Source organism: Eucalyptus grandis, chromosome 3, assembly GCF_016545825.1.
Source record: "Eucalyptus grandis isolate ANBG69807.140 chromosome 3, ASM1654582v1, whole genome shotgun sequence".
Lineage (NCBI taxonomy): Eukaryota > Viridiplantae > Streptophyta > Magnoliopsida > Myrtales > Myrtaceae > Eucalyptus > Eucalyptus grandis.
Window position 1 is genome coordinate 31,645,511 of NC_052614.1, and position 72,089 is coordinate 31,717,599.

The 72,089-nt window shown below is 38.9% G+C and overlaps 4 protein-coding genes across 5 annotated transcripts in view; 1 reads left to right on the forward strand and 3 right to left on the reverse strand.

Annotated features, from left to right (window-relative positions):
- The first annotated feature begins 23,666 nt into the window (after positions 1-23,666).
- On the forward strand, positions 23,667-27,774 carry LOC104437181 (probable xyloglucan glycosyltransferase 5). Its single transcript, XM_010050075.3, has 5 exons — positions 23,667-25,029; positions 25,488-25,796; positions 25,895-26,185; positions 26,462-26,575; positions 26,662-27,774. The coding sequence occupies exons 1-5, from the start codon at positions 24,307-24,309 to the stop codon at positions 27,307-27,309; spliced, it is 2,085 nt and encodes a 694-aa protein (XP_010048377.2). The 5' UTR covers positions 23,667-24,306; the 3' UTR covers positions 27,310-27,774.
- A 3,013-nt stretch (positions 27,775-30,787) lies between these two features.
- Positions 30,788-34,802, reverse strand: LOC120291228 (probable cyclic nucleotide-gated ion channel 14). Its single transcript, XM_039308308.1, is given in 8 exon segments — positions 30,788-31,987; positions 32,161-32,306; positions 32,309-32,396; positions 32,612-32,723; positions 32,884-33,185; positions 33,281-33,493; positions 34,056-34,629; positions 34,753-34,802. Coding segments are annotated over 8 exon segments (2,214 nt in total). The 5' UTR covers positions 34,785-34,802; the 3' UTR covers positions 30,788-31,240.
- A 6,197-nt stretch (positions 34,803-40,999) lies between these two features.
- On the reverse strand, positions 41,000-45,633 carry LOC120292159 (serine/arginine-rich splicing factor RSZ22-like). 2 transcript variants are annotated; one of them, XR_005549881.1, is made up of 7 exons: positions 45,552-45,633; positions 44,689-44,782; positions 44,002-44,090; positions 43,251-43,485; positions 42,911-43,024; positions 42,288-42,465; positions 41,000-42,131 (listed from the first exon to the last, which is right to left on the reverse strand). XR_005549881.1 is itself a non-coding variant. In XM_039310204.1 (6 exons), the coding sequence occupies exons 2-6, from the start codon at positions 44,775-44,777 to the stop codon at positions 42,432-42,434; spliced, it is 561 nt and encodes a 186-aa protein (XP_039166138.1). In that variant the 5' UTR covers positions 44,778-44,782; positions 45,552-45,633; the 3' UTR covers positions 42,191-42,431. The 2 variants fall into 2 exon arrangements, 1 of the variants encoding a protein (XP_039166138.1); XM_039310204.1 differs by lacking the exon at positions 41,000-42,131 and having other exon boundaries at positions 42,191-42,465.
- A 13,298-nt stretch (positions 45,634-58,931) lies between these two features.
- Positions 58,932-72,089, reverse strand: part of LOC104439485 (ninein) — a 13,658-nt gene continuing 500 nt past the window's right edge. Inside the window, 10 exon segments of the mRNA XM_039308987.1 lie at positions 58,932-59,293; positions 61,153-61,268; positions 61,356-61,437; positions 61,527-61,668; positions 62,664-63,343; positions 63,441-64,317; positions 64,993-68,129; positions 68,132-70,721; positions 70,868-71,551; positions 71,877-72,007. Coding sequence (XP_039164921.1) covers positions 61,166-61,268; positions 61,356-61,437; positions 61,527-61,668; positions 62,664-63,343; positions 63,441-64,317; positions 64,993-68,129; positions 68,132-70,721; positions 70,868-71,551; positions 71,877-71,927 — 8,346 coding nt within the window. The 5' untranslated portion in view covers positions 71,928-72,007 and the 3' untranslated portion in view covers positions 58,932-59,293; positions 61,153-61,165.

Sequence of the window (72,089 nt, forward strand, 5' to 3'; positions counted from 1 at the left end):
AAAAAAAAAAAAACTAGCACGATATTTCTATAGCTATATTGACACTTTGGACTTACATTAATTTTCAACTTTAAAAAGGGTCAAATATATAAACTAACATCTTCATGTTGGTTGTGGCCCATAAAGGCAGGAGGCTATTTGTCACGAGTGACCCTCAAATTTCAGGCTCAAAATAAGTATTGTCATGAAAATTTGAACCCCCAAACCAAATAAATAAATAGAAGTTATGCAAATGTGACCCAACAAAATAGAAGTTATGCATTGCTTTTTTTTTTTCTATTTTTGATTGAGTAATACAACATAAAACTTACCTATAAAAAAAAATCCTCCCATTTAGTGGATATTTGAAAAATTATTGCACTTGTGGTTATTTAGAGGCATTGTGTGGAAGTTTTACTTTGTATTTTCTTAATGGACCACCCAAAAAACTTTTTCCTTTAAAATATCATCATACAAGCTTCAACCATTGTTTGGAGTAAAGCAGTTGAGGAAATCGTAAGAGAAAGCCCAAGTCTGAGCTCGTTAATACTGTAATTGCTTACGGTCAAGTGTACAAGAGTAAGTGCATTGTTCTTTTATACCGATAGTGTAATTATCTGTGAGGGGAACTACACTAACCAATTGTAACTTGAACTACTAACTATTAGTGGAATCCGACTGCTATTAAGGCTATTAGTCTTTGAGTGGACATAGGCTTGGTATAAGCGAAACTAGTATACACATTTATATGATCTGCTTATTCTACTCTGATTGATTTACCAACATCACATATACTAATTTGTCTGGAACGCCATCTTGAGTGCTGATTGGTTGATATTCCGCAAAAAAATTTAATTCGTTAACACAAAACCTATTCAACCCCCTTCTAGATTGCTTTGTTAGCCTTAATAGTCTTCACTATATGTCGATGCTTGCGTGTAGTGATCCCATTCTAAAAAGGAAAGTACAAACAAGAGATGCATTGATGGATGCCATGACTGGGAAGGTGAGAGCGCATGGCAAAGTATAGGAACTTAGGTGCTCCATCACACTAAATTATCTAAAGCCTACACAAGTTGAGTCTCCACAAGTGCATGAAAGGTTTTTAAAATAGGGTTAATACCTTAAAAAAACCCCAAACTGGTACACATGTGACAAATTTACCCCGACTAACTATAAAAAAAACCCTAAACTTGTACATTTATGACAAATTTATCCCAAACTAATTTATTCGACCACAAAAAACTCCCAAACTAGTAAATTTGTGACTAATATACCCTCCGAAAAATTATATTAATACCACAAAAAAATCACAAAAATTATAAACTATGACAAACAGAGTGTAAAATCCCAAATTGATATATCGGTCAATTGTCATGTGTTATTTAACTTTATAATTTAACAAGAAAATTTAACTAAAACTAACAGAGGATAAATTTGTCACAAGTGTACCAGTTTATGGTAAATTTGTCAAAGATATACCAGTTTGGGGTTTTGGGTGGTTAAAAAAATAGTTTGTGGTAAATTTGTCACAGTTGTACCAGTTTGGGATTTTTCAAGGTATTAACCCTTAAAAATATTGGAAAAATGATCTCAAGATGTGAAAGGAAAAAGCCAAGTGATTTGAGAACAATCATCTATAAAACAAACGTAGTATTTACAACCAAAAAGAGAATGTATGTAGGACGGACCCCAAACATTAAAATGAACCAACTAAATAGGGGAAGTGGCCCTAGAATGGGTAGCGAAGTGGTGACGACTTTTACTGAGAGCACATGCCATACACACGAAAGAGGGAGAACGTCAAATGCTGGTTTTTTGTTGAATTTAAAAGAAAAATTACAATATCCGAAGAGGCATGTCCGAAACGGTGATGCCAAGTAATGAGTGAACTAGTGCGGGAAGACATAAAAGTAGATGGAGAAGTTGCCAAGTTGGAGGGCAAGATGTAGTAGAGGCCGAAATCAAGGCTAACTCGAAGAATGATCTAACCCGTATCTAAGCACACTACAAGAAAATATGTAAGGTAAAATAAGAAAACACGGTTATTATCAAAGGAAAATTGAGAAACATATATCTTTTTTGGTGATATTAGGAACAACTAAAACATTATTAAGGATAAAGATAGGAGACATGGAATGTCACGCCCTGATCCTCCGAGTGTGTGGCCATCCCTCGGTGGTCGATCAAATAGCAACGTCCTAGGACGCATCACTAACCTATTCATTTTAATGTGCATGCGGAAGTGAATAATTAATCCTCAGACAACAACAAGATGGGATAGAAAAGTAGAGCCATAATTTAAAAAAAAACCAAATCACACATTTATATATATCAAACCCAGTCATATACAATACTAGCCAATATATATAAGGTCTGCAAAAAAAGGGGGGGTTTAGAGTGCTACCAATCCTCTAAGTGTTCGAGTCTTAAACTGAATACTCTGAGGATCCTGGATCCGACAGACTCGCGTCCACCACTGAACCACCTGGAGGGTCGGCCGTACCCTTTCCAAAAGCAACCTCCAGCACTGACATAGGGATCTCAAACTCCTATATGGGACTTTCTCTTTGTCCATTCCGCTCACAACGATACCATGACCTGTATTAATGGGGTACCTTATGGGGTAAACCCGCATCGACCTAGACCACAGACCTCATAAGTTCATAGACCCATCCCATTGGGTTCCCATGAAGCGAAATATAAGACACTTGCTCAATGACCTTCTTCAGCTGTCCAAAATGCTCAAGATGAGTTGCCATCTAAGGACCTGTAAATTTTATCCCACAATGGGGTGAGATGACGCCTTAGCAAGTTCACCCTTTTAACTCCGACTAGGAAGGAAATACGCCCCAAGGGCTGCCTAAGCACAAGCACAAGTCAGAGGACTTACCTTTGCCTCAGATCCTTCCTATAAGTGAGTACAATTCAAATAATCATTCAATCATTGCAATTCAAATCAACATTGATCAATCGACTTACTCGACTCCATATCATCGATACCATCTCTCAGTCATTCCATTCAATATCATCTATAAAGTCAGATCACATCAAGGACTGCTCACTCTAGGCTAAAGATAGACAGTATAACTCATCGAAGCTAGCACAATATACTACTCACTTTCAGCTGATATATTGAGGCCCTCAGATTGATATAGTATATTGATCATGTTCACTCTAAGCTAATAAATAGTATAGGTCACTCTAAGCTGATATATCAAGGCCCTCAAGCTAATATAGTATATTGATAATGCTCACTAGAAGCTGCTAAGATATACTGCTCATGCTAAGCTAATATATCAAAGCCCTTAGGCTGATATAGTATACCTATGATATTCACTCTAAGCTGACAAATAGTATACTACTCACACTAAACTAACATACCAAATCCCATAGGTTGATATAATATATTGTTCTCACCAATTAAGAATTTCACCTTTTTTATCTCCCGATAAAAATAACCGTGTGTGGATATACAATCAGCCTTAGCCAAAATACAATATTTCCCCTTTTGAAAAATCCCATTAATTCCAATAGTTTATAAACACATTTTTGGCATTGTAAACCGACGTCCGGTATTTTCTAATTAATTATCAAAATTATTAAATTAATTTTGGGATAAATACCCCCAAAATTACAATTCACAATCAATTTGCACAATCCAGCACTCAATTAAATAAACCAATCATACCATTGCGATCAGCATAAAATTCCTGTCACCAGCTATCCCAGTCTAGTTTCTGAAAAAATAATAATTAATTGAATAATTACCGAAATTAATTAATAAATACCAATAAATGCAACTTAGGCCAGAAAAGCCGAATTAATTACCGAAATAGGCCCAGAAAATTTCCGAACCTATCTAGATAAATACTACAGTTTATCTAGTCTCTAATTACGCAACTCTAACCACCTAACATGCATAAATGAATCATTAAATTGCTAATACATTCTAACTAACAACATAATCCATACTTAACTTAAACTAATCAACCCTTAAGCATAATTAACTCTCTAAGCAAGTTTAGTGAGTAAACTCACTAGATTTATGAGCCAGTGAGTTCACTTCGATGGGGACGCGAAGGCGGGCCACAAACTCCAAAGCGGCGACACCAAGCAAGGTCGAGAAGGGCTTGGAAAAGCCTCCCAAAGTTCAAAACCCTTGCTAGTCTTCAGCTTCTTCTCTTGGCCGAGAAAGGAGGAATTGGCGATTGGTTGTGGCTGAAATGAGCAAGGACGGGCGGCAGAGCTATTGCAGATCCAGGTAGTGGCTAAACGGCATCCAAGGAGCTTCAACGCGGCTTGAGCGGCTCAGGACACAACTGGACAAGCTCACATACAGGCAGACGGGCGCTTGTGGTGTGCGGGCAGACACGCGACTGGCGAACGGCGAAACAATGCATGGTGGCTTCAAACAGGCAGGCACGGTTGGTCAACGATGAAGGGAGGCTGTTGGTTGGTTTTTCTAAAAATTCAGAGCTTCAAAAGTAGTTAAAATGGAGAAAGCAACTGGTTGAGGGAAGAAGAATGCCAACTGCTCTTGGAGGGGGCCAGCTTGACCTCAACTCTACCCCTTTGTCCCCTTGACCATGCCCCACCATGGCCGGCTAGCTCCCTCAGCCCTTTACAACCCACAAAACTTCCTCTAGAAACTATTGAGATGGTCCAAAGGTTAGGGGCAAGGGGGGCTACGAATTTGCACTTGGTTTCTCCCAATCTCACTTCAATTTCCACTTGAATTAAATCAATTCGGCTCCCATAAATTCCACCAACATGTCATTGATCAAATTGACATTCTTCCTCGCCACTAGAACTAACTTGCATCCCAAAAATGCGATAAAAAGTGGTCCCCTGAATTTTCCGAACAAAAACGGCCATAAACTGACTTTTCACCAAAAATCTCGATTTGCAGAAAAATCTTCGGAGGATGAGTTAATATTCCTAAAATGACTTGCGACATAAAAAAAAAATTTCAATTTCTAAAATTGGATTCAAATTCGTGGTTAATTTTAATCTGGTGCGATTTTAGCGTGACTTAGCCTACCAGGTAACTTTTAGAAATTTCTGGTGCAATTAACCTGTGGTCGATTTTCTTTGAACTACAATATACCTCTTCGACACATTGGCAACTCTTGGTGGTTGTGAAAATCTCGAGGTTTCTACTACGGACACAGGGTATCAAAACGACAGAAAAATCAATATAGTTCCAATCGACGATAATTTTGCAATTTGGTAGAATCACCCACATTTAACCACACATCTCAATCAAATCGACATATCTCTGATCTCTAATCAATTTTTAACTATGCCGTAATGATCTCTACAGATGAGCACGGTCGAGTAGTCGATTCTTGGTCGAATTCTCAAGTCTATTGCATTAAAATCCCTTTAATAGCTTTCCTAGATAATCTAGTTATCTCAAAAATGATTAGCTCAGAGAATATCACTATAGGCACGTCAATGAAAGGCCCAATTAATTCAATTGAAAACAGGACTGAAATTTCAAGATGTCACATGGAAGACAAAAAAGTACCTATGTGACTGATAGGATGGGAAGAGAGATGCCATCACCCACATTAATTTGTTGCAAGCCTGTATAAAAAGTGATATTGGTAAAACCAATGGTATTATCAGTGACATGATGGATGGCACTAGAATCAAAGAACCAACTGGAAGTAGTATGGGCAAATGGGCATTGAGGCAGAGGAACTAAGGGGTATTAGTCTATAGATGGTGGTAAGGAGCTGTAATATGCCTATAGAGGTGGATAAAGGGCTTGACATTGAGGTGGGTAAGTGGGAGTAGATAACAGGTTCATAAAGCATGTGCAACATAATGAGCTTGATGAGGAGATGTGGCACAAATTGAGAATTATATTGTTCACAGCAAGTTCTAGCGTAGTGACCCCGACGATAGCAAATCTAACAAAAGGGAGCTCCTCAACCACAACCCCTGCTACTCAGTGATTGGTATGTGACTAGTGACGACGAGGTGGGTAGACGACTGGTAGATGGCAAGCTATAAGCAATGTTGGTTGGTGCTACTGTGGGCTCAAAGATTGATGATTTGGCTTAAAAGGTGAAAAAATTGGTAATGTACCATGGACAACAAATGCAACTGGAAGTGGTTGACCAGCATCCAAAGTTGAATGCTTTAAACGACCCTCATGATATAGCAACAAATTATGTAGCTCATTTGTAGAGAGAGTGGAGGACCAGGTATAAGCTGAAATAGCCAATATAGCAGTGGCCAAAGTGGAATATTCCAAACCTAGACCACGGAAGAGGTGGGTTTGGTAATCTATAGCAAAAATAGTTTCCTCAATAGCTAGTGATTGATCGGCAATCTAGGTAGCCTCCTATATATATTTAGTCACATATTTAGTCACACTCCTATTGTCCTTTCTCACGGATTGAAGGTGCATCTAGAGGGAAAAGGAGTGAGCATTGGGTTGAGAAGCAGATGCGTCAAACATGTAGAACCAAACTGACTCAAAAGTTTTGTGACCAGTGAGTTATGCTACTATGGGACTTATCACGATATTTAGGATCCAACCAAGAGATGTTTAATCTTGAATGTACCATGCTTTGTGGGCCGAGTAAAGAGTGAGTATGGTTTGGCCAAGATTTCACATCCTCCACAAAAATTAGCTTAGAGGCTTGAAAATATGGTAGAATCCATGTGCGCCAAATCACATAATTTGTTCCATCTAGACGTTCTTCAAAGGATGGAGTAGAGAGAAGATTGGAAATAATAGTGGCAAGTGTGGTGGTAAATATAATGGGAGGCTAGTGGTTTGAATGGTGGTTTGTTTGGGGAAAGAGGAATTTGAGTCACTCATACTTGGATCGATGAGCTTTCGCCTTTTCTTGCCTTGATACCAAGATAAAAATACAGATGCAGAACAACAAAGAATGTTTAGGGTATAAGAATTGTATATTTTGATTTTTAAATTGTGTATTACAATCAGTGATAACTCCTATATATACACACTTAGAATCAATTTCAGGAAATGAATATTGACAATAGAATCGGTAATCGCCATTGGATATAACATTTGAATTAATCTTGGATTGTTTATCATGTAGATATCATGATTGTGCTATGATTCTGGGGCGAGTTGAGAACGTTATTAATCTCAAATTGCTTATCATGTTGAGCTCTAATTTTGGTACGAATAAAGATAACATTTGATTATGGTGAGAGTTGGAATAGTTGGCAATGGACTAGGATGACATAGATCAATAAAGACCAAAGCTAAAAGGCAACTGTCGACATTCTAAACAGAAAAACAAGTTGATAAGTTTTCTAGCAAATCTAAGATATCCAAGAAATGAACTTCTCCTGCAAAAGATTCTTCCAAACTAATATTTAACACGACTTACTATTTTTTATATGCTACGGTAGTTTAGCTATCCTATCAAAGTGGGTCATGTGCAGTTTTCATACTGTTTGCACATAACAATGTAAGATTTTGATAGATTTGAACAACCTTGATGCCTACGAAAGGGCACGAGATAAGTGTAGAGCCCATGAGCATAAAGCTCGTTGAATGCTTCTAAGAGTCTCCATATCTATCTTGGTAGAGTTTTGAGAGTGTCGGTGATTTTTTGTTTGCTTCTCAACTATTTTTGCAATCAACAATAAGCTCCAACCTTTTGGGAGCTTCAATAGCCCGCTACACTAATGACATTCATTTTATCATAATCCTTGTGTAAAGTGTGGTAGAAAATAAAATCTTAATAGATTTATGATTAAACTGAGAGATTTACTCACATTTTCATTCAATGCCCTAGCACTCTCAAGCACTTGTCAAAAGCCCACAAGTTTTGTAAGGGGAAGGAAAAGAATTTATGGATGAAAAACATCTTAACACTATAATGTCAATTATGTTATTTTAGAATTTTTTGTATACATATTCCTAGAATTTAGATGAAGATAGTAGGCTACAACGACGTTAATACTTCCTACAAGTGCAAGATTGCTAAGTTTGAAAAGTCATCATGGAGAATATATGACAAAGATGTTTGTACTTCCTCCAATTAATGTTTACAAAATATTGTTCTTCTCTTCTTAGACACATCATCCTTTACCTACTCCTTGTCTTCACAATTTCCTTTATTCAAGCGAGCTGAGTCACATGCACTGTGCATTACCTACCCCGAGAGACCAACTCTATATACGTGTTGATTTCTTAATTGGGTCAAAATCCAATCTGCAGTCACACATATTTTCTGATATTTTCTTTCTAAAATAAGCACAATTTTTCCTAAATTTTCTTATTTGAAAGAGACAACATAAGCAATGAACTCATCACACCAAATTGATAGCTACATGTTTAGTTTTGAAGAAGAGTAAGTTGTTTTTTTTGTTTTTTAACAAAGTGTAACTTGGTCTATTCATAAACAAACAATCAACACATCTCTTAGGAATAGGTACCTTATCAGAAATATCGCCACTTTTCATAATCAACCATTATTTCTCTTCATGTCAACAATTGATTCCTTTCATTTACAATAATCAATTTTTTTTATGATAACAAACTATTTCAACAATCCTCCACTTAGTTTGTTATCTGTACTAATTTACATAAATGTATACGTACAAGAAGGTATCTATTAAGATTTCTATCTTTAATTAGTATAAATAATTCCATTAGTAAAATCAACAGTAGATAAAACTTCAAACCATGATCCCATCTAATAATAGATTTATTGCGCATATGAATTTACACACATTTGGTTAGAAATTTCCTATGCCTTGCCACTTTTATGGCCTTTCTGCTTGCTTTTGCACATGAACATTTAAAAAAGTTCATCTGACTTTTATTAGAAGCAATACCACTTCTTAGGGTCATATAGGTGAAGTTCCTAACTTGTTACCTTACCCTTGCCTTGCTAAAACCTGAACTTCATAAGAGTTCTTTCTTGCACTCATTCTCCTAGCTTTCCCTGAGTAGTAACGTTATGCCTCAGTACTCTATCACTGTCAAGATACAATAACTTGCTATTATCCATTGAACTTTAGCAATTTCATTGGAGATTGTAAAGTTGGGTTTCCACTATACTTGTGACATCCTGATTTTCTGATTATGTTTTCAATTGAATGAGTTGGGTTTTTCATCGATGCACCTATAGTCTCTTTCTCTGAACTGATCACTCATGAGATAACTAATCTATCACGTGAAGCCATTAAGGAATTTAAACATGACTAACTTGAGAATTCGACCAGAAATTGACTGCTCGACTGTGCTAATCTGTAAAGGTCAATACGAAATTGTCAAAATCAACCGAGACCCGGAGATAAGTCGATTCAACCGAGGCATGTGATTAAAGTGTTGGTGAGTCCACCTAATTGCAAAATTCTCGTCAAAATGCACTAAACCGATTTTTCTATCATTTCTATACCATGTGCCAATATTTGAAAATTCGAGATTTTCACGAAAACTAAGAGTCGTCAATGAGTCGAAGATGCACAATGTGACTCGAAAATAAGCGACCACGGTTCAAATGCGTTAAAGACTTCTAAAAGCTACCCGATATGTTAGGTCATGCTAAAATCGCACCCAGATGAAATGAACCGCGAAATTGAACCCAATTTCAGAAATTGAAAATTTTGTCATGTCACGATTTATTTTAGGAACGTCAACTCATCCTCTAAATATTTTTCTGCAAACCTGAGTTTTTTGCGAAAATTCAAAGTTAGGCATTTTTGGACCGGGATAATTGGGGGGCCGTTTTTGTGCGGATTTTTGGCATTCAAGTGGGATTAATTGGCGAGGGAATTGCAAGGATTTATTGTGGACACCTTAGCTGGAATTTTTTAGCATCAATTGGATTGATTTGGAGGAGAATTGAAGTGAAATTAGAAGGGAAATGTCCAAATTCGTAGCCACGGGGCCAACGACATTTTGGACACTTTGGGAGGCTTGTTGAGGAACCTTTAAAGGGCTAAAGGCTGCTATGGATATGGCTGAGCAAGTGGGGGCCTTGTGATGAGTGTTTGAGATATTATTTGTACTTTGGAGGCCATTTGGGTCTCCCCCCCCCCCTTCAGCTAAGCCTTCTTCCTCTTCCCTACTGCTACTTTCTCCATTGTTGTTGTAGTTTGTGAGCTCAAAAACCAAAGAACTAGCCAGCCAAGCCCCCTACACCGTCGACTGCCCCTCTCGCCATCCGAACACTACCCGAGCTGTCGCCAAAGCCTCGCGCCCATCGTCCTACTCGCAAGCCCACGAGTTCGCTGCCTCACGTCCAGGTCCAACCCGTGGCTAGGCCGCCCATCGCAGCTGCAACCCACATCGCCATCTGCTTGAGCCACCGCTGTCGCTCCCGCCTTATCTCGCCGCTGCCATCCGCCGCCCGTGTGGCCGTTTTCAGCCACCGTAGCCAAGCTAAGCAGCTCCTTTGACCCTTGGATAAAACCGAAGGCCAGTAGTGGCTGTTGGACTTCGTGGCTCATTTTAGGCCTCTTCTGGGCCTCCTTTGGTGTTGTTGTGAGCTCGAGTTTCGCTCATCGTCACATCGCCATCGCCGAGAACTCATCGGCCCACAAAACTGGTGAGTTTACTTGCTAAACTCTACTTATGGAGTTAATGATGCTTAGTAGGTAATTAGATTAGGCTAAGTACGGCTTAGGTGGTTAGTTAGTTTTAATTAGTGATTTAGTTGGTTAATTAGGATTGTTAGGTGGTTAGATTAGACTAGTTAATGGCTAAATAGATTATACTATTTAAGTAGACAGGTACATTATTTTTTAGGCCCATTTAGATGGTTAAGTTAGTGTTTTAAGCCTAAGTATGCATTTATTGGATTAAATTACATTTATTTAATTATTTAATATTTTCCAAAAATTATACCTAGATAGCCCGTGGCCGAAATTTCGTGCTGATTACAGGTGTGTGTTTAGTTTATGCAATTGATTGTTAGATTGTGCAATTGAGTGATGATTGTGATTTTTGAATATTTATTTCTAAGTTTCTAAATTTTGGTATTCATTTAAAAAATACCGGGTATCGGGTTTTGACACTGAAAATGTTTTTAAATACTATATCAAATAGTGGGATTTTAAAAGAAATGATATCAATTTTTCCGGTTCAATCTAACCGTATACCCATACACGATTATTTTCACCAGGTGTTTTTAATACAAAGAAAATAGGTCAAGCACATTATCTTAATTGAGGCATGTGAGTACAAAGCACAATGTCCTTGGCCGAAATTGATTGATCGTGTGATGGTTAAGAGAACTCGTCCCCGTTGTACGTCAGGTGGATGTTGCCCCTATATGGGATGCCCTAACAATGGATGCCAGATCACGATAGAGGCCGAACCGAAACTCCTTCGGGAATGCCATCCCTGATGTGCGTCGGGTGGACAATACCGTGCTCAAGGGATGAGACGAAGCCTAGCTACGCTAGAAAACCAATGTGCATCGGGTAGAATTGCCTGTGCGGGTAGTAATCAATTGGAATGTGTGATTGATTGAGATAGATGCGCCTGGTTATGGGAAAAAATTTGTGGTACAAAATGGGACGTGTCATAATGATTTGACCCTATAATCGGTGCCATTGTGTTTGATTGAGATTGAGTGAGGCATTCCAATTGATGTGTGCATCTATTATATGCATCTGTGATATGAATTGTACCGACGTGCATGAAGAAACGAGGCGAGGTGAGTCTTCTATGATGTGTGGTTAAACTACCTCTAGACGTATTTCCTTCCTAATCGGGGCTTAGGGCGTGAACTCGCTAAGACATCGTCTCACCCCATCATAGGTTTAACTTTTCAAGTCCATAGATGGCAGTTCCTCCAATACGTTTTGGACAGCCAAGGGGGTACACGGAGCAAAGTACCAACGTCCCTGTTCCCGGGAGTCTCTGGCTCCATGAGCTCCTACTGACCACCATCTTGGTCGATGAGGACCGACCTCAATTGGTACCTCATCGGTTTAGGGCGTGGTTCCGCCATGGGTCTAATGGGATCCGGGAAGGTACCCGGTAGGGTTCCGACATCCACGCCATTGCGGTCAACGCTGAGGTGAGTGAGGGGGTGGCCAATCCCCCTGATGGTGTCATGGAAGACCCAGAAACCTCAGAGGTCTTGGAGATCTCAGTTGAGGAATCTTGTGCCTAGGTGGCTTAGTGACTCTTCTTTTTGGCATTAGGCTTTTGGTTTATAAACTAGTATTGTATATAAACTCAGTTTGTCTATAAAAGTGTTTTGTGAAATTTGTATCATGCTCTTCTATCCCATATCTGTGTTGTCTGGGGATTTGTTCTTACACTTTCGCATGTGCAATAAAATGAATGGGTCAGCAACACGTCTTGGGACGTCACAATTTTATCGACCACCGAGGGATGTGCACACACTCGAGGTTCGGAGCGTGACAATACTTAACTATTATCAATTGGTCTAAGACTCATTTCTTTGGCAATACTTCCAATTAAACCTATCAAGAGTCCCTTAGTAAGAGAATGGGAAGTTATTATATGTCCAAACATAAATTACTGAAATAATTCCATTAGTAATTAATTGTCAAATATACTCACGTCACTAGCTAATATCCAGATATTTCATTGTATAATTTATCATATGCTTGAGACATTTTTGCCTCACTATCACAATGTAAAGATATGGCTTCAATTGGTTGTGGCCACAACTCTTCATCAAATAGTGAATTAAGTAACCATTCATCATTTTTGCCAACCACTAGTAGTGTTATAAATTCGGATTCATTGTTAAATGATATATATATATATATATATATATATATATATATATATATATATATATATTGCTTATTTGATGCCCGAGAAACTACACCATTTACAGGCTTAAAAATCCATCCAAATACTTGTTATCAATTGTGCTAGTTATCCAACTAGCATCTAAATATCCTTTCAGTTTTACCAATTGTCTTCCATAAATAGCCCATAATTTATTATTTTCTTTATTGTGCATAAATCTAGAGATTTACACACAATATAGGCTATATCCGGTCTAGTGTAATGCATAACACACTTCAAACTTCCAATTGTACCATTATATTCTAATTGTGCTAAAGGTTGTCCAATAATTTCTATCAACCATCATTCTCTTTCTGTCAACATTCACTTCTATTTATACACAACAATTGTTTCTTTTCATATCCAATAATCACTTCTTTTCATGATAACAAACTATTTCAACGAATTATTGTGGTGAAAGTAACGATTCCTGTATTTAAAAATATGAACAGGAAGAAAATCAAGTTGCTGAAGAAGGGCACGAAGAATTTCAGCACAAAATTGGTTTTGTGAAATTTCGCTCATTTCGTTAAAAAATTATCCTGTTAAAAACTCTAATCTGGAGATATTCTAGATTTTTCTTGAAGTTCGAATCGTGATGTTAATCTTGATCAGCTTGCAGTTGCTGAATTCAATTATCAAGTATTTTAGAGTGCGTGTTTGAGACTTCTCAAACCAAAGGAGGATAACAAAGCAAATAGAACTTCCCGAATCAAGTTTCTTCTAGCGTGGGGGAATAATGTGGGGCGCATACTTTTATAGATTTTTTTTTTATTTCCTTAATCTACTTCTTTTTCAAGATTATGTTAGGGTATCGGGTGATTTGTTTCAGTTTTCAGTAGTTTTCATTTAGATATTAGTAGGTTGCATTTTATTATTAGTTAAAAAATATCCTGTTTCAAACTTAGAATTTCCCTATTTTTTTTTAGAAATAAATAGGTTACGTTACCTTGTAATTTAGTTTTCCTCTTTAGATGACGCAAAGTTAGTGTGTTTGCAAGTTACGAATCGTGTTTGTAAATTTAGCATTTTTCTAGATCTGTGTTAGCACTCATTTTTGCCGCGTCTGTGTAGAATGAAATACTAGTTCAAATATTTACTTATGATGAAGCAAACTCAATAAATCAAGAAATTATATAACCATATAATATGTAAATATTCACTTAACACTCTCATATCGCTGATTAGAATGGTTTTTTTTTTTTGGTGGGGATGACTTACAAAAATTTAGAAAAGGAAGAAGATACAATAAATAGGACACAATAAGAAGTTTTCAGTATGCCACTATCTTCTTGATTTATGTCATTGTAATGAACACCTTCCATTTTGTATTTATTAGTCAATAGTGTCATTTTCAGATATTATGATTAATGACGCATGTCGACCTTATTCTATGATCGTACTCTTTCCTAGAATTTGAACGTCAAAGAGACAAGACAATGCAGACATTACAAGCCCATGACGTTTCGATGTATATTAGAAATCATTACTACTGAATTAATAATATTTTCATTGCTTGTAGTTAGCAATTGAACTAATCTTGGAAATTTCACGGGAATCTCTAGCAGACATGCACTACCAATATGACATTGCGTGATTGCTTCTACACTGGTCGCTTAAGTCTTGAATTTCTAATAGCAAGAAATCAAGCTAGAGAATTGGAAGGACTCCCTAAAGTACATAAAGAAGAAGCAGATGGGCGTGGTTTTCGCGGAGTCCGGCTGTCAAAGCTTGGTCAGCTCCCTAAAGTACACAGAAGACTTTAACTGGGATGCACGTGCTGTTTGGACAGAGTGGAGGGAACGTCTGCAGCAATTACCGCTGGTCGGCGTTCTTTCCTGTCAGAGAACTGCAAATGCTGTTGCAAATTGGGGCGCGTGAGCAGAGAAAACAAAATCGCCTCAATGGCCACCGGTCTAACTTGAAAGGGGAAATGAAAGATTCAAATCCCCACCTTCTCAGGGGATTAGGGTGAGGACGATTTCATTTTAAAAATTGATTTCGACTCCCACGCCCTGTAAAGAGACAGGGCAAAAGCCTGAGAGTGAGTGTTAGAATAGTTATAGAATATGACCGACAAAAAAAAAAAAAAAAAAAACAGAGGAAACAAACATTACCACCCAATTGGCTTTCTTCTTCACCCCCAAGCCCTTTGGGCCCTATTATGTAATGACACCCCACTCTTGGGGCTGCTGGATCCTCATCAATTATGATAAAAATAAAATTGTTTCCTTTTGACCAAAAAAAAAAAAAAAAGAAATGGAAGGATTCAACTCGACATAGACATTTGCAGCTGATCAAGATCACAACCACCGATGTGTAGAATATTAACTGCCTTTCAATTCCATGCTCAATTGAGAACTAAACATCAATCTAATTATATCTAAGGAATATTTCATAAACATATTATATCTTTTAGAATCTTATTGATGTCTTTTCTGTTTCATGTCACCCCTCACCTCTTGTTGAACTCATAATAACTCTCCTTAACTAATTGTAATTAGAAAAAGTTTAAATCTAATTGTCTAATGCTTGATTTCCCAAGATTTAGAGTTTTGAAATTGTCTTCTTCTTTTTTTTAATCGTGTTCAGTTTGAGTTTAGGAAAATTTCACAAAGTTTGAAAGTCAAGTTGAGAGCATAGTTAACTGGGACGGCGGCCCACAAGACAAGCTCGAGATGAGCCGAACTACTGTAGACCACCTCTCACTATGTCCAAATCGGGATCCTTGGGGAGAAAAACTCAAAGATGACGGCTGAAATGACTCACGGGAATCGAGGGGAAAGAACTCACGAGAGGGAGGACGCCAGTAAGAGGTGGTTGGACGGCGACGGCGGAGGCGGCTGTCCGGCGTATCGAATGGGGAAGAGTTTGATGAGGTGTCCTCCAAGAGCTCCCAACAAAAAAAAAAAAAAAAAAATGAGGCTGGCCCATGAAGCTGCGTGTCATGGGCTCGGATTTATATATATAATCTTTTATTTTTTGCTGAGTTACCTCTTCGTCTATTTTTGTTGTTTTATGCTATTTTGATCCTTTTGTAAGAAAGGACGACTTGCCGAATTGATAGAATCAGGTGCCAACAATGTTGGCCGAGGAATTTGCATGATACAACCAAAACAAAACAACATTAGTGCTAGAGATGTTGGCGGTATAGTAACGGTCATCGACTGAGCTAGCTTCCGATGAGGAATAGTTGAAAGGTACGAAGAGAAGTGGACAGATGTTTTAGGGTTGTCTGAAAGAATATATAATACAAGAACATGATTTCCTTTTTCTCTCTTTAAAAAAAAATAAAGAAACTCATTTTCTCATATTTTTAAAGGAATATTTTCCATCAACTCAAAATACTCCCTTTGACCGGTCTATTTTTCCTGCGTCAAACATAAAAAAAACCAGAAATGTTTTTTTCTAAAGTTGTATTAATTGAAACAAACGGAGCCCAAACCAGCGCAAATTTTTTAATAGCTCCATCGACATTTTGTACTTTAAATTTTTATTTTTTTTCAAGTTTTGGATAGGCTTGTTTCTCCTTTGATACTGGCTTCGTAGTGTCGGTTGTGGGCCTGTGGCCCATAATGGCAAGAGCCTATTCGTCGCAAATTACCCTCACCGTTCAGGCCCATAAAAGAAAAAAGCCCGCCCGAATTTCTCGAGGGCAGAGATGAACCAGAGGGGAGCAGACCCATATAGAAGTTGGGCAAATGTGACCATAAAAAATATAGAAGTTATGCATTAAAAGATACTACAATAATGGTAATAGCTGAGAACAAGCGTTTTTGACTTCTACTGGAAGGAGTGCTCCACCTTTTTTCTTTCTTTTTACCAATGCAACAAAAATATTACCTTAAAAGAAAAAAATCGTCTTGTTTAGTGGATTTTCAAAGGTTTATGCACTCGTGGTTATGATTTTGGTTTTTTTTTTTGTCATAATAATTTTGGTTATTGTATTTATGGACTGATCGGAAAAATTTATCCTCGAAAAAATCAACATACAAGCTCATATCCATCCTTTCTTTTTAACCACGTAATCTCTTAATAAACACCGGGGGGTCAAAATACCTAACATGGGTGCTGACTAATTTCAAGACCATGTTGGACTATAATCTACTAACCGACACTTTTTTTATATAATAAATAAAAACAAAAGGTGAAAGAGAACCTTTTGGTTCTTTTGTAGCTAAATACTAAATTAAGCAGGCAAAAGAATAGGTTGGTCGTTTGCTTGTGCGTGAACATCAAGCAGGTAGTGTCATTGCGTGTGCATGGTTCTATTCTTCGATTCTAAAGCTGCTTGCTTACGTTGTAAATTGATTTTTTCTTTTCTTTTTTGTGCCGCGCAACCTACTAAGAGATATCGGGAGCCAAATGCCAAACGCGGGTGTTGACTTACTTCAAAATTATGTTAGAAAGCTAATGTCGGAAAGCTTTCGACGTGGGAAAACGTTATGCATACAACAGACATGATGAAAGTTGGAAAAAGGACGGCTATAGATTTGGTTTCTTCAGTTGGTCGAGCATTATGTTTCAATGGGGACAACTCTGCTTTTTGGGCTTGTTCAAGAAAAATGATTCCATTCAAATGCGAGGGCATTACTCGGTTAGGTTATGGAGGATGGTAATCCGGGTAGAATTGTTATCCCATTCGCTTGTAAATACCACGTATTCCATTGTTAAATTTGACATTATCTTATTAAAATGTTCCGTTTTCCTCTTCCGGCATTCTTTCTATTCTCTTTTTGTTGATTGTCCATCTCGGCAAAGATAATTGTCCATAAAGTCCTAAACCTATTACATAATAGTCAATTCGATCATAAATGTTTTAATTGTGCCAATTAAATTATAAACCTTTGCGACTTATCAATTTAGTGTTAAACCTTTCAATTATGACAATTTAGTCATAAACCTTTCGAATATTTTCCAATTTAGTCATATATCTATTATTTGAATATTTGGTCGAAAAGACTATATTGACAAATTATCAAAAACTTTTGGACTAAATCGATAATCATTAAAAAGCTTTAGAAGTAAAATGGCACAATTGAAAGGTTTAAGACTAAATTGATGAATCATAGAAGATTTAGGACTAAGTCGGCACAATTGAAAGGTTTAAAACTGAATTAACACAAAAGATTTAAAACTAAATTGGACAATTTTCCCTATCTTGGCATCCCCTTTCTTATTCTTCCTTTTCACTTCTTCTTCCTCCTCTTCTTCTTCTTCTTCTTCTTTTCCTTCTATTCTTGTTCTGCTTCTAGATCTGTTGCAACATTAGAAAGAGATCGGTTGATAGTAATTTTCCGAAGGAGTCCCAATAAAGAAAACAAACAAAAATCCTGAAGTTGTCAAAACCAAATACATGATGCAACTTGTTCTTTCAGTTGGTCAAAACATTTATGGGTCAAGATTGATTCAAGGATACGATTAGTGGAGTCAAAATCCAAGGACATAAACTACCAAGGTCTTATGTTCGATGACCGATTGCTACAAAGCCGGACTAACTTTTCTAACATAGATTGATATTAACATGAATTAGATTAGTTGGGACCAAAACTTAAAGTTAATGAGTTGTCCCGCGAATTTAATGATATGCAAGAAATGAACTTCTCAGGTCAAAGATTGTTTTAAACTGATATCCGACACGAGACTTACTGTTCTTGATATGCTATGCTAGGTTAGCTGTCCTACCAAAGTGGTCATATGCACTCTTCGTACCTTTTTGCACCTAACAATGTAAGATTGTGCCAGATTTGAAGAGTCTTGGTGTCTTTAAAAAGACACGAGATAAGGGTAGAGCCCACGAGCATGGAGCTACAACCCATTCAACTGCTTCTCGGAGTCTCCAAGTCTGTCTTGATGAGAGAGGTTGAGAGTGTCGGTGACCAGAGCTTTTTTGCATGCTTCCCGACTGCTTTTGCACTCAGCCAAAAGCTCCGACCTTCCAGGAGCTTCAATGGCCATGAACAACCCTAGAGTTGAAGATTTTATTATCAAAATGGGAGATTTACTTACATTTTCATTCAAAGGGCTGGCACTCTTGAGCACTTGTCAAAAACCCGCCAACTTTGTGGAGGGAAATAAAAGAATTTTTTGAAGAAAAATTTTCATCTGCATAATATCGGTTATGTTATTTATGTAATTGAGTGCGAAAAAATTTAATTATCATTTAGGTGAGTAGCCAGGTGCTTGGTGCACTTAGGCACTAGGTTTTGTGATCAATCATCAAGAAGCATGGCATAAAGTCAAGGATGAGCGAGTTATGTTATGCCCAAGTTGAGATTTAATTTTACCACTGTAGAAGTCTATTTTGAAGGAACAACTTGTTTATGCTAAAGTTTCCTATCATTTCACAAAAATTGAACTTTGATGAAAAGTATTTTCAAAGTATCTAGTTTTAAATGGAAGATGATTCTATTTCCCCGGTATGGTTGAACTTCGCAAATAGTCCATAATACTCATCTTTTGAAAAATTAGAATTAAAAAACGAAAATGGTTTGCCTCTTATAATTGTGAAATTTTGGACAATGGATAAAAGAAACTCTCGTACTTATTATTTTCATTTGTCATTCACTATAATTAAAAAGATTAGTAAACTAATGTTATCACTAAGATTCAAACAAATATATAAATTGTTTAATTTTGAATATTTCAAATTCAACTGAGATTCAAGCAAACATATATATGCACAACAGTGGGTCAAGTCGAGCTCAATCGAGTTGACCCTTTCAAACTAAGCAATTCGGGTTAGGATTTGGTTGACCCAAAACTTTACTTTTTGTGTGGTGTGTTATTGGGTTTAGGTTCAATTTTGCCAAGTCTACTTGTATGTGGTGTGCGGACAATTAATATATTTTAATTAACTTATAACTCATAGGTTTAAGATTTTTTTAATAAAAATGGGTTCAACTAAATACGTTTATAGGCTTGGAAACACTTTTCATATTAAAGTATCAAGTTTCAGTTTGCGTGTCCAAACAGTAAAAAGTTGTCTTTCCTTCTTTTCAGCTATCTGTTTGTTATCAATTTTGATCCTGAAATTAATTATGATCCTGATTTTAGGACAACTTTCAGATTTTACCATCCAAATGCAAATAAATAGCATCGATGTTTATAATTAGTGCAAGAACTGATGAACTAGTAGCGGTGTTTCCTAAATGGTCAACTCTTAAATATGGTTTTTGGGGGATTTAATCCATGTGGACTGGACCAAATTGTTACAACTCCAGGCTTAGGTCATTTTCCATTGTTCATTCCACCTCGACACCAAATGTTAATCTGTATCACACGGTCAGCAAATTTTGTCTGTATATAGATGGAAATACGAAATGTTCCTGGAAATGGAGATGAGAATTTGTTTCAAGGACCAAATCCATAGCAAAATTAAAGTACGAGGAACGAAATTGAACATGAGCAACAATATAGGGACCATCTCCGTAATTTCTTTTCAATTTAATTTTAATCGCTTATCAATGTCACATGTTCATCTTCGGTACTTAGTTAACTTTTTCCACCAATATATGACAAATGGAATTTGTCCGAAATTATGAATGGAGATTTGCTCGGAGACCAAATTCGTTACAAGACAAACCATAATTAAATAAGAAAGATAGTACAGAGACCATTTTTTAATTTGTCCATTTTCTATCGGTAAGTTGGCTTCTTCTTCTTCTTTTTTCAAGTTTTCCCAAAAGTCCAACGTGGCGCGTGTGACGAATGAAAGCAAACTCTGTCATTAAGAAAAAAGTGAGAAGGGTATTTTTTTTTTCCCCTCCTTTTTACCAAATGTTTGAATTCTATTAATGGGAAAACATTGCCTCAACCAGATTGCTGTGGTATGATTAATGGTATGGCCTAGATTTGGCACCTTCAGCATTTAAATCAGACAGTCTTCTGCCTAGAGTTATTTTGAGGGCCCTATTTTCTATGGGGTGCCATGGGAGTCATATCAAGTGGAGGAGCTATGTGATACTTCTTGAACTTTACTTGCATTGATGATGGGACACGATTCCTGCATTTCACCTGCATTCCAAGAGCAATGTCTGGTTCAGTTCGGATCAGTTTATCCAATTACACAACAACGTTGTTTACTCGAACCAGTCACGTGCAAGGATTGTGATCAATGTTCAGTCCAAACAAGGATTTTGGACCAACATCAATCATCACTTTAGGTCACATCTCAATTTTCAACGATGACATTGGAAAAACGACCAAACTTTAGAGTTGTGGATGTGTTGTTTGGATTAAAAATACTTTCTTATTCTCTTTAGTGCCCCCAATGGTAAAAAAAAAAAATTAGCTTCAAACTGATATTGATAGATTCATGAAAATAAAAAACTAACAAATACCTGCGCTCATTATCCTATCTTATAGGGAAAATTACCAAAAAAGTTCTATACATGTTATACGAATACCAACTAAGTCCTACACTTTTCAATTTGACCTATAAATCTATTGACAATATAGTTCTTTTTATCAATTTTGGCCGACAATCGATAACACTAATGCTGGCCATTCTGCATGGTACGACTAGCACAGACATAGATAATTTTTGCAATTTAAAAAACATTATAAATATTTTCCTCTTTTGTTTTTCCTTTTTCTATTTTCTTATATCCCTTTGTCGATCCACAGCCTTAATGGTGACTGCCCTCCCCCAAAACTGGCAAGAGCATAGCAGCCGTCAACCGCCACAATGAGAGACTCAAGCGAGGGCCATGATGCCCTTTTTAGCCACAACAAGGGCCAACGAGGGTGTCCCAACCCTCACGTATGGGCAACAACCTCTGTTGGCTATCGCCATTGCCGTGGAATGATGAAGGAAGATAAGAAAAAAAAGAAGTTAAAAATACAATAATTGTCTATATTGGTATCCACCGTGTCACGTAAAATTATTAGTGTCCATGTTAACGATTTCCGATAAAAATTGACCTGAAATACTGTATCGACAAATTGATGAAAAGTTTAGGATTATACTGACCATGCTCAATTCTAAAAAAAAAAAAAATGGTCAAATTAAAAATTTATGAATAAATTAACATTTATATAATAAGTTTAATTTTTGGTAATTGTGCCCCATCCTAATAGGTGTGATACACTTGGATAATAGCTAGTTTGATAGTCTTGTTATAAGTTAACATCAAAAGAAAAAGGGAACCATCAAGTTTAGAATCCAATGTAATCACAATCCTGATTGTACTTCCACGAGGCGACTGGAGCACAAAATGCCCTCCAAAAAGTGAACCCTAATCATGACCAATTGCTGTATGAAATCCAAAGTTGCCTTCCACCTAAGCATTTTATCATAATGATCACCCCTTTATTATATATTAGAAAAGACGGTTTTATACTCCTAATTGCCAAAAGAGAAGATGCCGTCAAGACATTTAACCTGCTAAGCCCATCTAGCCAAAATAAAAATAAAAATATAAGAAGAAAACCCTAATCTCCAGATGCATGCATTAATCGCCCTCACATTTTTCTTATCCTCTCTCTTTGTTTTTTTTTTTTTTTTATTTGGCTAGATAACATTTTGCTTTTCCTCAATCATCCACTTCCAGGGACCTTTGTTCTAATTAAAATTTTTTATTTTCTACTACTTTTCTATAATAAATTGTCAACTGGACTTCAAAGGATGCACCCATTTCCTATTAATTATGCCCACTTTTTTTCTTCTTTTTTTCCTTTTGGACAGGGGCACCACTGACATGACCCGATACATAAGTTTCTTATGAAATTCTTTATGCAATCTTTCCTGTTACCTTTATCATAAAATATGTGAAGGGACCCTTTTCCTCCTTTTTCATCTCACTGCCTGTTATGACAGTCAAAGACATCAACGTCCTTACCTGAACTTGTTGTCCTAATCCTAGAGGGGGCAATAATGACACGCCATGAGGGTCCCCGGATCACTGTCCTCTACTAAGACTGTACTCTCCATACTGGGCAGGAGTGTATAAAGGAGATTTTCCCAGCAACCTTTTACGTCATGGTAATTTACAAATTTTTACTTCAAACATTGTAAAGTCGGTCTAGCAGGTCATGGAAGGAAAGAAAAAAAATCACTAAAAATCTGACAAATTTATCAACTTTGACATATTTATTCCAAAAAAATTTTATGGCATCAAAAATCTTAAGTTTATATTATATGACACATTTACTCCAAACTTTATTTGTATGACACATTTATCCAATTTTTTTATGACACCAAAATTCTCAATTTTTTTCTTATGACACTAAATTTTTGTGATATATGCCAAGTTTGAAGTTTTTGGTATTACAAAAAAAATTAAGATTACTTAGATATAAGTTTATGGTTTATGACGTCACAAAAAAAAATTGGGTAAATTTATTATAGTGAACATAGTTTAGGATTTTTTGTGACTTTTACTCTTGAAAGAACTATAAACTTGAGTATTATATATCATTCGATTATGTGACAAGTTGTTTACAAAACATCATATGGTACTCGAATAGCTAAATAATTTGTCCGGAAGCTGCTCTAGACGGTTAGGATCCCCATTCTCTGTTGCTCCCATAAATTTATGGGCAAAATCTATTCTATATTTCATCAAAATAATGCGGGTTTAGCTCCTCGATTTGCTCCATGCTTGTCACACGCTTGATAAAGAAAACAAGTTGGTCAATCCCCTACTCCTCCTCTCCTTGCACTGATTAAAAAAAAAAAATTATTTTGGTCAATTCCCCCTGAAGACGCCTTTATCTAGAACAATGTCGCGAGATCCGGAGTTGGTTGAATTTGCACTTGCCCTTAGGTGATCATTATTTGCGACAGTGATGCAAGCGAGAGCTGGAGCTTTTACTTGGAGTCAAACTGAAATGCTTGCGACTTTTGCTCAGGTGGTCCATGTTTTTAGTGTAAATTTTCATTTTTTAATCAGGTGGTTCTACTGATTTTAACCCTTGATTTCTCACATAGAATTTTACTCATTCCCTTAGCTGAGATTATGCACCAAATGGGTATTCGGCAGAGGCTAATTTTCCTTTCTTTAGTCCACTGATCTTGCGAGGGAGGAGGGAAGCGGCGGGAGAGAGAGAGACAGAGAGAGAGTGAGTGGCTTTTACCTTGGAGTACTTGACGAGTGCCCACATGCTGGAGTGTGTGAGTGGGGAGTGTGAAGAAGGGTCTTTCACAGCTTCACCAGCATATACCTTCCCTCATAATGGAGCTTCTTCTCTCTTTAACCAGGTTGGTTGTGGCTTGTAAGAGGGGGTGAGAGCCTTTTTGGGAAGCATTAAAAGAACCTCTCCAGCACTCTCCTCCTCTTGGCTTTCTTTTTCTGCCACATTCATCGCCAACAGTGAAAGGGAAGAGGCCCTTGAAATGCTTTCCTTCCAGTGTTCTTCCTTCACTGGGTCCACTTCTCTCTGATCAGTTGTAGCAATGAGGGAATTCCTTTCATCATTCTGAGATCTGGGTTCACACACTAAAGAGTGGATTTCCAGTCTCACTGTGCTCTTGGGGTCTTTATTCCTCGGTCGTCTGTTTCTGGGTTTCAAGATTTTCCAAGGGCCTCGCGGGAGAAATGGCTCCAAGATTGGATTTTTCAGATTGGTGGGCGAAGGAGAACAGGAAGGGAACCCCTGTGGTGGTGAAAATGGAGAACCCGAGTTACTCTGTGGTTGAAATTGATGGCCCAGATGCTGCATTCAGGCCGGTTGAGAAGAGCAGAGGCAAAAATGCAAAGCAGGTGACTTGGGTCTTGCTTCTGAAGGCCAACCGTGCAGTGGGTTGTGTGGCTTGGTTAGCCACTGTGCTCTGGGCATTGCTTGGCACCATCAAGAAGAGGCTGATCTTCAGGCAAGGAGTGGCCATGGAGAGTGATAAAATGGGGAAAGGAAGGTTGTTGTTCAGGGTCATAAGAGCGTTCTTGGTCACTTCTCTGGTAATCCTGGGTTTTGAGGTGGTCACTTATTTCAAAGGCTGGCACTATTTCGAGCGCCCAAACTTGCACATACCACGGACCACTGATGTCCATGGCTTGCTCCACGCGATTTATGTCGCTTGGCTGAATTTTAGAGCTGATTACATTGCCCCACCAATTCAAGCGCTCTCCAAGTTTTGCGTGGCTCTGTTCTTGATCCAATCCGTGGATCGGATGATACTCTGCCTCGGTTGTTTGTGGATAAAGTACAAGAAAGTCAAGCCGAGGATCGAGAGGGATCCATTCAAATCAGATGATGCCGAGGGAATTGGATGCGAGTACCCCATGGTTCTTGTTCAGATCCCAATGTGCAATGAGAGAGAGGTAGCACACTGATTATTTCTCCTCAATTTTGTTTTTTTTTTTTCTGTCTTGCTTCTCAATTTGGTCAGTACATGTGCACATAATCTCAAGTTGTTTAATTCTCAATTATAAAAGTCCCATTCTCTTTTTCAAGCCAATTCAAATGATCGAGGGTAAATTTTGCTAGAAACGTTTGTGATATTAAGAATTGGAAAAGAGATATATAGCCTTCAGTTAATCATGGTTGACATCTACAATTCATACTTCCAAGGTGAGTTATGTCGTCATGTGCGTTTATATTTTTGACTGCTTCAGAGAGCTCAGCTTATTCATGCTAATTTGAGCTGGACCATGAAAGCGAAGTCACTCTTAAAAGGACAAGTTACAGGGACGGCTATTGACAATAGAAAGCTGTAATAAGTCAAACTTTTGTGTTGAGTTCTTATGGTGATAGTGATTTATTCTTCTAATTCATACAGGTATATGAGCAATCTATCTCTGCAGTCTGCCAAATTGACTGGCCGAAGGACCGTCTACTTATCCAAGTTCTTGATGATTCTGATAACGAGAGTATACAGTGCTTAATTAACGCAGAAGTGGCCAAATGGAGTCAGCGGGGCATCAACATAATTTATCGACATCGTTTGGTTCGAACTGGTTACAAAGCTGGAAATCTCAAATCTGCTATGAGCTGTGACTATGTGAAGGGTTACGAGTTCGTCGCGATCTTTGACGCAGATTTCCAGCCGACTCCCGATTTCCTAAAACAGACTGTTCCACATTTTAAGGTTGATAGCACATACCATTTTTTGTTTCTTTTTCTTTTTCTCGCTGTTAAATTTGCATGAAAATTGACGCCAGATTCCTTTTATGCATTTACTCGCAGGATAATCCTGAACTGGGATTGGTCCAGGCTAGGTGGGCTTTCGTGAACAAAGACGAGAACCTGTTGACTAGGCTTCAAAACATTAACCTGTGTTTCCACTTCGAGGTAGAACAGCAGGTTAATGGAGTGTTCCTGAATTTCTTCGGTTTCAATGGAACTGCTGGTGTCTGGAGGATCAAAGCTCTTGAAGAATCTGGAGGCTGGCTCGAAAGGACAACCGTAGAGGACATGGACATTGCAGTCCGTGCGCACCTTAATGGTTGGAAATTTATCTTCCTAGATGATGTTAAGGTATTAACAGAATTCCTCTTTCACCTCTCTATCGGGCTCAATTAATTCCTCTTCATATATTAATTGCTGGTGACGACGTATCCATGATTGGGCAGAATATCACCCTTTAGCATGATATATCTAGTGATGCTTTCTTTCACGTTCTTGCCTTTGAAGTTACAACTTCCAATAGCTCTCTTGGCCCCCTTATGTAAACAATGAATGTTTAAGTCTAATGAGTTTCTCTTTCTAAACTTATAAAAAATTGGGACTATGCTTCATTTCTTGAAATTTCAGGTACTCTGCGAGCTTCCTGAGTCATATGAAGCCTATAAGAAGCAGCAACATAGATGGCATTCTGGTCCAATGCAACTTTTTCGTTTGTGTCTACCTGCAATTGTAACTTCCAAGGTTTGTCTCATTCTTGATTTCCATGTGTTTTATACTTCCTCAATAAAATGATTACTTACAAAGCTTTTGAACTTTTCTCGACTCAGATCTCTGCTTGGAAGAAGGCGAATCTCATACTCTTATTCTTTCTACTTAGGAAACTCATTCTTCCCTTCTACTCCTTCACCTTGTTCTGCATAATCCTTCCACTAACCATGTTCGTCCCTGAGGCTGAGCTTCCCATGTGGGTCATATGTTACGTGCCCGTTTTCATGTCATTCTTAAACATCTTCCCTGCTCCAAAGTCCTTCCCCTTCATTGTGCCTTACCTCCTGTTCGAAAACACCATGTCTGTTACCAAATTTAATGCAATGATATCTGGACTATTCCAGCTCGGCAGCTCTTATGAATGGGTTGTCACGAAAAAGGCTGGCAGGTCATCAGAATCTGACCTGCTCGCTGCTGCCGAGAGAGAGACAAAGAGCACAAACCAACAACAACTAACTAGAGGATCCTCTGAGAGTGAGCTTCAAGAATTGACCAAGTTAAAGGAACAGCAAAATGAAGTGACTATTACACCGGTTAAGAAGACCAACAAAATTTACAGGAAAGAACTCGTTTTGGCATTCCTCCTGCTGACGGCTGCCGTGAGGAGTCTCTTGGCTGCTCAAGGAGTCCACTTCTACTTCCTGCTCTTCCAGGGTGTTACTTTCCTCCTTGTGGGCCTTGATCTGATTGGCGAGCAGATGAGCTAAAGTTACTCAAGTCCTGCTATTACAACGAATCGGGGAAGTCATCAGCCTAGAAAATTAAAGAAGCTGATACCAGCATCCACAGCCCAAACTGAGAAAATTCTTCACTACCATGCTCAGTTGCAAAAATGGTAATTGTTCAGACTACATAAGCTGAACCCTTCAGTCTCCAGTGTGAAGCCTCCATAGGTTTTTATTTATTTATTTTTCCTTAATTGACTACTGTGTACAATAAATTGTTTCAAGTTACTCTGATTCATGTTGTTCGTTATAGGTTGGGGGAAACAAATTAATGTCATATTCTACTCTTTTTCTTCTTCTTTTTTCCTTTTTTTGGTTTTTCTAGACCTATTGGAAAAGAGTTCTTTTCCAGGGTTGTGATTTGGCATCTCATCTTGGAAGCCATATTGTACAAGGAGAAAAATAACACAAAGTTGGGAGTTCACTTGCTTGATATTTTCTTTGTTCCGAGATACTTTTCTTCAACTTCTTCTTTTCCTGTTCCTGCATAAAAAGTGTAGACAAATCTAAGTTTTCTCATTTGCATATTGACAAAATATGTAGCGAGTGTACCAATTGGACAAAAACCTTTCTGGGTCTCCCTGTCCTTTTCCATTGTCTCCTCTCTTGTTCCTTTTCCCCTTTGGTTGCTTCTGCAATTTGGTAGTGCTAAAGGTAAATACCGCATGCGCACGTGCGCGCGGGGCTCGCGATACGTTGGAGAGCCTAATTGGAAGTGTCGGCAGAGCAGAGTTGAGCAAAGAAAGCAAATCATAAAAAGCTTTTTGTGTTTGAGGTGGCTTTGAGGTTTTGTTGAATTCAGCCATGGCTTTATGGAGTGTCTTCCTCCATGGATGGGGCTTGCCTGATTTGAGGGCCTGGGAATCCTGGTGTGGGCACACAAGTTTTGGACTGGTGAGGTTCTTGGATGGTGCTGCTGGAGCCCCTTTGGTGATGGTTGGATGGTGGGATGGGGACAAATCTTCTCCCTCCTCCTCTCCCCTCAGGGAAAAACATATCTGCGTGATGGGCTCCATCACATCAATATTTTGTCAGGAGAGAAAAGAATCTTTGATTTGACAATCTACCTGTAGTATCCCCTTGGCATCTCACGCTCGTAATCTCAGGATATGCCCTCAGCTGGCTGTCCCTGCTTGGTCTCTCCAGTTATTTTTTAATGTCTGCATCGTGAACTCTTTGGCAAATGAGGCTGCTAGGGTGAAAGAGAAAGTAAGGTACATGGACCATCATCACGATTTGCATAAAAGGTGAAATGACCTTTTAGTCTTTGTAACTAAAGTTCAATTCATTTCATTAAAAATAAATTACTTGAAATATATTTTCCGAAAAATATTATTTATATCGTTGAAAATAATTAACCATTGAAAAATATTTTCATCGTTGACAACAAAATATATCTAAATATTTTTATAAGTAATGAAAATGTTTTTCGTTTATTTATTTTTATAAACGGTATAAGCATTCATTTTGAGAAATATGTTTTTAAATTATTCATTTCTCAAAAAACAAATGGAGCCTAAGTGTGGTAACATGATAAACATTTAGTTACGAGTATGAAAAGTGGACCAATTGACGTTAGGGGTGAGCATGTCAGACTGCCCAAATTAGGAACCACCGAACCAACCGGTATGGTCTAGTTTCAGAGAGATCAATCTAGTTCCCAAATCCATCAAAATGGAATTAGTGATTGTCAATTTGGTTCTCGGTTCTAGGTGAGAACCCAACCAGACCGGACCAACTCTCTTTTTGAAAAATATATTTTTTAAATTTCTTAAAAATAACAATAAACTCTAAAAAATAGTGACAACTCTAGTGTATTTTTTTATATAATTTTTAATTTTTTTTTGCTAAGTAATCGATTCCATGGAATCAATCCAGTTCCTAGTTCTTAGGTGGAACTGAACCAAACCAAGAAGCGATCACCCCTGATCCATGTCACTATCACTAAGCGCAATCATATTTGGAAACTTCACATTTGAGAGATCAAATATCGAACAGTGAGAAAAAGTTCATCGATAATTGACCAAAATGATTTCAGGTTGCATTTTTGAAATACTGAAAATGGAGGACTATAGGTACTTTATTTGCAAGTAGATATAGATTTCTTTTTATTTTCTAGTAAATGTTTTGTACGACTACAACTGCCCTTTTGATGTGCAACACCTAACTCAAGTGCTTCTTCAGACAAAGGTGAGAAATGCATGTGATCATTTTGATCCTTAGTAACGTAGGCATCGCCAAGTCATGTGACTTGTTTGATTCGAAGATGACAAAGAATTGAGGTGCCCCACATAATTCATCAACCAAAATGATATGGAAAGTGCTTGTTTTAATAGCCAGGTAGATCGTCTTTTCTTACTTATCAATAACGAGAAATTCACCGTGACCCAGTACTCGAGACTTAAAGAAGAGTCGTACTGTGCGAAAGCTAAGGGCGAATGAGCTTCGACATCATACGGACTCGATGACACAGGAATCCGAACCTCACAAACCGCCAAGTGAATTTTATGATTTTCAAATGGATCCTTATCAGAGCTTGAGAATTAACCATCTGCCCTTTCACTTTTACTTCGTTTCCATGATGTCAATCCATCTTATAAGGGGTTGGAGATGGGCCAAGAACCTCATGTCCTTGTAAAACTTGAAAAGTAGCCAAGAAACTCTTCCCCTCGTGATCCTCATGAAACTTGAAAAGTAGCAAGCCATGACTTAACAGTGCATACCAAACTCCCTCCCTTTACAGCCTACCAACAGGAAAAACAATAGAGAGGCTCTTTTTCGTGTCCGAAGTACGGAAAAAGATTTCCCTCGATCATAAGTCTGTCGGTAGATTACGAAGATGGATATTACACACTTTAAGTAAAGTTCGCTCATAAATGACGTCCGTAATTTGTAAGCCACCAATGAAAGGCACGACCAGAGGAATTTAGGAAAATATCACCCCCTTTTATCTTATGAGAAATGGAGTGATGCCGGGATATATTAAGACTTGTCTATGAAAATTATGGCGATTGTAGCGGCAAGAGGAGTTTTAGGCGAGTGAGTCATACTCAAGGCACAATAAAATCCAACCTGTCAATTTAGCAAATTTATTTTCATAAAAGCATTTAAAGGAAAGAAGGGAAAAAAGAAAGAAAGGAAATCTCAACTAAAACTGCGGTCCCTGATTAAATGGCCGCCTGAGCGGTACGAGCCAACAACAAGATCAAGGACAGGCCCCGCGATCTCACTCGATACTACCAGACCATGTTAGTTGGAATTGCAAAAAATACATAAAACGAAAATTATGGAAAATTTCAAACTAATATTTTAGTGGCCCGACAGGTAGGACCGGCTCAAATACAAATGAACCGGCCCGTACGCAGATTATCCGGTTCAATAAAGCTTTGCTTTGGGCCTAGCCCGTAGAGAAAGCCCGTTGAATTTTTATTTTTATTTTTGGGAAAAAAAAAAGTATAGCTAATCTGCAACTCCAGCTTTACATGATCCAGACAAGCTGATCTACATGACAGCATCTCAAAATTACATTAAAATGTCAAATGTGTGATTGAATAGGACTCTTATAGCATCAATAAGCAGGAACGGACGAGCTGTGTAATGAACGCGACAATATATGCCTTCGCGCCAGCCAAATTTCAGCGCTCGCTTTCGTGGCGCCTCATCGACCGTGACAAAGTTCAATCCCAATCAAGTCCTGCTGCAGAGTTAAAGGGGCTTGTAGTGGAATGTGTCTGCTAACTGATGCATCAGCTCACGCTTTTGAGGAGGCTATGGACAGAGAATCATGGGACATGAGCAACCGTTTCAGGACTTAGTTGATGGATTCTAACAAGTTTCAATGGTGTCTCCTAGTTGGTGCATCACTAACATGTGAATGATGGTACCGAGTTCCGTTTATACAGGTGGGTGTTCGTCACTCGTCGTCGGGCTCTGCCGAGAAGTCCGGCTCCTCGGGCTTCTGCAGCTTTGGCAACACGACATCTTTCGCCTTCTGAGCTCCTCTCCTTGTGTTGGCTGCGAATCTAGAAGCCAATATTGTGACGCCCAGATGTTGCATCACTTGAGAGGAAGCCGAGGATGCAATACCCTGGTCCCCCTCTTCTTCCCCATGCTCTTCCGTTTCATCTTCCGGCGTCCTGTGCTCCTCGGAAGCCCACCAGGACTCCCTCATGCTGAGACTCTTGGCCAGCATTCTCTTCTTGTGTCTGCGCCACGCTGCCTGAATGAAGCATGCCCCCCACGTCCTCCAGTGGTGAGAGTAGAAGCGGAACGTGTGCTGCAGCTTCTTGCTGTGGAGGCGCCTGAACTGGTTCGCGACGAACTTGAGATCCTCCGCCCGCAGGGCGAACGCCTCCACTTCGTCCAGAGCTCTCACCGTTCTCGTGGAAGAAGGCAGGTTGAGAGTCGACTTGGGGAGCAACGCCCACGTGAGTAGCTCCTCCCCGCAAAAGTCGCCGGGCCTCAGGGTGATCGAATTGAAGAACCCCGTCCGCCCTCCGTTGGTAGTCGAGCTATCTAGCCTGCCCCTGATGATGAAGAGCATCTCAGTGACCGGGTCGCCTTCGCGGACTATGTATGTGCCTTGAGTGCACAGTGAGGACTTGAGGCGCTCGCAGATGGCATCAAGCAGCTGATCGTCCATTTGCGAGAAAAAGGGGACCTGAAACAGCGAAATACTGATTAGGTTACTGCCTGTAATACAGCAGGATTTATCGAACAGTCATTTGGAACCGTGTGACTTCTAGTTTTGTGACTCTAATCTTGTAGAAGTTGGCAACATTGGAAAAACTGTCATGTTCACGGCGAAGTTGACTAGAACTAATGAGAACTTACTCGCCGCACGAGGTCCAAGCATAGGTGGCGCTGGATATCTCTACGGAGATCAGCAGGCAAAGTGTGCAGAATCGATTCCTCATCGACGCCACGAGTCGCTAGCCACTTGTACTGCACGAAGCGCCGGACACGGTCCCGTAGATCTTGGGGAGTTGACGGTGTCTCATCCACTCCTCTGTGTCCCGCCGCTTGAGCCGCCACTCCTCAAGTCTCACAGTGAGAGATTGCAGATACGTCTACAATAATTTAAAAAAAGGTGAAGTTCCTCAGTTAAACTTCGATAGAAAGTATGTAATCTGGCTTTGTAATTTATAGAATTCCAGGAAAGAAAGTGGCACAGACAGCACAATAAGTTCTTCCGTTGTTCTTTTGCATTTTGCATCTTCTTTGATTACTGTATAGACGATAAAGTGAATAGAACAAATTCAGGTTATCAAGCCATCCTGACTACCTGCATGTTTCCAATCAAATGGGCAAACAGGACAAGGCCGAGGATCGCGATGAGTATGGCAAACGAGGTCTCCCCAATGAACATGCTTGTACTCAAATTTTGGCCATATGAACTGCATAATTACACCGGAGAAGAAGTTAGAATTAGCATCTTCGTTCATCCAATCGTCAGATAAATGCATCAAAGCTTAATTCTAGAGACAGTGCGGCGAGATTTAATATTCTAGACTATAGATACCTGAAATGCAAAAGGGTTTGCCAACGATATTATACCTTAATTGTTGCAATCCCCACCAGAGACAGTACAGATACTTCTCGAGAAAATCCGAGGACACGACGTTCTCTGTCAAAGCTTTCTCGAATATGCCATATTGGAACACGATATTCCCATTCGGGTCGCAATTGCTAAAGACACTCGTACTGTTGCCCCATGTGACACGCTGGCCATCGTCAAGCATATCACAGTCCAGGTAACGAAGATGGCACTTCACGGGGCTAAATTCCTGGTCGCATGTGGATTTCAAGCACGTAGCGTGTCGCTCCATCGACAACAGATACCATGACGCGCCCAGGACCTACAGGAAGGGTCAGAATCATTTTAGCACGAACTTAAAAGACCCTTCGATAACATGGAAGTTATGGAACGTGATATGTACAAGTGGCTACATACATGACTGGCTAACATGTACAACACGAGATTGTATGCCGCTCCAGCCCAAGCAGTTTTTGTGACTACGCCAGTGGCTTTGATCAACTGAGAACTCAATGGGAAGATCAGATATAATCTCGGGATGTACTGGAGCAGAACAATCAGTACGAGAGTGTTGGTGGTGTGATCCGAGTGCGAACTTCTTATCGCAGGTATGATGAACCAGATCACAATCTGACCCAAAATGGAAAAATAATATCAAGTTAGCTTGGTCATGAATTCATAGTAAAACAACAGAGTTCTTACCTAAAAGACATAAGAGAAGTGAAGAACTACATGCAACTCAAAGCATGATCTGGGACACAAAGTCATGTTCTATCTAATGACTGATCACTGAATTTAATTGGAAAATCTCTTTACTGATGAAAAAGCAGCCTAGCCTCTCTATGTCCTTTCTTTCTTATCTTTATCTCAGCCAAAAAACTTCTATTATATCCATTCGATTACAACCGAAATGATCCATAGCATAATTTCTAATGTTAAATGAGCCGACTTATCATGATGATCTTAGTTCCTTCTTTCGTTATATCTCAGAAGAAAATCAATATCAAAGTCAGCAAACAGATATTGCCATAGCTTGCAGTTGCACAGAAAATTAGCATCTTGTCTGAACTAAATCAGATTAGTACTGAAGCGATTAGCCAAAATATCGGCGATGCACAAAGGTCTAGTGTTTTGCCTGGAACTATACAACAACGGTTTCGACTTAGAGTGAAAAACCAGTCCATAATAGTACCTGCGGAAGAGGCAATGCCGCAAGCAAATCGACCCAGAACTCCAATCTCAAATACCTCCTGGAAATCTTCTTCGGATCCATAACGAGCTCGCCCCTTCCAAACACTCTCGAGCTCGGGGAAACATAAGCCGTCCGGAACTTGACGACCACATGGAGAATGTAAAAGGCATCGGCCAGCGTCCGGAAACACGTCACCACAATCCCCAGGCTCACATCGGTGGTCAGGCACGACGAGCCATCACGGCTCACGACCGACGGCAAGTAAAAGAACAAGGGGTCAACGAACAGCGCCACCAGGCAGGAGAAGAGGAAAATCCTGTTCCACTGCAAGAAGATTTCGCCCCCCGGATCGAGAATCCGGCTCTTCCGCGGCTCCTGGCCTTCAGGGAAAACCTTAAACGTCCCAAATCTTGGAGCTTTGTAATTGGCCTTAATCCTACTGGCAGGATCGCCATCGGGTCTCAGCAGGGTTGGCGCCGCCGGTATCTTATACAAAGGCAATGGCTTTTCAAAGTGCGTGGGATCGTTCTTTTCCCATGAAACGCCAAGATTTTGCTTTTCATCATTATAAAATCTGTAAGCAAGAGAACCAACTACAACATCATGACAAATTCGGGAAAAAATAATTTCCCACCACATCAGAAACAAACCAGTCTCTGCTACAAATCAACACTGGAAATGCTGTCGTATCGGGTACCTTACAAACTTCTCTGTCTTCTTCGAGTCCATGCCGTCTTCCTGGTCACTACCATGTTCGGAAACTCACTGCATTCGCAGGAAAGCCGCGAACTTGCGAGAGGAAACAGAGAGAAGCAGCAGACCCAACTTCTGCCCGGACGAGATTTTGTCAAGCCGATGGACTTTTTCTTCCTAGAGGGGAGTCTTGAACTGGGACTTGCTTCGGAGTGATTAAAAATGTGGGCAGGAAGAGAGGACCCAGAAGAATAATAACCGCAACTATTCAGAAGTTAATGGTGATGGAGACGCAGGCGTGCGGAAAGAACGAGAGAGGAAAGAGAGAGGAAAGAGAGAGGGAAAGAAACCGGCAGATACGAGGAAACGGTTGGGCCTGTCCTAAAGTTTTGACTTGCAAATTTTAACAATTACATGCGTGCAAAAGAACCGCCGCGGTTGCTTCGGCGACGGGCGCTCTCGTCGGATCACCACGCCTGCAAGTCCCCCTCGAGGCAGGCCTCGTGTCGGACTGGGCTCCAAGTTATCGATCCGTGTGCACGGGATCTCGAGATCATAGAAAATCCGGACGATGAGGATTGGCCGGAGACACCGAAAATGTCAGCGAACGATTCACGAAAGTGCAGATACAGGGAAACGGAAACTGCAGTGAAATGAGGGAAAACAATAGAAAAAGAACAGCTCAGACCATGCGATATTTTATATGATTCCTCCTCGTTTGAGAGTAAACATGGATCGGGAGAGGACGTGATCGCCACGAATCTGCATTGAATAAATCGATGTGATGAGCTTGGAGATTAGAAAAGCATTGACTCAAAGATAGACTTTCGGAATCAGCAGCAGATTTCACGGGGGTTGCTTTGTCTTTTCAAAGTGGTCTTAGTGTCTAGACAAATACCATCCAATCATGTTACTCTTAAGGGTGATCTGTTCTCAATCCAGAAATCGATACCATGACTTTGGAACTAAGAATTAGATCGAAAATTGGAATTACCAATTCTACCTAGAAGCTGGTTCAATTTTTGTTTTGTCCAAAAAAACCAACTTTTTAATAAAATATTAGCATTGCTATTCACCATGAAAATATGTTGGTTAAGTGATTATAATGTTGTTTCTTACCATTGAAGATCATGGTTTGATTCTCCCATTTGTGCAAAAGTGTTTCTTTTTATAATATGCATACACATTTACCACAAATAAATGTTTTTACCACGAAAATCAAGTTTTTACAATAATCCAACACACATTTAATGCATAGTTAGTCTTGAACCAATCGGTTCTCCCTGGAGTTGGACTAAAGTAGCTTAGGTATTGTCCTTTGGCATACGAGCATGCATTTTCCCAAGAGGTCACCCATCTTAGTAACTCTCTAACTGAGCTCACTTAACTTTGCTATTATGTCGAAAGGTGCATTTTCCCAAGAGGTCACCCATCTTAGTAACTCTCTAATTGAGCTCACTTAACTTTGCTATTATGTCGAAAGGCACCTATGTGAATTAATTCCAATTTTCACACACACGCACCCCATCGACCATTGTGTTTAGTGCATAGTTCATTTCATTCATTCCTCCTCGGCCATCCTATAAACCTACCAAGGGTTGCTCTTTGTCCAGGCCCTCTGGCTCCAGCAACCACTACCTACCCTCTCACACACATCACAATTGCTCTCCCCATGTTTAGTGCATCGTTCAATTTATTCATTCCTCCTCAGCCATTCTGAAACTCGCTAAGAGTTGCTTCTTGTCCAGGCCCTCTAGCTCTAGCAATCACTACCGCCCTCGCACACACATCACAAATTGCTCTCCTCATGTTTAGTGCATAGTTCATTTCATTCATTCATCCTTGGCCATCCTATAAACTTGCCAAGAGCCACTCCTTGTCCATGCCCTCTGGCTTCGACAACACACACATTAGAATTGCTCTCCCTGTGTTTAGTGCATAATTCAATTCATTCATTTCTCCTTAGCCATCATATAAATCTGCCAAGAGTCACTCATTGTCCAAGCCCTCTAGCTCCAACAACACACATTATAATTGCTCTCCATGTGTTTAGTGCATAGTTCAGCTCATTAATTCCTCCTCGACCATCCTATAAACCTATCAAGAGTCACTCCTTGTCCAGGTCCTCTGGCTCCAGCAACCACTACCCGCCCTCGCACACACATTACAATTGTTCTTCCTGTGTTTAGTGCATAGTTCAATTCATTCATTCCTCCTTGGCCATCCTATAAACCTACCAAGAGCCGCTCCTTGTCAAGGCCCTCTGGCTCCAGCAACCACTATCCACCATCGTCGGACCAAGCCATTACAAAGCGGGACCCGATGCTGACCCCCTAACTACTCTTACTTTTTTTACTCATAAAGAAAATTTGACATAAACAATCTTATACACCATTGATAAAAATTGGATACTTATAATCCTCAAGCTAGGGATTGATAAGGTCATTTGTATACAATTTTTCTTTACACGGATCATCTATGGTTCTGTTTTTTTTTTGGTTCATTTAGCGAAGTTAAATTTGAGTCGATGCAATAACGAGACTACGAGATTATGACTGCACATTTATCATGTGTAGCACCATCCTTGCCTATAGCCACGTTGGTGCGCTCCAGCCACACAATCTTGGCCTCGCACTAATGCTATGTTGGGAAGGCCAAAAATCAAAATTGTTTCTCCCCATTTTCTACTGGCAAAATGTTAAAAATCTCTCCTATGTTCCGCACCCACTTTCGCTCCCCTCTTTTTGTTCTTTTCCCCAATAGAGCAGAGGATGGCGTAGAAAATAAAATCATTCTACCCCTTTTCCATCACTGATATTTAAAAAAAAAAAAAAAAAAAAAGCACCCGAGTCGAGAAGAATGTAATACTCTAAATCTCACATTGGAACTAGAAAAATTTTGCACAATTCATAAGTCAGATCCACCCATCCCAAATAGTCATGTCTTGAATGATCGATCTTACATGTTCTTTTTGAAGGTTTGATCCATGTGGAATCAGAGTTAGATCCATTCTAAGAATAAATCAGGCACTACAATGGCATAGGAGGAGGAATGAATTGCATCACGCATCATATATGGCATGCTCAATTCCCACATCGTATGGTAGAAAACTTGTGAAGTCAATTTGAAAGTTTCAATCATCACCCTAATTGATTATGTTGAATACTTTTTTAAAAGGTTTGATCCGTATAGATCGAGTCAGGTCATAACAGAAAATACACTCGTGTCATAGAGTATGGAATCCCATATAATCTCATGCGCAAGTATACTTGATATGAGATCCAAAACTTCTTCATCTACTAATACTACAAATTTACTTCTATTGGCATTCCACTTATTGCTTGTATTTGATCTATTTCTTAATAAAATATATGTCTCTAGAAGAATTACTTAAAGGTTAACTTTAGAGGCAATTTTTTAAAAATTTATGAATTTATTTACTTTTTCTCTTTGCGAGTTATACAAGGCATAGGACATAGGCCCCATATCATTGTGTGGTGATGAGGAAAATTGGCCCGCGTGTGACACGAGGTGAAAAGAGGCCCAAAAGCATTGACGCGATGCCTCTAACTTTTAGAAAAAGTATAGAGGTGATCAACCATTTGAAGGTTTCTCATTACTTTTAGAAAAAAAAACAAAAATGTTTTTATTTTTTCCTGGAAAAGAAAAAAAAAAATGGTGATGAAATCCAATGAATATTCGAGTCGTGAATGAAACATTCTCCGTGTGATGCAATTTGTGAAATGCACTAATGTTAACTTTTCATCGCACGAAACATGCTAAAAATTGAGCCAACTTGTCTAATCAAGCTTTCATCATATTCTATTTAAAGTCAGAAAATCACACATGGGGACTCTGCATTGAATGTGCGAGATCACAGCGAATACAGCATGGCACGAGTGTTGTCTCGTGGATCCTCGCACCGGTAGGCTCGGGTCGACATCAAGCCACTTGGCCGAAAAAACAATGGAAATCTCATGCCATGTCTGAGGGATTAGAACATGGTGGTTCCTTGCTTCAATCCGTCGTGCCGGCCATCAATCCGGTGGAAATTGTGTTGCCCTCCATGATCATCTTGACCGAAAGAGCAATTTCATTGCGCGACGGAACTCCTCCAACATCTCCATTATGGGGGCACGAATTGGTGTCCCCAGCCGCCCCTTGATTACAAGTTTCTTTTCAACTCAATTTCAGTGGAAACTATTGGCTGTACCACAATTTATTAGAGATAAATACACTAAACCTTATCAAATGATAATTGAATTCTAAAATTTGCCAAATATGCAATAAGGTCCTAAAACTTATCGAATTTGTGCAATCGAGTCATCTCTTTAGCTCCATCCAACGAGACTGGCAAAAAAAAAAAATATAAATTATTTTCCCTATACTATATGGCAATGATGTGGCTAAAATAATGTTGGCCACAGTGGCAACCCTTGTCAATTCAAGTGAGGGCCTATCCCATGGTCAAAGAGGGCCGTCGTCTATTAGCCGGGGCTCGGTGACACACACCGGCCATCCCTTCTCCCCCTCCCCACCTCCTCTCCCTGGCCCTTCCCTATGATAGGGCAACTAGTCTCGCACCCTCTTTCTTTATTTAGTATTTAAATTTAGCTTATTTTTTATTTTAATTTAAATAATGTTTGTATTAAAAATCAGGATCAAAACAACGTTCGGCCATAGCAAAATTGAGCACCTCGAAATTCCTAACTGACCAGTCTACTAAATCTATGGTTCAACGCATCTATCGCATCTATCATTGTCTTTGTTCAGTAAGAATCCACGTTTAGGGTCGAGCGTCGAAACTTATAAGCGGGCCCAGTTGTCTATCGCATCAAATGAAACCAAATCGAGCTCAAATACACCGGGGGAAACAGTATCGGCTCAGCTCCGTCGAAAGTGCCAGAACCGGAGCCGACTCCATTTCAGTTGGGTTCTTTTCATGGATAAGAAGTCGGTTTTTGAGAAGCAGATCGTGCCGACTCAAATGGCAACAATGGCAAGTGAGGATGGTCTTGCGAGGATTGAACACTTCTTAAGAGGAAAAAATGATCTTTTTTTCGCTAAGGGGTCATGAATTGTTGACGTCAAATCAACTCGATTTGGAAATTGCTTCATCTGGAATGTCAAAACGTCATTGTCCCCGAAGGAAGAGCACCGACGCTTTTTCATCCTATCGCTTCGGACACAAACCAAACGAATGCTTGGAGACGGCTCTCACATCAAGCACCACCCCCCCACAATCGAGGGCTATGCAGCTTCAGATTTCACGTTTCCATATAGCCGCCCTAGAGGCAAAACGCAACATCTTGTCATATGCAATTCCCTCCTAAATAGATCATTGTCGAAATGGATGAATCGCGAGATCTAGATTCAGCCAAAAGCAAACCATCTCAGGCAAAGTGAAGAAATGGGCGACAGCCCAACCTCGATGAATGGACGGGAAAGATTAGATTAAAAAAAAAAAGTGTAACGATTTACAGAGTTTCGGAATTATCCTCTAGCTGAGATGTTTCTACTTAATCCCTCCTAAATAGATCATTGCACTTGGGACTAGTCCACGAGAGAACAAGTGGATACTGCCAAATCAAGATGGCAAAAATAGAAACCAATATGAATTGATCTGAAAAGGGTGCTAAAATGGCCAAAACCGTAATATAAATGACACGACCACCAAAAAATTACTGGGTGTAACTCTCGGATTCCTATTTCGTGTACAATTGCATCTCCTGAGGCCAATTAACACTAATTATCATAATGATCGTAACTCTTAGGAAAATGCCGAATACTAAGGTCCAACATATTATGAAAACTTTGTACAGCTATCATTCAATCTCTTAACACACACAGCAGATGCTTCCTCAGGACATTTGTTCAAAGACTGCATCAGAGTACAGCTAATTACAAGATAAACTCCATGAGTTCCTTCAATAAGCAAACTGCTCATCGGGAACGATTATCTTAGTAGTAGAAGCCATGGTTCAGTGACGATTACCAATCACGATGACTGTAATAGATAAATCTATGAAAAAATCATCCTTTAAATCTCAAAACCACACTTTCAATCCGTGCAAGCTCAAAAGTCAGTCATGAGGACAAGTGCATTTCCAATATGACGGCTTCAATCCTGTCACTTTACTTATGGCAATCTTTTGAACTGGTAAGCATGACAGTCCCTAGGATGAGTAATAATTACTTAACCAAATATGACAGCAAAACAAGAAAAAAAGAAAGGGATGGCAGGCCAGAGATTAATTAAGCAAATATAGAGGTGATCATTCCAACTTCACGTAAGTTCAAGGTCAAGCCATTCAGGAAAGATTACACTGAAAAAAAAATGCAAACCAACAATGACAAAAATCCCTCAAGGCAAACTCTCAAAGTATGCTTTCACCACCAAGGAGAAAGAAGTCGGTTCAATCTTCCTAGGATGAATATACAGCGACTCAACACAATGTGAGGCCCATATCAATGGTTATGCTTTGAGGGAACCCAAAACAAATAGTCCATCTAAACTTGATGCGGCAGAGCTTGTTAAGCTAACTTGCCTAAAGAGAACGTAGCGAGACATAGCAGCTCTCAGCAGCATAGGCATCAAATGTATGCTTTGTACAAAGACGATGCCGAAGAAATTGAAATGACTATCATGTAGATGAATCTCAATCAATTAGGAAGCCACTCGACGAAGCGGAGATCTTAGAATATGGCGACACAGATAGCAGCTCTCAGCAGCATAGGCATCAAATGTATGCTTTGTACGAAGACGATGCCGAAGAAATTGAAATGACTATCATGTAGACGAGTCTCAATCAATTAGGGAGCCACTCGACGAAGCGGAGATCATTCTGTAGTTGGGCCCACGGGTCTCGTGTTGATGACAAAGCAGCGAGTGTTCAATTTTGGAAGAAAATCACAATTTAGTTAAAGAAACATTATGAAATTAGAATCAAAGACAGCCGTGTTGTAACCAAAAACAAAAACTATCTAGAAAAGATCATACTCCAATTCTGACAGCTATGGAAAACATTTAATTGCTTTCTTTTCAATATGAAGTGAAACCCCATTACCTGAAAAATGAAACCACTATTCCATGCTTTGGTAAAACAAATATAATTACCTGATAGAAGTGTTTGATGCAGCTCCTCAAACCTTCTAGTTAACTATATTATGTGCCAATAGAATTTGAGAAGCACGAATCAATCTGGAGAAAGACAAAAGGGAAGCATCTATAGACGAAGCCGACTGGGACCCACAATCATTCAAAATTGAAGATCCCATGACGAGGCAGCGAAGAATCGAGTCCCGCTGAAGTGCAGAAGCACAAAGCGCGGCGTAGATCGAAATCCCGTGGACGTGCAGGAGCATAAAACCAATGAAGCAAACCTAGAAGATACCTCGACACAAAGGAAAAGGTACGGAGATTTAGCAATACCCAGAGAAGCTAACTATGAAGAACTATCTACCAGCAGATATCTTAAGATCCTTTACCTGTAACATAACCATAATAATTCTGACAAAGTAAAAGACAGGAAAACATACTCAGTAATGAGAACTTATCCAAATCGAAGAGGTGGGGCTGAGGGCGAGGCCCGACTAAAACAAAGTTGTACCAAGTCCAAACTACTAAACACACTTAATCCAGATACGATCCAGACAAAACCACATTTTTTAGCTCTGCACCATTCAGCTCCTGCTTCGGCGACGATCACGACCATTGCTGTTGATGTTTCAACATAGATAAAATTAGAATCCATCAAAAAGTCTAGTCATTAATAATTCACATCCGAACTTTATCAAGACTAGAACTTTAGTTGTCCATACAAAAAAAATCTGAGATGAATACTGCATCTTACCTACCGATCAAATCAACAGGAACAAACAGGTAGCATATGTGGCACTATGTATGTGGCTAAGCTCAAACTAGAGACATGGGGTGAGAGCAGACGTGAAAGTCACAGCACTAAAACAGAACAAATTACACAAAAATTTGAGGACTCTGACTGACAACAAAATGCCGTGGACGGCTACAAAAGAAGACATCAACAACACATCACTGAAAAAAACATCATTCATATTAATATATATATGCACATTCAATAAAACATGCTCACTGCACACGTGTGCATGAAAGGGAAATAAAGGAAAAGAGCATGAGACCTCACCCATTAGCATATGGCACTTCGTCACGGGCGCGGAATGGGGGCGACCTGCTATAGCTGCGACCACGAGGAGAGAGACTGCGACGTCTTGGAGATCGACCACGTGGGCTGTAGCTCCTATTAAAAAGCATAGCAAAGCATTGAAACACCCAAAGTCAACTTTTTACAAAAAAAATGGTCAACTCTACATCTGTCGTTTCATCATATGAAACACAGAAATTTTAAAAAGTAACACCACACAAATTTGCATTAATGATCATGATCAAACTTTCATATAAAAACATATTGCTAGAACCGAAAAATAGCTCTTAGATAACTCCAATATATTTTACAGTAAACAGACCTTCGACCATAGCTTGGGCTCCTGCGGTATCTTGGACTGCGACTGCGGCTGCGGCTGCGGCTGCGGCTGCGACTTCGACGTCGTCGTGAACCCACACGCAGGCGGCACTCCCGAGCAAAGTGTCCAGGCTCACCACATTCATAGCACTTCAAATCAGAACCACCAGATCGACCACCACGACCACCACGTCCACCACTAGAGTTATGAGAGAGCTCAACTCTCCAGCCATTTTTACCTATTTGATCAAATGAAAAGCATTTTGCCATTCAGAATCATCAAATGCTACCTCTCTCAATCCATCCTCAGAAAACCTAACAGCTTTCCAACTAATCAATCCATCCAGCTTCCAAATGATGCAGAAAGAAGTGGTAAGGAGACCGCATATAAAGAAAAAAATTATAGCATATGTTAAAGGGAAAAAATGGCAAGCAGAAAGATCTTCAAGGTTATCATGAATAAATTCCTTCTTACCAAATTAAACAACACAACCAACAATACCAACAAGAGCAGATTCAGAAATCACACAAGAGAACTAGATATCAAATCTAAGAGGCATCCTCTGATATTCAAGTATAAATCACTTGAGAACATACACAAACAGCTTATTTGTTAATAATGCCATTAATTACACCAGGAAAAAAAAAACAACATTATCCACATTGGCAGCAAAAATCATTTGTGATAAACAATGGCTGCTTTAGCAATCTCTGATTTGGACTGGATGTTCCAATATACAGAGCTTTAGACATACCATCTAGCTCACGGATCGCATCTTGTGCATCCCTATGGTCATCAAAATCAATAAAAGCATATCCCGGTGGTCTTCGGGCGACCCACACACTGCATATGTCATAGAAGAACCAAAATGAGAATCAGCACCAGCAGGAGAAACAAGCATAAACTGCAATTGGAAAAAAAGATAAGTTCATCAAGTAACAGTCTATCGTGTAAGATCTTTTTTTTTTTTAATTTTATTTAGAAGGGAAAAAGGTTTTTGCTTTAGTCCCCGCACCCTGCATCCCAAACCCCACCCCCCCCAACCCAAAAAGAAGAAGAAGAAGAAGAAGAAGAAAGGCCAATCTGAACAATCTTGTCAGTCCAATTCTCTGGAGGTAAGCCAGGTGATTCCGACTATAGAGGATTGTGTTTGTAAAAAGATTGTTCTGGTCTTTAAATTAGTGAGACAAAAACACATTGCAACTCTGAGATGCAATCCTATAAATCAAGTTGAAGCAAACCATACATCACAGTAAAAATTGCATCCCTTTACCGCCATGCACTACTGACAGAAAGGTTGAACACTACATGAGCTGCATCAGTACTTCTCAAGTAATTGGGGTAACAACAAGACAGAATACTATGTCTAAAAAATAACACATTGCATATAAGTGCAAAAGCACAAGGAGATGATTGAACTTTTTTAAAGAAAAGGCCCAACCTTCTTATAATTCCAAATGTGCGAAACTCATCCTCAAGATCCCGTTCTGTAACACGAGAATCCAGGTTACCAACATATACCCGTGCCATTTTCCCTGCCAAACACAATCGGAGAACTCAGACAAACGAAAGCATAATGTCCAGGCGACAGAGAATGACGTCTGGACTGCCAAATTCTCGGTGAAACACAGAAACACAGGACGGCACATCCTCAGCGATCTCGCCGATGACAGCAAAACCAAATGAATCTAGCATAACAACACCCAAGTGCGTTTATAGGGATGCAGTAATTTCCACTTCAAAACTCTAAAAGGCTTCAAATGCCATTGAACGACAAAAAGAGCTCATCAGAGACAAAACCCAGTAAGGGGAAACTGCTACACCATCAGCACGACACGAACGACCGGCCGCGCACATCAAAGGAGGGAAAAAGCGACGAAGTCGAACCGCACTAACGGAAACAACCCAGAACAACAACACGCGAAACAAAGAATCCGGTCTCATAATCGAGATCCGGTTCCCCAAAAATGGGGAATTTCCGACAAGAAAACCACAATCACGCACGCACGCACGAACGAAACACAACCCCGCACGAGAAAAGACAGGGACGCGATCTCCCGAGGAAACAATCCGAGGGCTCATCAATCCGACACGACTGTATATCCGTACGCTTCGACAACTACCGGAGCTCGCGGGACGCACGATTACCGGCAGATCGCGTCGACGACGGCAGACCGATTACGCAACGCCGCGAGCCGCCGCGCCGCGACGGATGCTCTGGCCTGCGCAGCTACGTTCCGAAGGGCAGAGAGAGAGAGAGAGAGAGAGAGAGAGAGAGAGAGAGAGGGGGAGGGAGGAACCTGCCTGCGGAAGCGAGGGAGGTGACGGGGAAACCCTAGCGGACCGTACGCCAAACTCCAACTGGTTCGCCGTTTGAACGTTCGGGAATTCTGGGAAGGGGTCGCTCGGCCCTTTTAAAACGAGTCTTGTGGGAAATCCCACTCGAAGCCCAAAATTTGGTCCAGTATCGCAAATTTGCCCCCTGAATTTCAGTTTTATTCTCGGATGCCCCACTCTTAACAAGTAGGGTTTACATCATGTTTATGATAAATTTATTATTGGTTAGTTTTTGTTAAATTGAATCAATATAAAAGAAAATCTCAAATCAATACACATATCAAAATGGAGAATAAAATCTTAAATTGATACATTGGTTAACCGTTACATATCATTTAACTCGATAATTTGATAGTTAAATTTAATGGAAATTAATTGGCGGTGAATTTATCAATGGTGTATTAATTTTTGGAGGTTAAAAAATTAGTTTTCAATAAATTTATCATAAATGTATCAATTTTAGATTGCTTAGCTTTTAAATGGGTCTTGTGAAAAATTCCAATTGAGCCCAAATTGGTCCAATATCACAAACTACCCTCATGCTTGTGTTTTATTCTCAAATGGCCCCCTAATCTTAACGAGTAAGGTAAATACAATGTTTGTGATAAATTTATTATCAATTAGTTTCCGTTAAATTAAATTAATACTACAAAAAAATAAAATGTTATGTCTTTATAACAAATTGAGAGTAAAATTCCAAACTAATACACTTATAAATTGTCACGCATTATCCAGTTCAGTAATTTGACGGCAAAATTTAACGAAAACTAACGGATGATAAATTTATCATGGATATATAAGTTCTTGATGCTCACAAAATTAGTTTAAAATAAAATTATCACAAATACACTAATTTGGGATCGCTCCACCTTTTAAATGAGTCTTGTGAAAACTTATCAAGTATTGCATTAATTCCTCTCCCCCTCCCCCCAAACTTCAATAAGTGCATCTCACACTTAATTATCACAAATGCATCAGTTTGGAGTTGTCCTTTTAAATGAGTCTTGTGAAAATTTATCAAAGTATTGCATCAATTCCCCCCTCCCCCAAAACTTCAATCGCCGGTTATTATAAGTACATCTCACACATGTCAATTCTAAGGCTACTTTTTTTTTTTTAGAATTATATGTTACAAAGAAAATAAAGTGAAAAATAAACTCTACAGGGAGAGATAGAGGTTGCACAATGGTGACGATGCTCATTGAGAATCAGTAAAGGTTTGACATCCTTTGCCAACCTCCAGTGAATGCGTCAATGCCGTCATGACCACCTCATATTGCACACGCAATTCTCAATTCGAGTGATGGGGTAATATGCTCGGTGGAGCAACCCAACTCTTCGTCGGACCATCTATTTGTTCTTTTTGGTTATCGACGATTATTGTGGAAGATTAGCAACTTCCAACCATGATAATTTGCTCTTATAATCGCCTTCATGGCGACAATGTTGTGTTCGTCTGAGCCCATTAATAGAAATTGGACCTTGGCTAATGCCCAACAGTGCCGTCTCTGTCATTAACCAGCTTCACCCTCTCCCTATTAATGTGTATTTTATATGTATTATAGGGTACTTCTATAATTATGTTTCCATCAATACTCTTTCTATAAAATAATCACTCATATAAATACATATAAACACTTTGTCGTTATTTTCTCTCTGACTCTAAACATGTCACGCCATAACCATCAGGTACACAACAACCCTTATTCATTTAGGCCATTTGAATGTGACATCCCAAGAGGCATTGTCGACCCATTTGTGATATGATTTACTTATACACAAGCAGAAGCGAAAATACAATTACCCAACTATTCAATAGGGATAGCATAACATGCGCAAGTGCACATGTACATTCATAACAACATTTCACACAACTTTTTTCCATACAACTTAAGCAACACAAATTTCAGTATCACCCACTACGCCACTTCATAAATAACCCAAAAGCATGGCAACACACTTCCAAAGGGTTTCGAGAGTAAGCATAGTACTTCTAGTACTATAAGGATGACTTCAAAATGTAATGCACCCCCACTACCACCTAGTAGCCTATGGACTCCATGTACCAGGGCTCTAGCTTGACGATTATGTCGAGGTTGACCTCCAAATCGGACACTGCCCTATTGAACATATGCAAATCCATCGCGTCCCAACTAATGTTCCCGAGCCCTACACTCGGAGGTCTGTCAAAACCTCAAATGGGGCTGTACAAGTTATCTCCAACCCAAAAGTACCAGGCCAAGAAGTGGTAGGGCACTAAGCTCTAAAGCTCATCATCTACCTAGATTGTGGTCATGTAGCATTCTTAACGAGCATTGGTCCCCTCGATAGGATACTCAATCACCTCCTAACTCTACTCAATAGGGACCCCGAACCGGACGTGGCGATAGAGCTCAAACATGCTTAAAGCTTGAAAACATTTAAATAACAACAATGAGATAAAATTTGGTAAATAAGCTTCCTAATTTTCGCGTAGGGAGGTAATTCACCTCGGAGTCGACCTAAACATGTAAGTTATCTATCGATGATAAATCATTAGCAAAGCCTTTGCTTTGCCTTAATTATTAATAGGAATAATATCTCACATTCTAAAAGCCATCATCCCATAAGCACATAGACAGTTCTCATGATAATTACATACTTATGAGGTAGAAACAAAAACATGCAATGTCTTATAATCATACACGAATGCCATTAATATTCTAGACATAATCAAATATCATTCTCATTCACATTTCACACGTATATGTCCAAATTATTACGACCACTCAAGACCATGGTTAACTTGAAGGTTGGCGGTTTCCGGCATAACCAAGCATCGTCCCGTCCCATTAGGTATAGCATCATCCCGCATATGCATACACCTTAGGATAGCATTTCAGTTGATGAGCTTCATTCCAAAATCCATCCATGAACGGCATCTTGTTGATGCAAGGCATCCAAACTTAATCGAACATTGTTCCACATAATCATACACATTGAAATGGTTGCATCACCCCGCATAATCATACACATTAAGGTATTTAAGGGAGCGTTTGGTAACACTCCCCAGAACACATGTTTCTGTTTTTTTTCTCTGGAATAAAAATAGAACAAAAAATGGGTTTGGTAAATTTTTTGTTCCCTGAAACAGATTTGGAATAAAAACAAAAAAACAAAAACAAAATCATTTATTTATTCTCATAAACAAAAATAAAAACAAGAACAATTCTCACCCCTTTTTACTTCTTGCATCAAAGACGCATCTCTCTCTCTCTCTCTCTATCTGTGTCTCGTGAAGTTTCTATCTCTTCCTCCTCCTTCTTGCATCAATTGATCAACGGTCACTGGAGATGACGGAGTTACCAACACCTTTCCTCCTTTTCTGTTGTCGCAACTAGTCCCAAGAAACGATAGGTGTCTCTCTCTTTTGTGATTCCTAGGTTTATTTTTCATTGCTCCCCTCTGCTTTTTGATTGGGTTTGATTTTTCATCGATTGAGCGAAGCTATTAGTCATAAACCATTTGTGTTTTGTCCGTTCCTTCGATTTCTTCCCATTGTAGTTCGTTTCATGTCAATTTGGAGGTGCTCTCGCTTCTTCCCCTACATCCTTCACTTCTGCCTTCACCTTCTCTCAATCCTCAAGTTCCCCCGACGCTCGCTTCTTCGAGGAAGCTCCTCGTTTTCAGGCTCCCGAACGATATCCTGAAAGCATCTACTGAAGGTTTGTTTTCTTTATCCTAGAATGGGTCTTTACAATAGGGATCTCTAAAACCCTTTTTTTTTGCTTGTATGTTTCTTTTCTACTCCAGTAACTCTCTCGCGCGTTTACTAAAGGTCCATTTTCTTTATCTTAGAATGTGTCTTTGCACACGAGGTTAGAATCAGTCGACTTACAAAGCATGGGATCTCTAAAACCTTTTTTTTTTGGCTTGTCTATTCATTTTCTTCCTTAGTAACTCTCTCATGCGTCGGCCATGTTCTTTGAATTTTTACCTGATTGGGGTGGAATTAGATTTTTTTTATTCTCCTCAAGTGATTTGCATTCTTTTTTTTTTTTTGGTAAGAAGTCTCCTAGAGATATAGTTATTGGATTGTAAAATGATTTTTTTCTAAGTAAGATGCATCGAACTACCTCTTACCTTCATTCAAATTAGTTTCAACTTGGTGAAATTAGTTTTATTATTTGCTAGAAACATTTCCTCTATAGCCTGATATATGAAAATAATCTAGATTGAAGTGGCAAAAGTGGTTGAAACGTAAGCTAGCCTGGAGAGATAGCTGGAATTAATTGAAACTCATCAAGGTAGAGGATGGCCTAGAATAACAAGATAATTTATCCAATCATAGGCATTTTTTATTGAGGAATGTCATTGAGAGATTATTTGGAGCATTAAAGAATTGTTTTTTTTTTTTTCATTTCATTTTGAGATATATGCCTATATTTCCAATCATTTACAATTCAGAAGTAAGCACTTATTGTAATTGCATGTTGTGCTTTTCATAACTACATTCGTGACTAAGATAAGATGTACAAAACTTATCTCTATAAGGAGATCCAAAGTGCCCGTTTGGACCTAGATAAGTAGAGGTTACAAATGATACATCGCATGAGGAGGTTGTTGAAAAAACACACTTAGGAAACAAATTGTAAATAAAATGGCAAGCCATCTCAATATGCCTAAGATTACATGACTTTGTTTTCCATCTTTTGAAATATTATTTATGAGTGTTTGGCAACATTTCCATTAATCGTATTAAGGTAGTCTAATTCTATATCATTATATATTCCGGTTCTATTTCTTAGGCCATGCCACCCTCTAATAATTAGCCAATGAAAAAAGCACGAGTCTATGAACTCAATTCTATATTTCTATTTCAAAAACTCCATATAATTAACTATAACTAACATTTTATAAATTAAATGAAAAAATTGGGAATGAAAATTTTTTGGGAATAGAAATTTTTCTGGTTGTACCAAACGCATTTTTGTTCGTTTTTGTTCTGAAAACAAAAATTGTATAGTTATCAAATACATTATTTTGCTTTCTCAAGAACAGAAATAGAAAAAAAAAATGTTTTTGAATAAAAACTGTTTTCGAAAATATAAAGGTTACCATTCTTTCTCATCAGTCGATGTATGAGTGTGTAATGCTCATACAATATGTGATATCGTTATTGTATTTCATGTCAAATAACATCATAACATCACTCAAACACTTCAACATGTTATATATCCACATATCTTTACATACATATTAATTGGCTACAATCATTGAATGCCATAAATATTTACCATTTTCCATTCTAAGAGTTACATGAGCATACACCATGTCTAAATTTAGCATACAACAATGCATCAATCTACTAGAACTCATAGCATAGAGAACACTTATTAAAGGTAAAATAAGTCATTGCATTAAGTATAACTATTACGATAACCTATCAAGTGTCAATAATTCCTATCTGATAACTTATCTCATATCAATATGTCATATCATAATAATTTATCGAATAATATAATAGCTTATCGCGATAACCTATCGAGAACTGAGATAACCTATCGAGAATCGTCATAATCTATCACAATAACTTATTGAAAACCTACAATAACCTATCACTTAAACTTACTTATTACATAACCAAATTATCACTTAACCTTAATCTAATACTAATCCTAGTCCTAAATGCAATCACAACCCTAAACAAGGGTTAGAAACCCACTCACTCCCGATTCTAAGCTCGGTAAGTGATGGCAAAGGAGTGGCAAGGGCTAAACGATAGCGACAATGCTCGGCGGTGGCTAGCTGCCCCTCAAATAGCTCACGGCGGGATGGTGAATGGTCTCCAAGCTTGTGGCAATCCAAATAAAGAGAAAAAGAGAAAGATAGAGGCAATGATGAGAGGCCAAGCAGTCACCACTTCATAGCCAAGACTTGGTACAACGACGAGAACGACGGTGCGAAAACAATGGCCTCAATGATGGACGGTGGACGATGGGCGATGGAGTGAGACCTAAGGAGAAAATGAGAGCGGATAGACTTGCAAAGAGGGAGGAAAGAGAGGTGAAGGGTTCCGGCTAGTTCAAGGAAGGAGAGGGAATGAGAGCAAAGTGAGAGAAGAGAGAGAATGAGAGGTTTGGTGTGTGATTCAAGAGGGGAAGAAGAAGGGGAGAGAGAGAGAGAATGAGAAATCTTTGTCATTAATAGAATGTACCTCCAATCACCCAAAATCCTCTCAGCTTAGCATTTACTTGGAGAAGGCTTCATGAAGACAACAAATCCAAGGCCATTAATGCCTTAGGTACACACATAGAGAAATGGGGCAAGACTAGGTCAAAGTGTGACCTCACCTTCTCTCCTCAACCCATGTGGCCGCCTCCTCCCTAGTGCAATCCACTCTTGCCCTTATGTCCAAAGTTTAAAGAAAGGTTAAAAGAATCAATACACTAAGATATGATACTATTCAAGCACATGGAACATTTAATGTAGAATCTTGCGAAAAGGACCAAAATGGGCCTAAAGGGTCGATGGGTTCCTTGGGTTGCCCTTCCTTGAGCATGACGCCCAATGGCTGCCCATCCTTGGGCATGGGGCCCATTGGGCCCACGTGGGTCCAATTTCGCAGCTCGTTTCCATTTTTCCGAATTTTTGCGATCTAATGATGAAAATTTGATTTTTCGCCCCAAAATGGCCTTCTTAGTGTTTTCGTAGCCTATAGATCCTCATGTAATCCCACTTCGAAGATTAGCCACCGTTGTAATCCCATTCCAAAAATTGGGGTCAAATTGAGGATGTCACAAAATGTTAACAAGGTATTAGAACAGAAAAACACATTAAATTCTTCAACATCTCTATTTTAAATCAATACTTCCTTTACTCTAATTACTACCTCAACAATGTCTAATACATCTCTAAATTTTTCTTCATCTTTATCATCTTTTTACTCATCACCCCAATTTCCCATTGCCTCTCTATAATATTGCACCCAATTTCACCTCTTCTTCTCTCTTCTATGTTGCTCCAATCTTTGCTGCTACTTCTCCAATTATGGTTATGCAAGCATCCTCACTATCTCTAGTTCTTGGTCATCCAAATAACCAAGGTCTTGTTTGCAATTCTACTTCTAAGTTGTTATCATGGGAATCATGTCTTGTAGGAAAATTTCATCAATTGCCTTTTGAGACATTTAGTTAACATGCATCTTTTTCTTTAGTTGTAATTCATTCTGATGTATGGACAAGTCCAATTTTATTTAATTATGGTTTCAAATATTTTGTGTTATTCGTTGATGATTATTCTCAGATCACTTAAGTTTTCCATAAAAATAAATAAATTTGAAATGCCTACACACTTTCATCGCTTTGATTGTTTTATTGAAAATCTATGCAATACAAATTGATGGGGAAGGTGAATATACCAATAATGCATCCCAATCATACTTATGTGAAAATGGTATTATTGACCATTTTTTTCTTGTTTAGACATCCGATCTCAAAATGGTCTATGAGAAAGCAAAATTAGACAAAAAGTCGACATGTCTTGAACCTTATTAATCCATACTCATATGCATCCTTCATATTGGGTCGATGCTCTTCTAATTATTGTTTACACTATTAATCGATTTTCTACTCTAGTCATATCTAATATTTCTCATTCACTGTTTATTTGGGTTCATATTTGATTGCTCATTCTTTCACGTTTTTAGGTATGTTTGTTATCATTTTCTTTGTCTCGTGTCTCTCATAAGCTAGCACCTCATTTGGTGTCATGTATTTCTAGGGCATGTGTCAAATCACAAAGGCTATTGTTGCCTTGATCGGTTAAATGGTCGTGTTTTTATTAGTTGTCATATTCAGTTTGATGAGGAGAATTTTCCCTTTTCATCAAAAGCTTCAAATCTTAGTCCTACAACCTATTGTTTTATATCACCTCCACTTTTTATTTACTCTAATCAATCTATTCTTCCTTCTACCTCCTTTGGCCCTCAAGCCCTCATCCGCCTCTTCCTTCTTCTCTTGCCCAACCTCTAATTTGTCTCTCTCCTCCTCTCATCTTATACAACCTACTTCCAATTCTTTTTCACCTCCACCTCCTCTCCCTTTGAACTCAGTCACTATGTCCCCACCTCACTCCTCTCTATCCTGCTTCACTTCTATTTCTTCTCTTCCAACTCATCTTATATAAAATCATGCCAAATTTGAAATTTCTAAACCTAGGAAAATTTTGCTCTTCGGAATCCATTTGTGCAGCTCTCAAGCCGGTATGGATCCGAGATCTTCAAGAAGGGGCCATAATGGTAAACCTCCTGAATTTAAACGAGACAGTGAAAGTACACAAATTCAATAGTGGTCCTTTAGTGAAATCATCTGTTATAATGGAAACGAGGCAACGATACTCTACTGTTTACAAGTATTAAGTCTTTGCCAACATTTCACCAGAAGATAAAAAGCAATTGAAGGATTATCACCGAACTTTACATTGGAAAAAAAAAAGGCCACAAGAGCCAAAAAATTAGCTTGTAAATAACTCCAATATAGGTATATTTAATAGTTAAACAGACCTTCGACCATTGCTTGGGCTCCTGTGGGATCTCGGCTTGTGACTTTGACGTCTTTGTGAACCCATGGGCCATGCATAGGAGGCACTCCCGCGCAAAGTGTCCATGCTCGCCACATTCATAACACTTCAAATCAGAACCGCCAGATCGACCACCACTAGAGTTATGAGAGAGCTCAGCTCTCCACCCATGTTTACCTATTTGATCAGGTGAAATGCATTTTGCCATTCAGAATCATCAAATGCTACCTCTATCCTTCCACAGAAAACAAACCAGATTTCCAACTAAACTAGGACCATCCAGCTTCCAAATGATGCAAGAGGAGACAGTAAAGAAATAACTGTAACAAATGTTGAGGAAAAAAGAATAGCAAGAAGGATGCTCTTCAAGGTTATCATAAATAAATTCCTCATCATCAAACAACAAAACCAACTCAACCCGCGAGAGCATATTAAAAATTTATTCAAGAGAACTAACTGTCAAATCTAAAGTACATCATCCACTATTAAAAAATAATGCACGTGAGAACATACGCAAATTGCTTCTCTGCAAATAATGCCATTCGTTGCAAGAGGAGAATAAAACAACATTATCGACATCGACCAGAAAAATCATTCACGATAATCAAAGGCTGCTTTAGAGACCTGTGATTCGGAATGGATGTCCCAAAGTACAGAACTTTAGGCTTACCATTTAGCTCGCAAATTGCATCTTGTGCATCCCTATGGTCATCAAAATCAATAAAAGCATATCCCGATGGTCTTCGTGCAGCCCACAAACTGCATATATGTAATAGAACTAACTAAATCAAGTATCAGGACCAGCAGGAGAAACAAGCATAAACTGCAGTTGGAATAAAGATGAGAAGTTCATTAAGTAAGAGTCTAGTGCGTAAGATCTTTTTTTCTTAATTTTAAAAGGAAAGAGAACATTCCTGTCATTCTAAATTGTTAGGAGTTAAGCCAGGTGATTCCAAGAATAGAGGATTGTGTCTAAGAATCTTCCGGTATTTGGATTGATGAGTCAAAGACACACTGCAATTGTGGGATGCAATCTTACAAATCAAGTTGAAGCATCCCATGGATCACACAGAAAATTTCATTTTTTAACTTCCACGCACTTCTGAACAAAGGGGGTGAGCACTAGATGAGCTAGATGAGTACTTTTCGTGTATTCCACTGTACACATATTGTCCGTGTCACGGTTTTGTTCTTCTCAGGGCAGCCCATACTACCCAAAAAAAAAAAATGCATATATATAATTAGATGGCCCATTGCCTTATAAGTTAGCCCATGATTCCCTCCCTAGGCGATGTGGGACAAGAGAGGACTCCTTTCTTGTGCACGTCCGGGGACCGAGGCGCGACGCACCGCTATCCCTCCTCTTTTCTCTCATTGGCGGCCGCATGTTTTTGTTTATTTATCATATCTTATATTTAGTGTCCATTTAAAATAGGATAAAATCGAATATAAAGAAATATAAATCAAATAAAATTAGGTAGAATAAAAGTGGATATAATTTCTAACATCTATATTAAGAAAGTTATTTTTTCTCGTATAATAAAATTATTAAATTAACAAAATTGAGAAAATTCAAATTATTTGACAAAAATTACCAAAATTAAAAATATATTCCAATATATAAATAATATAGTGAATTCAAATATAAAAATTCAAAATAAAAAATTAGTTATTTTAATTTATTTATATTTATATTTATATATTCGAATTTAATTCTATTTTAAAATATAAATTGAATATATTTATTACATATTGTAGGTATTTTATTATTTTTGGTATATTAGTATAGTTTACTATTTAATACAATTTTATTAGAGAGTGATGGAAAGGCAAGAAAGAAATAACAAAGAAATCAATTACAAAAAAAGAGAGAGAGAGAGAAAAGAGGAAAAAAAAAAAAAGTAGGTAAAAGTGTTGCGAAAAACTTTTACCATCATTGTTTATAAATTTTTTTGTTTATTTATATTAATATGCCATTTATACTAAGTAATGTATATTATGTAATGTGAATATATCCGACTATAGATATGATATAACAAAATTCCTAGATTTCATATCCTATTTTATATACTAAGAATCCGGAAGACCAAATGTAACCAAAAGTTTTTCATTATATGCTATTTTTCTTCATGCCAATGGGTTTATTGGACAAAGAAAATGCCTACTACGAGCTGAAATGGGCTGGGCTAAGTGTTCACAAAATATACGGATCCGAAATCTATAATAGGTCTTGTAATTCTTCTATGTCTGTCATATTTGTGTTGATTATTCAAATTGTTTCATCTCATTATAAAAAAAAATCATAATTACAATTGCTTTTGATAAATTAATGTATATATATGTAAATATGTCAATCCATGTCTATGTTTGAATTTGGGAAAATGACACAAATGATTCTTAAATTTTGACCTAATGTATAATGTGGTCTTGATTTTTATTTCAACGTGTAATGTAGTTTTTGAATTTCCAATTTGTTCACTGTAATCCTTAGACTTCTAACACATGTTCAACTTAGTCTCTAAATTATGTAGAAATATTTAATATTGTCCATAAACTTGAATTAATTAAAGAACAACATTGAACATATTCTTATAATTCAGGGACTAAGTTGAACATATATTAAAAGTCTAGAGATCATATTGAACAAATCGAAAGTTAAAAGAACACATTGCACATTGAGCTGAAGTTCAAGAATCACATTAAATAAATTAAAAGTGCATGGACCACAATGCACATTAAGCCAAAATTTAATAACCATTTGCGTCAAGTTCAAATTTCTTTCAATAAATTCCTCCGTGTTTGAGGTGTATCTATCTTATCAAAAATCTCTCTTGCCACAAGAGTTTCTATGGTTGAGATGTTTGCTTAGGCCCTCCTGTTTGGTAACCATCCTCGGAACAACTAATTTTATTATTTTGTTCCCTAAAACAAAAAAATAACTTCTCCGCAATATATATATATATATATATATATATATATATATATATGTTTAGTAAAATTTGTATTCCCAAAAACAAAAATCTTTTTCTTTTTTTGTTCCCAGAAATAGATTTGGAACAAAATCAAGAGGTAGAACTTCTTTTCCGAAAAAAATTCTTAGAATCAAGTCTAAGTTTTTATTCTTTTCTTCTCTTTCCCCTTCTTCCCTTTTCTTTTCTTCTTCTTCATCCTTTTGGCTAGAGACCTCGCCAAAGCGTTTGCGCCGGCCCCTGGCAAGGCCGAGTTATGGCGAGGCTTAGCCTCGCAAGTCGGGCCTCGCCAGCCAAGGCAAGGCCGACCTCGCGTTGTTTAGGGAAGGTCGAGCGTTGTCCAAATCTGGTGAGGCTGAGGCTCGCCATGGCCAAGCGAGCCTCCAACGAGATTGCCAAACCTTGCCCGGCTAGTTGTTGATCATATGGCTAGCAACGGGCCACAAAGAATGAGGAGGAAGAGAAGAAAAGGAAAAATAAAAAATAATAAAAGTATTAAAAATTAAAAGAAACAAAAAAAAAAATTAAGAATCCTACTAAATGTATTTTATCCCAAGAACAGAAATTTTGTGCAATTACCAAATGCATTCTTTTGTTCAAAAGTTATTCCCGAGAATATAATGATTATCAAACGCACCCCTTAGTAATCTAAGAGTGCATTTGATAATATTTCTATTTCGAAGAATAATTTATTTTCAAAAATAGTCTTTTTCTATTTCTATTCCTTAGAGCAATTTCTAAGTAAAAAATATTTTGGTAATTATACAAAATTTTATTCTTAGAATAAAAATAATAAAAATATATTTGGTACGACCTATAAATTTCTTTTGTAACGTAATTTTTTAAATTTTTTTTTTTAATGATTTTCTTATATTTTTCTTTTTCCCTCTCTTGTTCTTCTTGCTGCTCCTCTAACTAGCAACAATAGGCGTGTAGCAACGAGCAGTGAGGAAGAAAATAAAGAAAATAATTTATTTTCTAGAAATTTTTTCCGAAAGTAAGAAGTTTTTTTTCTACTTTTTGTTTTTGCTCAAAACTATTCTCCGATCACTTTTTTATTTTCAGAAATAGAAAAATTAACTGACATGACTAAATGGATTTATATTCTTTTTCTACTTTGGAGAGTAAAAGAACAAAGAATTAAAAAAGAAAAGAAAAGTGTTGTCATGCAGGCCCTAAGATTGCAACAGGATAGAATTGTGCCATTCGGCGATAATCAGAATCCAATATATTTGACCAGAAGCAGACTGAATTTCATTGATGTCAAACCGACTTGTTGAGTACCCTATTATTCGTGATATTGTGTCACACGAAACTAAGCACATCGCATTGGCTAAGTTGCAACACTATCCGAATTTGGCCAGCATCTGATTCAGGTGAAGAATCGAGGAGCGCTTGGGAGGGACGATGGTGAATAATGTGCTGGAGGTTAAAGATTTTTTCATCGAGGTAAAAATTTGATACTTGTAGCTCGAATAATACCTCATTCTATTCGGAATCGACATGAGTTTCAAGGCTTTGAGGACACTCGAGGCGTCGACAAAGGCCCGCATACGAAGCCGAGGGAGCAGAGGCAGAAATTGGAGATTTCAGAACGGAAGAAGTTGAATTGGTGGACGAGCGGGCACAGAGGCAAAAGCTTCGAACTCCATACCGATGATTTCTGAAGTGCAAGAGTGATGAAACCACGGATCAAACCCTTTCTAAAACCAAAATTGCTGTGATGGCGGCTTCTCAGATGATACGGTTTTGTGCGCCTACCGGAAGATACAACATTAAACACTGCAGACACAGAAAGAAACAGCCGGATCGCCTTGCATGCGTCAAAGGAAGAGGCCAATTTTCATACATTGAAATAATAGGAGATGTACAACCTTTTGTATGGTACTCACAAGAGTCAAGTCCTGTAATACAATCTGCAATCAGTGTAGTTCTATAAATGGCCACCACAACTTCCTTTTTCCTTCTTTATTCAACTATGACCAAGCATCCTGAGATTCACATATATCAAAAAAACTGAGAAATCGCAGCTGCCTGGTTCAGCTAAATAATAAATGAGCCTTGACAATATCTAATTGACCCAAAAAAGGAAGAAAACAAAAATGATCTGTCAGGCAAGCTTGGTGCCCACCCAAATGAATTCAACATGGTTAATGGCATCGAATTGTACAACCAGATGACCTGCATACAAAGGGAAAAAATGGATTGTTAGAAACTCATTATTTATACTAGGTAAAATGGACAGTTCTTGATCTAGAAATGAACCAAAGAATTACGAATTACAAAATTTCAAACCAACCCATACAGTGACTCTTGATTGACATATAATTAGTAGAATGCTTAAGATCAAGCTGTTAAAAGGCAATAACGAGTTCTATTGCTTTGACCCTCAGAATAGCTTTGAGTGATCAAAATATGAGTTGGCTTTGCATGCTCATTTATGTAATCCCTTCTTTAAATTATATTCCCAATCAAAAGTTAACTCGATATTGCCAATGTTTTCAAAGTATACAATGGTTTGTTGTCATATTCTGTCTTAACTGTAATTTTTTGCCAGTTACTAATGTCCAACAATATCTGCAACTTGAATTGACCACTGACTTTTATCAACACTAGAGGGACACCATTTGCGTTGTTTGAAGTTATTGAAACCTATTAACACCCACCCTCCCTGGCCACCAAAAGACCAAGAAATAATAAGATAATGCAGACTTGGTCACTTACATCTTTCTAAGTCCAACTGAATTGCAGATATGATCGCGAATAAAAGTTCATTAAAACAAAATAAAAAATGATGATATTTTCAAGGGCTAGAGAGCTTGCCCCAATTGAAATAGACTTGACCAGCCCTCAACAAGCCAAGGGTGAAAACATGTCATTTTTCTTCAGCTTTTCAGCCTATAATCCCTGGTGATGCAAATTGGCCACTACATGGGATCCATTATTTCAAAATCCACATTTCTTAATCCCTTCAGATTGGACAAGAATAAAAAAGGTCAAATTAGAAATATTGTATTCATTGTTTTGTATACAGGAGGGAAGTCAAAATAATTCTCATGAATGTAAGATGCTTGGCTATACTTTAACAGTGGGGTGTCAAAGTATACTTTCAAAAAGGTGGAATGATTGCATTGTGTTTGCCTGTGATGAAAAAGCAATAAAGCCTAAACCAAGTAAGAACAAGTACTCCAAGGAAAGAAAAAAATCTACAAGATCAATTCAAATATTGGGTCAATATTGATTAATAATAAAGGTAATGACTGGATGCCAACATGCTTATTAGGTCTCTATTTGCTTATTATATTTCCAAAGAAATCAAGGGATTATCAATCAGGGTTGTGTATCATGTGACAAATTTGGTTCCCTTGAGCCACCAACACAAAATTGAAGCAAAAATACAGGCAAAACCTGTAGAAAATCTGAGCAAATGGATCTACAAATGGGTGTGAACCAGTGGCCTACTAACTGTAATTGAGTTAAGGTACAGATATAGTCAGACAGTAATTGAAGCTCAACAAATCGCAAGAAAATTAGGTGATGTCCATGAGAGTAAAAATTCAAAAACTACAATCTTCCCAAACTAGGCAAACCAGGGTCAATCAACCAGCATTTACAGCTCATTTGGTTCACAGAAAAGCTATTCTATCATCAGACAATACACCAGCCAGCCAATATTTGGTTCAAAAATTCAACCAGAGTAGTACACCTCTTTATGGTCAAATGTCGGATTGACAACTAAAAGCAGCTAAGACCAGAAGACCAACATTATCACACTCGAGTCACTTGGTGGAAGAGGCATCCACACAGAATAAAGCTAGACTAACTAGAAATTTCTAGTTTCCTTTAGTTTGTCAAATGCCTGTCAAACCAACAGCAAGTCAACAGCCCTTTTTACCAACATAAATCATCCACGGGACAATTGATAGATTCAATACATAATGTAGATACAGAGAGAAACAGTCGCACAAACATGAGATCAAGCAAAGGAACCACGGAACATATAATATGAATATTCTAACTGATAAGGAAGATTCACTCACCAGTCTCCTCTGCTTATACTACTAAAGAAGCAAGTAGTGCATGCAATACAGCCCAATATACAATAATGCCAAGCCGTAAAGCAGGTTGTCTCATCAATGTCCGATCACAAGAGACCCTGTCCAGTTACAGATACAAGTACATATATCACTCTCAGTTTAGTCAACTTTCTAGATGAACAACAATAACAAGTTACGATACCTACCAGAGCCCATCAACCATGTCTGTCAAAGGTCTTGTAAATTTCGGGACAATTCTTGATGTCGTAAGTGACTTGAAACCATGGACTGTTGTTGAGAAGAAAGAAATCAAGTGAGAGAAATTCTCAGCAGGACACAGATGATAACAGCTCTTATAGATAAACTGTGTATAATACCTTTATCATCGTCCGCATCTTCTAACCTAGAACTGCTAGTGGGATCTTCATCAATGGCAATGGCAACTTGGTCATTATTTGCCTTACGCAAACTGCGCACCTGACGGGTGCTGGGAGTAGGAGTCACAGCCCATTTGTTTATCTGCAAGAAAGTCCAATAATTAAATCTCTCATATATGTACTTAAAACTGTTCTACCACAAGGACGGGTTAGAACTTTCAAAGACTAAACTGAAAGACAGTATTGATAATTTAATTTCTATAGAAAATTAAAATAATCAGCAGATGACCCCCAATCAAGATTACACTTGATCAGCAGAATTTACAATACATCAAGGAGAGCAAGAGGTAATTCAAATTTCATAAGTAAGATAAGAATTCCATTTTCAAGGCCGGAGGTCAGATGTTGCTCGAAAAGGCCAACTATGAAAACATCTTCAATATTTAGGTCTTTCCTAAAACTAAAACACCGTTATTCTTACAGACTAGGAAATATTTCTACTTTAAAGAAATATTGCAAACTAAATTATCAAGTATGACATAACATTATCTAAAAAAAAAGTGACGTTTTAACAATCAACCAGTTCATGTTCGTTGTCTATGTCAAATCAAAGCTGATACCAGTAGGCTTTTGTCTCAAGTTGATCTAAAAGCTGTTCCTCCAAGGAAAAACAACATCTCTCTAACCAAATTCTCAGGCTTTCATTATTTTGACCAAATTCACAGGCTTTCAACCCAAAATTCATAAAAATAGTAGTTAACCCAATTCTTTGGGTAAATCTCCAATCCGGACCCCAATGCTCCACAGCTTTACAGATCAAAATGCAGTTCTCTCAGGAGACCTTGCGCAGTCTTACAATATACAGCTTTCCCTTCCTAGGTAGCATATGTTTTATTTCTTCCTAATGCAGCTTAAAACAAACCAACTAAAACAAAACCTTGCAATTACCAGGCATTGAACAAAAAAAAAAAAAAAGTACACTACATGATAATGCAAGAGCAGACAAGCATACAAATATTTCAAAAGCACTTACAAATTCAAAAGAAAACCAGAATGTCTAAAACATAGAGGACTTCCAAAGTTGGAAGAATTGCTTTAACATTAATAATTAAGCGACAAAGTTGTCCAGTAACTCACCACCGGTTCAAGTTCAACAATTTCAGAAGTCACGCTGGATGGCTGCCTTGAATCTTCCCCACCTTGAAGTAAATTTAATTGGGATTCCTTTTCACGTAAAGACCTTTCAAAAGTCTCCCCTTTGCGTGTCAAGTCCTCTACCTTACTTCTTTCTACCAGCAACAAGGCATCCTTACTACGAGCTGCTGCCCTTAAATCCTCCAATTCAGAAACAATAGTCTCAATCTTCTTCCGAAGCAATTCCTTGTATTCACTCACCTGGATGCTCTTCTTATCACTGACATCATGCAATGGTAGCCCAGGTACCAAGGTCTCAATACATGTTAAGAACTCAAAGAAGTCTTCGGCATTTCTATTATTACTCAACCGAGATGACACAAGAACATCATTGGTGCATCTCGTGACCTCTTGCCTCAAGAAAGACACCTCAGAATCCTGTTCTTTTATTTTGGCTTGAAGCTTTTCAATCTCAGCAAGAAGACTAACTGAGAAATGATGAAGTTCGTCAAATTTATTCACTGTTATAGAAAGCTTTTTCAAAGCCTTCCCTCGAGAAGCTTCAAGTTCTTCCACAACCAGATTCTTTTGTTCCAAAACTTTCTCTAGCTCTTCGATCTTTTTGCCCAAGTATTCCATCTGTGTCTCCTCCTCGTCAAGTGCTTGCATCAGGGCCTCAATTTCTAGATCAAATACAGTACTCATCAGTGTCATCACCATGAGAAGACAATTAGAATGAAAGCAAATAAAATAAATGATTACAAGGAAAAAGCAACAGACCCTGATCTTTAGAAGCTAGAAGATCAGTCAGCGATTGGAGCCTCTCCTGTAATTCTGTTGATGCCATTTGCCCATCTTGCATCTCTTTTAATCTCTTCTGCAATAAGGTATGTTGAGCCTCCATTTCTGCAATTTTTATCTCCAAGTTGTGGACCACACTTTTTGAAGATTGGAGATCTGATGAATACCCTAAAGCAGCAGCTTCAGCTTCCTTAATCTGATTCACAAGCTCCATGCAGATCCTGTCTTTCTGGATGTCTTTCTCCTGAAGCTCCTTCTGTAAATTTGCTATTGTACCCTTCAATTCTTTCTGACTGTTGTCAACAATTTCGGCTTTCACAGAGGCAAAATTTTTCACACTTGTTAGGAGTCGGTCAGCAAAGTGTTTCAAAAATTCCTCTGATGAAAAACGGGTATCATCAGCAGAAAATCCCCCATGGAGGAAATCCAAGTTTGTTCTTGAATCTACAGTGGCCAAATTCTTCCCTAACAAAGCAGCTTGACTATTTTCAATTTCTGCAAGGGAACTGGAGCATGCTTCACAAAGCAAGGTCATGCCACGGCGCAGGAAAGAAATCTCTTTGTCCTTTTCTCTGTGAGTTGACTTTAAACGTTCTACATCTCTTTCAGTCACTTCAGATGACTCCTTTTGGCCAATAATTTCTCTATTTATAACAGTTAACATTTTGGAAAGACTGCTGGCCTGTTCTTGGAATGCACTAGAATGTTTGTGGAGATCTTCCTTTAAAGAAACAATCCCTGAAGAGAATTGTTGCAGTTGATTCTCAAAGAAACTCCAAATTTCAGGTAGATCTTCATCAACAAACTGGTTCAAAGTCTCAGAATCTGACCCAGTATTAATGTAGAAATACTTATCCTGAACAAAAAGTAAAAGGTATCAGCATGAAATGCGTAGAAAAAAAAGTGCAAAAAAAAGTAACAAGCACCACACATGCATAGAGATAATGCCATTGCCATCGGCTGGAACTAATATGTTAAGATTTCACTTCAAAGAAGAAAAACCACCAAGCAAAATCAATAAAATATGCCCTCAAAAGATTTCTTGTTACAAAATTTTCAGAAATAAGTAGCCTAACCATAGCTCAACCCTCACAAGATCTCTAGTTTGGGCACAGCATAAAGCCTCAAAACCAAATGAAATGATAAGAAGATTCGGAATTGCAGAGGGCAACTTTGAATTCAAATCCAACCTTACCCCCAAACCGAGCCTCTCCCCCACACCCCCCCCCCCAAAAAAAAAAAAAAAAAAAAGAAAAGAAAAGGACTATAATAAATAAAAGCATTATACATGCCATATCCAACACCCGAACTCCAAATTCCATCCTAACAGAACCAAAGAACACCCTGGAAACAGGATGTTATGGGAATCTAATAGATGGCTACCAAGCCAAAGACAAATAAGAAGACACAGAGCAAAAGCTCAAATAAGTAACAGAAAAGCCAGCTTGCATGCCCCACTAACAGCACAAAGTGGTAATGACAAGCAAGCTTATTTTTCCTTCGCAAAACCATTATTTAAGGCGAATTATACCTTTTTAGCATGATTGGAAACAGCAGGAAGAGAACTAGACTTCATTGGCCCAATCACATCAATAGCGTCAATTTTTCCAAGAGAATACTCCATGGCAGTTCCCAGATTGTGTAGTATTTCATAATCCTCAGACAGAACATCAGCTAGTAAGCCATTATAATCAGAGAAAACCTTCCAGAGAAGTTCTAAGGAAGATTTCATTTTCGTGAACTCAGAAAACAGCTTCCTCCTTTCCTCATTGTGAACAGAAGATAAACTTTCATAACGTGAAATAGCTTGGAGTCTGGCAGCCTCTGCAGCATTCTTTATCTGAGAAAGTTTGGACAGCTCACTGGCTACTTGTGTTATCTCCTCCTGTAGACTATCATTCCTCTCTTGAACCTCATTCAACTCTGCAAGGAGTAGTTCTGCTGCCCTTTTAGATTTCTTTGACTCTTGTTCCGAAGAAGCAATGGCTCGACGTAACTCATGGCACAGTTGCTCAATCTGTCTCAATCTTTCGATGGGGTCACTGGCGTTTACTTCTGAACCCACATCCATGTCAGCTAAAGTACTTAAAATTGCACTCAAAGTACTGCCTTTATTCTGCCAGGAAAGCTCATTTTCTTCCGAACTCTTCCTTAAGAACAGAATCTCAGACTCAAGAGCTTCAACCCTACCTGAGTAAGAGGATAGGTCTTTAATCTTATGTTCATACTCTGCAAGAATAGATTCCCTGCGGCTGATCTCAGCTTTCAAATGATCCATTTCTGAATTTGTCTCTTCGATGTTCTGTTTCAAATTGTCACGTTGTTGCACCAACGACTTACCTTTTCTAACAGCAACATTTAACTTCTCTCTAAGAGATGCAGTCTTTTGCTCCTCCTGATTAAGTAATCCTTGCAACTCGTCTCCTCTTTTACCTAGTGCTGCAACTTCATGAAACAACGATTCACTTTTTTCCAAGTAGCTATCTCTCTCCTGCTTCACCTGCATCAATTCACTCAGCGCCTCCTCCAGTTGCTTCTTTGGAACCATGATGCCAGGCTCCTCTCCACCCAATGTGTCCATCGCTCTTTGCCCAATGGCTGTTGCATCAGCCTTCTCAGTGTGCATATCAGTTGCATCAGCAAGTACGGATTCTGTTGATCGAAGGGCAGTGAACTTCTCAATAAGTTTTTGCAGAAGATCTTCCAAAACTGCAATACTAGATCTGCCATTATCCACATCTTCTGTAATATGATCATTCAACACGTCACCAACCACTTCCTGCAATCTTCTAATCTCTCGTTCGGTTGTCCAAATAGTTTCTTCATTTCCAGCCAACTCAGCTAATGTTTGGTGCAAATCAAAGGCTTCGGTCTTCAGTTTTTCATTCTCATGTTCAAGCTGCAATGCCTTCTCTGATAGTTTCTCATGGTTTTCACTCAGTATCCCCAAACTTTCAGAAAATTGCTCTCTCCCATCAGAGACTTCCTTAAGATCTGCCTCAAGGTCAGATATTCTCCTCTGTGATTCTTCCATATCAGCAGCAAGTGAAGAGCAATAGCTTTCAAGGTCATCAATCTTTTTCAGTAGAGAAGCCCTATCATTTTCAGCCTCTGAGAATGAATTGCATAGCCACTCGATTTTTTCCTCTGGTTCCACAGACTTCACCTGCGAAGGCAAATTAATTTTGCCCAAAATTTCTTCCCATCTCTGAACCAAGTTGTTCCTCTCCATCAATGATTGCTCGAGCATTTCATTTTGCTCAGCCAAACCATAAAATTTACCTTGGAGCTCATCATACTTTCTTCGCAAATCATCTACAGAATTTGAGCCTGGCTGCATGTCGTCTCTCCAGGGATCCATAATAACAAAACCAGCATCTGAGTGGGGACCACCAACTGAGCTCTTCTGGTCCCAATCAGCAAGAGGCAAAGAGCTACCAGAAACTGACCTTGCCAACCATTCAACCTTTTCAACGATATCCTTTGCATGGAAATGCTCAGGCAGATCTAGATCTTCCAAAATCTCTTCTATCTTCTGTAATAATGAGTCTTTAAGAAGAAAAGATTCCCGTAATGCATTGGCTGAGTTACGGATGTACGCAAGTTCAGATTCCAGAGCTTCCACACGCTCACCTGCCTCTGAGTAGGTCCCAAGTTTTATCTCTACCTCAAGAAGTCTGGCTTCTTTCAACTGTAACTCCTGCGAACATTTCTCCAATTCGCTTGAGGTATCAGCCAGGGACTGCTTTAAACTATCGCGTTGCACAACCAGACCTTTCCCCTTGGCAACAGCAATGCTAAGTTTCTCCCTCAAGGAAGCCACTCGCTGCTCTGATTGTTCGAGCTCAACTATTTTATCATGAAGTTGTGTCTGAGCCACATTAATTGCTTCCTTTGCCTGGCTCAAGCTTTCCTTCAGAATAAGGATTTCGTTCTCGTGCTGAAGATTCAATGAACTTGACTGCATTAACCTGTCCTGCAATTCTGACAATTCCATCTCCTTTGATCCTATTACATTTCTAGAGAATACCACATGCTCATTCGTGTCTCTGTATTTCTGAACAAGGAAAGAAATTAATGACCCTAAACGAGATAGAGGAGGTCCATCAAAGCCTTCCACCTCTTCAACATTTACTACAGTTTCAACATCTTCAATAAACCTGTGAATCAAATCCATATCGACACATCTGGCATTAAGTTCCTGGATTTCTTGCATTCTGCTCTCCAGTTGAGACCTGAGAAGATCAATTTCAGAGCCAAGTTGCAGCCTCTCGCTGAGAATGTTGGCCACTTGTTCCATAAGAGCATCATAATTAATTGGATTTAATGGATCATGGAGTCCCTCTGTTTCTATCTGAGTCTCACTAGGTTCCACAGACCTCAGTGAAGAATGTACAGTTTTTCTAAGGTTACTATACACACTATTCAGTAAAGTTACAGCCAATTCACTCTTCCCCTGCAGAACACACAACTTTTCATTTGAGTCCTTGTATAGCCCAATGATTGCTTCACGATCCTTGGAAATGTCTTCCAGTTTTCCCTGCAAATTGTCAATCACTTCAATGGCAGCACTAACAGAAGCAGCAACATGGCTGCTAATGTCCAAGCCATCAAAATTTCGAACTGAGACAGTAGAGGTATGCTCGTCTAGTTTACTAACTGTTTCACAATTTCATTAACAAGTACACTCCATTCTAGCTGGAGCATTACTGTCCTATCAGTGGCCTGTGTCTGGAAACTTTCTAACCGACTTTGCAATGCAGACATCGTTTCATTTGAGTATTGCTGTAACTCATGCAACTGACTTCCCAAATTGTACATTCTGTTTTGGCACTCCTCGAGCTTATCATTAAGCTCAGTGTTTTCTTCTCTAAGAACTGTGCTCTGCTGTTTCAAGGCTTCACAATGTGCCTCAAGTAGACTGTTGTCTGATTCAAGGCTGGATGTTCTTTGCTTCAGCACTTCATACAGAACTCCCAATTCGATGGCACTTGCTTCAAGAGTGTCAGAGTGTTCCCTCAAAGTTTCACATTGATTCTTTAGTTCCCTAATCATTGCATTGGCAGCTCTTCTACCATCCAGTTCTCCGTTAAACAGAGCAGCAGCATTATCAACATCAAAACTCAACAGCTTACATATTGCTTTCAGATTTCCTATCTGCTTCTGTGATGAAGAGTAAGGATCTTCCTCTGGTTGATCTTCACCCCCATCCTCTTCCTCATGTTCATCAAGATGTGTCTTCAACTCAAACGCTTGGATCAGTTTTGACACTCCAGCTGCAGCCGCTTTACCACCCGACTTGCTTGAGGATGTCGATTGAGAATGCATACTATCAACTGCCTTCTCAAGTTTTTGAACTATTTTCTCCATCTTCTTCAACAGTCTGCTCAAGCCAAGAAATTCAGAATATTCATTAGAGAATTTCTCCATAACCACTCCAGCTTGACTTCCTGTTTCCTGGCAGCAAGATAGTGGTTTCTCCATCACACTAGATGACACTTCAATAGCTCTGTTTTTGAGAGCTTCAGAAAGGCCCATAGCATCAACTACCCCTTTTAGACCTTGTGCTTCCATAGATTTGACTTCGTTACCAGCTTCCTCAGCTGATGTTTCAATTTGGATATGCTTGTCATCCAATTCCTTCATCTTGGCCATGTATAAATCAAGACTGCTACTTAGAGAAAGATTTTTCTCAGTCAGCTGTTCAATGCGAATAGTTTTTACTTCAAGATCTTCTTCAGCTCGCAGTAGGTCCTTCTGCTTTATAGATAACTGCTCCTGAAGAACAAGGACCTCAGATGAAAGTCTCTCAGACTCAAGGGCAAAATGATCATTCTCATTCCTTGTCTTGTTTACCTCCTGTGTCACCAGAGCAAGGGACTTGTGTAAGTCGGCCTTCTCGACCTCTAAGGCCTCCACTGAACTCTTCAAACCAATTACCTCTATGCTTAATCCTTCACTTTCTCGAGCAAGACGTTCCTTCTCTTCCTCAAGTTTTTTACTTTCCTCCAACATGGAAGCATGGTCTCCATTTAAAGTTGCAATTTCAGCCTGTAGACCTCTCATCAGTCTCTGGCTTTCATCCAGATCAATCAACAACCTCTGATTCTCACGCAAAAGATTCTCTTTTTCATCCTCAAGATTCTTTCTCTCCTCAACCCCCAAACTAATGATTCCATTCAATCTTTCATTTTCAATCTGCAAAGTCGCCATTGAACTCTTACAATCAGCCAGATCTCCTGATTGTTTCCTCAAATTTTCCTGTGACATTTCCAGTGAATTCTGCAATTCGAATGCCCTTGCACCCAACTCCTGAATCTCATCCTTTGCAGCATGAAGTTGAGTGCAGAAATCATCTCTCCCACAAACAACTGCATCATGTTCAGACCTGCACCACAGAAGCTCCTCAGTGAGAGAATCGTTCTTCTCCTGAACAGCAGCTAGTGAACCTTGGAGCATAGATATCTCATCAGTCAACTGAAACCGCTGATTAAAAAGTTCTTTCTGCAACTTGGAACATTCCTCTAGCTGCAAATGGAAGATATCTTTCGTAAAGTTCATTGAAACCAGTTCTTCTTCAAGATGTCCTACAACTCCCAAACTGCTGTGCTCTTCAACTGGAGAACTTAAATTCAACTCTAGATTTGCACTAGAAACTGATTCTCTTGCTTTAAGCACCAAATTATATTCGTCTTCACTAAGTTTCTTTATCACCTCTGTAAGCTCTGAGAGGCTAATAGAGCTCACATCCGCTGAAAGAGGGAAGACCACCTGTGACGAACTTGTTGTACTTTCCCAATGCCCTTTATGGCTCATGTCTTTATCCTCTATAGATCCCACTAATGCATAATGCTGTTGATAACCCTCACTAGATTTAGCAGCCTTCACATCATCATTATCTGGTTCATCTTCAAAGACGCCCTGTTCACCAGATGCCAATGACATGTTTGAGTTGCCATTATCAGTTACCTGCTCTTCCTGCTGGTTTGGATATTCTGGAGTAATATCCAGAACTTGATGTGGGTCTGATGCAGGCAAAGAAGGAGCGGTTAACTCATCTGACTCATTTTTGGCAGAAGGCTCAGCATGCACTATATCTGCCTCAACAACTTCACCCGTAGCAGATGCTGCCTCCTTGACTTCTCCAGGGGTCAGCTTTGCAAAACTCTCGCCAGGCTCAGGCATAGAGGATGTATGATTGCCTTCAAGCTCCAAGTTTTCACCTCCATCATGATGCTCCATACCCAAACCATCAGCGTCCTGCATTGCCCCTACCCAGCAACAAATGAGAATGTGATTATAATCAAAAAATGCATGATTTCATTAAAAGCTTCCCTACTTGTTAGCATGAGTTTAAATTAAAATTTCTGTAGACAGAGTAGCAAGAGAGAAAGTGCAAAACGTACATCTGATGCCTGAACGACCTCCTGATGTATCAATGGCACATCCACATCATGCTTATGTTCAAGCACCAGAGCCTCTTGATTTTCACCATTTAGCATCTTGCTTTTAGGTGATTCCTTTTGATTTTCCCCAATTAGCATCTCCCTCCCAACCAAAGCAGTTGTCCCCTCCGAGGCATCGCCTATATTAGCAGGCAGAATGTCACTAACACTGAAGAAGGTATTGGTCTGTGCCATTTTTGCATTAGAATCTAGCACTTCTAACATTTCTCTTCCTGTGCTTTCCCCTTCATTTAGGCTTGAGGAATCAGCACCAAGCTCTTCATCCACAGTTGTCACTGACACAGCTTCGGGAGATTCTGCAACTTGGGCAAATTCGCTTTCTCTGCCGTTAGAGGCAGTTGATGGGGGAATTGAACTTGAACCATGAGTTGCAATGGAGACATCGGGAGAAGCTGCAGCATCCTCTGATCCTTGTGGCACTGTTCTGTGCTCAGCACCCACCTCAGATTCTGGGAGTTGCGAACCACTCTCCACCTCAGCATTGTGCACTACTGTCGGAGGTGTGGAGGAAGTAGGCATGACATCAGGATCAGTCTCATTCTGCTCGGATTTACCAAGCTTTTTTGAGGATTTTCCATGGCTAGAGCTGCTCTTCCCATCCTTTTTCTGACGAAACTGTTGAAGCTGATAACAATAACATATGTATCGATGATGATGAGTATCTAGAAAAGTTGTTCAAATTGGCCATATCCAAGTTACTTATGCAACCAAATCACATTAAACTACACACATACATCAGAAAAAGGATAGGGACCCTCCCCCTCATTGTTTTATCCTCTAGTCTTAAACTGAAGACTCATACTTGAATAATAGTTAATCCACGATGCCCTCATCAACAAGTGAGATGCAATTTTTCAAAAAGAAAAAGAAAAGCAAGACCGATTCCCATTCCGACATTTCAGTAACTGTCACTGCATAGCATTAGAAAGTTAACACGCCGAAAACTAACCCTTTTACGCCCGGCCGCAAGAAGGTCAGTCCTGTTCTTGTTCTTGTCCATCCAGTCAACCGAGCTTCCGTCTCCGCAGCCGAGTACCCCGAAATCACCACCCCGCCACAGCCACCATCAGATCCTCCTCCCTAATCATTCCCCAAAAGGGGCGACAAGATTAGCCAAAGAAAACAAGAGCAACGGCCCCGACCACGGCAGTTCTTCCGCCGC

Excerpts from the sequence above, each read along its gene's own strand:
- LOC104437181 (XM_010050075.3), top strand. The coding sequence starts at position 24,307 with ATGGCTCCAAGATTGGATTTTTCAGATTGGTGGGCGAAGGAGAACAGG. Across the intron at positions 25,797-25,894 it reads AGACTGTTCCACATTTTAAG|GATAATCCTGAACTGGGATT; the intron begins GTTGATAGCACA and ends ATTTACTCGCAG. Across the intron at positions 26,186-26,461 it reads TCTTCCTAGATGATGTTAAG|GTACTCTGCGAGCTTCCTGA; the intron begins GTATTAACAGAA and ends TTGAAATTTCAG.
- LOC120292159 (XM_039310204.1), bottom strand. The coding sequence starts at position 44,777 with ATGGCACGGGTATATGTTGGTAACCTGGATTCTCGTGTTACAGAACGG. Across the intron at positions 43,486-44,001 it reads TGCGATCCGTGAGCTAGATG|GTAAAAATGGCTGGAGAGTT; the intron begins GTATGTCTAAAG and ends TTGATCAAATAG. Across the intron at positions 43,025-43,250 it reads AGCCCAAGCTATGGTCGAAG|GAGCTACAGCCCACGTGGTC; the intron begins GTCTGTTTACTG and ends GCTTTTTAATAG.